The 62,867-nt window shown below is 38.2% G+C and overlaps 1 protein-coding gene across 3 annotated transcripts; it reads left to right on the top strand.

Moving 5' to 3' along the window:
- Nucleotides 1-16,712: 16,712 nt before the first annotated feature.
- Nucleotides 16,713-61,900, top strand: PPP4R3A (protein phosphatase 4 regulatory subunit 3A). 3 transcript variants are annotated; one of them, XM_054197958.1, is made up of 15 exons: nt 16,713-17,909; nt 26,012-26,067; nt 35,917-36,015; nt 38,470-39,087; nt 47,886-47,963; nt 48,065-48,181; nt 48,675-48,791; nt 50,138-50,269; nt 50,359-50,461; nt 51,727-51,885; nt 53,127-53,296; nt 55,028-55,170; nt 57,733-57,923; nt 58,446-58,672; nt 61,504-61,900. In XM_054197958.1, the coding sequence occupies exons 1-15, from the start codon at nt 17,768-17,770 to the stop codon at nt 61,615-61,617; spliced, it is 2,466 nt and encodes an 821-aa protein (XP_054053933.1). In that variant the 5' UTR covers nt 16,713-17,767; the 3' UTR covers nt 61,618-61,900. The 3 variants fall into 3 exon arrangements, with proteins under 3 accessions (XP_054053933.1, XP_054053934.1, XP_054053935.1); XM_054197959.1 differs by lacking the exon at nt 26,012-26,067 and having other exon boundaries at nt 17,791-17,909; XM_054197960.1 differs by lacking the exons at nt 16,713-17,909; nt 26,012-26,067 and adding an exon at nt 35,117-35,205.
- The last annotated feature ends 967 nt before the right edge of the window (nt 61,901-62,867 follow it).

The raw sequence follows: 62,867 nt of genomic DNA, 5'->3' as shown, positions 1-62,867 counted from the left end.
AGTTGATGTATTAGTTTCAGGCCCAGTTATTAGTTTCAGTGGTACTTGTCTGACCTTTCTGCCTGTTAAAGGAAAAACAAGCAACTGTGCTGCTGCCACTGATGGCTTGTGTACACTGCAAATGTACTGACAATCTTGCTCTGACTGCTGTGGCCTGAACTGTTCCCTCCCATAGCCACAAAATGAGTCCATCTCTGCATATAAGCTCTTCATTCTGGGTTCTCACTCACTGCACAATGACTTTGCAGCTTAATAGTCAAACTCTGGTCTCTGATCTTAAGACTATTGTTATTAGTCACTGGAGTAAGAAATGAAAACCAGTTCCAGCCATCAGCCAGGAACTTGGGACTCTCTTTCCCCTGCAGTGCTATCAGGTTAAACCATCATGCTCCCCCATGCATGCTGTGTTTCTGGCTTCATTTCCCTGAGTACATGGCTAACAGCAAGTATTTCAGCAATAGGAAAGATGGAGACAGCAATGTGCTCACCCAGCTTTATAAGCTAAGAGTCAGGACGCTCTCTTGAGGAAGGGGTTGGGACTCAGGCTGTGGAGGAAGTTGAACATAGGGCTTGTACTTTCTGTGTGAGCGCTCTGACTAGTAGACTGTAATGACAGTGGTCAGCATGCCTAGCAACAGCTGGTTTTGGAAAGCTAAAGTAGCTACACATATGTTATAAAACTGAAGAGGGGCACTTAAGATTCATTTTAACCCGACTGAATGTGCCAACCCGACAGATCTCTTTAGGAAGCTGAGGTGCCACACCATTTATATTTGGATCTGTGTTAACTTCTTGGAGAGCTGGGTGATTAATTGCATAGGGCAGAGCAGGCTGGTAATGCTCAGAAGCAGTGTTGAAAGAACTCGATGACAAAGGCAATGATCACAAAAGGAAAACACAGGAAATTACATTTAAACATGAAAAAAAACTATTTTACTATGGGGGTGGTAAAACACCACCTGTGGACTCTCCATCCTTGGAAATACTGAAAATTCAACAAGATCCAGAGCAGACCTTTCTAGTGGACTCTGGTTTGTGCCAGACTAGGCAGTCTCCAGAAGTCCCTTCCAACCTCAACTGTTCTGTGATTCTGGAAACACTGAGAATTTGAAGGCCAAACAGAAAGGCAAACCCTGGCTTGAGACACAGCTTTTGGTGCTTGAAACTCAGATAAATCCTATTTTAAGTACCCAAGTCCTCACTGAGATCAAAGCAAGGAAAAACAGCTGTGAAGAGCACTTCCTTTATGCTTGCATGTATTTTCTTTCATGCACTAACATGGATGAAGATAAAAAGAAGTGTGTGGGAGTGCGTGTGGTGTGTGTGTGCGTTAAAAAAGAAACAACAAAAAGAGGGAGGGAGCCAGCTTGTAAGGAGTAATCAAACCCAAGGGCTGGAGAGCGCAAAGCAGTGGAAATCAGAAAGAAAATTTTTAAATCAACACTTTGTACAGATTTTTGAAGTGTGAAATAAGTGGAGATGGAAAGACTACAGACAAACAAATTAAATATGCTTCCACAGTTACTTTCATTGTCCTTGGCTACAGTACAATAAAGGACTAGTTAGCCAGTCAGCCAAACTGGCAAAGAAGCAATAACTGGTATTGTGGAGAGAGTACACATAGAGTTGTGATGAGGAAACTTTCCTTATTCCATTCACATAGCTTTGAATGCAAGTAAGTTCTAGAACTTGAATTAATTTTTTTTTTCTTTCCTTGGGATTTTCTTCAACTACAGAGAACAGAATACTGAATAAGTATCTTCACTTTCTTGCTCAATTTCACAGCCTATACAATGTTTCAAATGTGATTAATAAACCTTATTGTTGGCAATCCATCACTACTGGAAGTGACTGCCAAAGATGACTGGGATGAAATGGATAGTTACACACTGGAATTCTCTGCAGCAAACACTACAAGCCGGTAAGGGAAGAGTTCATTCTGAGGAATGGCTGTGCTTCCACCATTCTTTTATTCTGAAGGGTTATTCAAATATAGCATTATTTTATTCTGAATAGTTTTGGTAAATGGGGGGGTTATATTGAATCCCCCAAAAACATTGATTTATTTATATAGTGTAAAAAATAATAATGTAATTTTTTACTGAAATTTACTGATCATCTTTCTCATTTCAGCACTCAGACAGTAAAAACTCTGGTGTAACACATCCTTAATAGAATCAAACAAATGCATTTGAAAGAAAAATACAAAACAGAGAGCTCTTAGCTGTTACTACTCATGAAAGGGATTTGGGAGTTATTTGGATAGGCAGTGCCATGCTCTGTGGCAAGAAAAGACAAACTGAATATTATAATTGTTTCTTATGAAGTGAATACAGAACAAAACAGGAAAACATCACAATGCTATTGTACCAATCTTAAATCTCAAATACATGCACTTCTGGTCATTCATATCTAATACCAATGTAGTAGCACTGGATAAGACACAGAAAAGGTAAACGGTAATGATCAGAAACAATTAAGAGATTCTGTACAAGGGAAACTGAATAGGACATTCCTTTGTGAAAAAGAGATGATTAAAGGCGGATAGGGCATAAAATCAATGGTATAAAGGTGATTTATTGTTTCTCAGAAGCATAAAAGCTATATAGTAATTTGAAACAAACAAAAGGAAACACTTTTTTTTTACCTGTTACTCAATTGAATTACTGTACTCACTGCTAGAGGATACTTTGGAAATAAAAAGTACAGATATGTTTTAAAAGGGATTAGACAAATATATGCAGGATACGTCCATTGTTTGCTATTGAATTCAGTGGTCCAAAATGCTTTAACAACTGATTGTCAGAAAAAAGGACCACTTTGTATTATCCTGTTTCTTATACCCTTTCTCTGAACAGACCCAACTGGTCACTGTACAGAATGCTAAAATAGATGGACCTCTGGTCTGATCAGTGTGGCACTTCTTACAGTCTTGTGACAGACACTTTTTCTTTGACTGTGTTCAGTGTCACGCTGAGGCAACATCAGTGGAGCAATATGAGAAGTTCAGTATAAAAATAACACCCTTTTCAAAGTATTATTTCCGTTTGTATCTACCACCCCTCTCTACTGTGGCAGGCAATGCCAGTAGCTAATAATAACACAAGTCCATAAATAACATGAGCACTAATCATGTGTGGCAGTGATCTGCTTGTACCATACTTGTCAGTTTACCAATTCATAGTTGACAACTGTTTCCCCAGGTACTCTGGTAAAAGTATGGCATTGCCATATACGCTGAAAACTAACAAAATCAGGCTTTGTTACATTAAAAGTAGAACTACAAATTCTTCAAAGACACCTCACTAAGCACAGTCTGCTATGAGACCATTCCTAACAAAAAGAGGGATCAATTAAATGGCGTTCTGATCGTTACCATAGGAGCGTTACAAAGGGAGAAAGACAATTTTGAAATGAGTGGCTCCAAGATGAAGAAATTAAAACCATTTATACCCTTGCAGTAGGTTAGTAGACAGGAGAAGCAGTCTTTGCAATGCAGATATATCTGCCAGTGCAAATGTGGTATTTACTACATTCTCTTAAATGGCTGTTTTTCTTTTGGGAGTACTAGTTTATTTTCACGACATAACTACCTACAGGGTAAATCTACAATAGCTGTGATTATCCCAGAAGCATCGTGTATTTGTGATATGGTAGCATACATTATAACCCTGAAGAGTGGCAGCGTATGTGGGAAATCAATTGGTTACATTTCTCCAGTTGAAGTGTGGCTACAGAAAGATCAAAACAAGATGAAAATGGTTTTCCTCTGCTAAAAGACCTGCCAGTAAGAAAGCCATTAGGTGGTGCCTAGGAATTGGTATAGAAAGGGAAGGACTTTCTACCTTGTGCATTCATTTTTGCAAAATAACCAGGAGCATGTGTATACTTACGTGCATGTTTATCTGAAGAAGTTGTCAACAGCAGCCTACCAATTTCTATAGTGAGAATGCATTGTGTGGAAATAAATCAACATGCAAAATCAGACATCAAATTGAAAAAGTGCATAAAATGAGTCTGTTTTTAATGTATGCTAAAATATGCCTTGTGCTATTTAGGTTGAATAAATTAAACTGCTGCTTTCCATGTAACCCTGTGACCTCCCAGGGCTTTTATTTTCAGTAGAGTATTTTAGAAGGAAAAAAAAAAAAAAGAAATTTCCCTCAGGATCCCTAAGTTCCTCTGCTATGAAAGATCTGAACTGAGATAGCTTGAGGCAAGAAACAGCACTGTTCCCAATTACGATACCATTCACTGTACTACTATTAGAAAAGTATCGTTTAATTGTCATTCCATAAACATCTCCTGTTTAAATGGCTGAAAATTTCTTTTGCTAACAGGTTCTTGTTTTATGTTGTGAAGTGCATGGTCTTGAGTTTAAACTGTTATAGAACTGAATAATAAGTCCTGTGTTTTAAATGTAACTGATTAACAGAACTTGTATGTCATATTAAACTCATATTTCTGATTTTGTTGCCTAAATAAGACATATACTGTGTGTTCATCTCTTTGATTTAAACTTAAGACAAGCCTGTGAAAGTAACATATATGCTGAAGATCTCTAGGGTTCAGTCCCAGTGGACTGAAAGTGTCTGATGTCTTCTGAACGTGGTTTCTCAGCAGCGTCAGGTAGAGGTGAGAGATCACCAGAAAATCCTGAGTCTGAAGCACCCAGTCAAGAAATTATGGCCTTACATTAAATCACATAATTCATATGAGCAGCAAGCAGCTGTTGACTCAGTTGTCACCACTGATGCGATGTCTAAGAATGGAAAAAAAAAAAGTTCTTTTTCTCTGAAGGACTTTCTGGGAACTGAAATATTTGATATAGATGAATCACTTGCTTTATTTTGTATGCTTTGGAGTTTAATACCATTCTTCTGTTGTATTATCCTGACATTAAGAATAGCGTTTTATCATTCTTTCTGCACAATAAAAGTATACGTAATCTACATCCCTCTGTCTTATGGTGCATTTATATACAGATAAACTACAGATTGATATCTGAACAGAGAACAGGTATTTCACTTGGGGAAAACATTTATCATGCAGATCCCAGCAAATGAGGAATGAGAAATTTTCATAAGGATTCAAAAGTAAGTCTTTTCTAATAATTTAGTGGTTACTGAATATACTTTAAAATGGATAATTTTACCGTCATTTATTGCATGCACAGTGTTCTTTGTTTTTCTACGTGGTACTTTAATAATCAGTATTTTGAAAAGTATTTCAGTGGTGTGCTTACTGCAGCCTGTTTGCTTTTAATTAAGACCTTTTGGTTGCATGCTGTTGGAGGACACATATTTTTCTGTCAGGCTCTGAAGAATGTGATGGTGTAAAATTATGAATATTACATTAATGGAGAGGATAGACAGTGGGACAGAACAGGATTTGAAATACAACATCAGGTAACTTCAATGTAAGTGTTTAAACCATAGTTATTAATGAGGAAAGCACCTGTGCCAGAGTTTCCACTTCAAATCTATTCTCATCACCGCTGGCAGAGGTACTGCTGTCATGAGTTAAAATAGAAAGACAGGAGAGGATATCTGTAAACTTGGCTCTTTCCCTCCCAAAGCACTGTTGTTAAAACAACTGGCATAGTGTGCCAGTCATGATAATTCTGAAATTCTAAGACATATGGTGAAAAAATAGCTTTTTAATCAAAATTTTCAAATAGAGACTTTTAAACAGATCTTTATTTTGTGTGTTAATAAATTTAAAAAGTTAAAACAGAGTTGACACCATACCAAGAAGTAGTCAAAGTTTTGTAGTTCCTCTGTGAAAATGTCACATGGACTGTGCTCACAGGTGTTTTTTTTAGTCATACCTGTGCCTCTATGTTCCTGGCTTTTGCCTACACTACAAAAGTCTTCTAAACTTTAAAAATCTCTTCTTTACAGACACTTCCTAACAACTAAAGCACGGGTTCATTTTTTGCTTGTCCCAGGAAAGGGAAAGGCCCATTAGATGGCTTGTCACCACATTGTGAGTCTGAAGGAATAGAAGCTTTGGCGATGAGATAAGCTGGGTCTGACTAAAGGAGATCTCAGGTGAGCAACTGGGTCATTCAGGCAGGGCGTGCTTTACACATAAGTGCAGAAGTTGCTTGGGCCAGAAATTCACAGGGGCAGCAGAGGAGCTTCCCCAAGACCATCCTCCCCAAAGACCTTCCTTCATCCCAGTAGGCTCTGGACTCGCTTCTTGTGCCCTTGGTCTCAGTATGCACCTGTCTTTATTCCTGTTGCCGTGCTATTGAAGGGAAAGGCAGGTAGAGGTATTCTCTCCAGCAGTGAATAAACAGGAAGATGGCAAAGAGGTTTGTCCTTCCCTTTACCTTCCCTTCTGCATCTTGGTTTGGGCAAGGGGAGTTGGATCCATCCAGTGCTGGTATTTTTGGTTTCCAAAGAGTCTTTTAGGAGTTTCAAATACAGTTCATTTTTTTCCCTAATGGAACAATTTTCTGCTGGAAAATCCTGTCTCATCAAAACAAAGAACATTGTCAACAGTTTGACAGAAAATTACCGAAATTTTAAAAGGTCAGAATCTTCGGATGTAGTAATATTAGTATAAACAATAAAATACAGATGAAATTTTTAAATCTTAGCAAAAGCATATTTTAAGTCTGAAAACCTTTTTTTTTTTTAATGTCAGTTTCTTTGAAAAATCCTAAGATTTCAATATTTTTCCTGATTAGAAATGAAATAAAATTTTTGGCCTGATACCCGCTGGTATCTGACTTGTAGCAAATATTATTTTAAAGTCACTACACCATATAGGGCTAATTGCATTGGTTTACTCATAACTTCTTCTGTAAATTCTTAGTAAAGAAACTGAGCTAGAATCAGTTTTTATGGCCTTTACACAGCTTCCTGAATTGTATAAAAAAAGTGTGCTAACAAGTCATCTGAAGCTGAATGCAACTGTACCTTGACTAAGTAAATGTCTTCACTTTCAGCTTTCTAAGACTGTACAGAGAAGGTAAGAAATAAAGCAGAAGTATCAAAATTATTGTCTCTAAGCTTAATTCTAGTACTTGGCCAGACGCCCCACCAGTATTTGAGCAAGAACTGGTTGAGGAAAATTGTGCTCAAGTTGGACTATAAAAGAGACATTCCAAACCACCACCAGGGCTTGAAAGGTTTACTGAATGCCTGAAATAACGAGAGCAGTTTTTCCTTCAAATGTATATAACTTAAATTTCGAGTTGTAAGAATGAAGTATCCAGTTACAATGCTTCCAGTCCGTTTCCAACTTAAGCATTTCAGGTACATCAGTAATCTGCCATTTCCTTATTTTGTTGCAGTTACTGAAGTCAACCAAAGGACAGGCTGGGAAGTCAAAGATAAGGATAATTTGAAATTTGAAATTACAAAACAATTTTTACTCCAATGAGTCCATGACAAAACCCAGTAACTTCAGTGAAACCAGGAATCATGATCTTTAAAGGTCATTGCATAATAACAGAAGCCAAAAATCTTTCTGAGTATTACTCTAAAAAAAGCATCCCGTTTCCCCCATGCTGTTCCTTCTCTTGTGTCCCTGCCTTCACCATGGTTTGTGGTTACAGTGGATTCTCTATACAGTTATTTTGCAATATTATCAGGAATTTTATCGCATTGCCACTCCTCACGCCTACAAAGAGGCCAGTCTGAACTAAATGACGAGGCTGTGTGCAGGAATCCCAAAAAGTCACTTCCTGGGAAAACTGAGAACAGTGTTTGCAATATGAAGAAGAAAGGACGCTATACGTGGGATAAACCAGAGGCTGATACATGCTGATTGATAGGGGAAGGCTTTCAAGGAAGCGTAAAACAGGAAGGAGAAGGATAGTAAAAACCACTGAGGATGTATTTGGCTCGAGGAAGGAAACAAGTTGTGTCGGACCTTGCAAGCGTAGAGATTAGTCCTATAGCAGGGGACATGGTAAAGGAGAGATTTCAGACTAGTGACAGGTACGAGCACAATGGTAGATGAGAATATAACCTAAGCACAAATCATTTGGGTGTGCTGAAAGGAATGAAGAGAAATGCAGTAAAGATAGAAAAAGGGCAGCTGCATAAGTGAAGGAGGGAGATGAGCATGATTGGATCCATGGTTTCCTAGGTAGGAAGGTCAGGGAAGGGATTTAGTGCTGGTCTGTGGTGACACATACCAAGTAACAGGAAAGCATAAATCATAATCCCAATGATTTGGGATTATCAGAAGTGAGAAGCACAGAGGAAAGCAGGAAGGGATCAAGGCTCCAGCTTTACTGACTGGAATTAGTCTTGTTTTCTTTTATCTCTAGTTGTCCTAGAATTCTCTCATGTCTGCAAAGCACTGTGGGATCTGTAGGTGATCAGGGCTCTAGGGTGGCAGTGTCAGGGGACTTTTGGCAGCTGGCAATTCTGTTGTCCCCATACATATGCATTAAATTGAATGGCTGTGGTACCACATATTTGAAATACTAGAGAATGTCTTGAAATCAGTGATCCTCAAACACCTATGGAGGCTAATAAAAATCAGAAAACCCCCAAAGTCTAATAGGCAACAAACGGAAGTGAGGAAGAAATCAGGCCTGCAAATTTTCCATGCACTGCTGCAAGAATGTGAAGAATGCGTGTGACACCTCCTGCTGCTGTTTATATGCTACGTTCGCCAAATGAGTGGGGGTTGGATTGTTTATCTAGCTTACCCTCCACTACTGGGCTCCCTAGATCAAGAGCCCACACAGTTTACATAGCATCCTGAGCCAGCTGCTGACCCAAAGATACAAGTCCGTGGCTACTGAAATGTCTCAGTCAGCATGAACAGGACCTACAGTTGCCTGCAAGGAATTTGGGCTTGTTTGGTAATGGGTCTCAAGACTGATGGTGCTCCATCAGATTGAGCTGGAGTTTACAAATGATGACTCAGGTATGGACAGAGCAGGACATGCTGGGTTTTTATTCTCTTTCTTGTGAAGCTTCGCTTTGTATATTTGGATAATCTCTCACAGTCAGCAGCTTGCTCCACTGATCCTTGAGCATTGTCTTTAGACAGGATTCCAACCAATCCCAAACGCCTCTGTCAGTGGTGACTGTAGTCTGTCACCTAATGGGAGGCAGCGCTCAGTGCCTTACAAGAATCAGTTAGGGGAAAAGTTAGAACAAAAAAAAGAAATTAACTAACTCTCCTTCCCTATCTGTCTGTGAAACCAAAAGCTATGTTAGGTGGATTTAATACACCTGGGGAAAATAAAAAATTGAAAATATTTTTGAAGTGTTTTGTGTTTTGTTTTGGTTTTTTTTTTAATTTTACAGGTATTGATGAAGCACCAGGAATGTTAAAAGACTATTCAGGAAAAAAACTCCAAAATACCATATATAATCCAGAGTCTATGTTCTTAAACATATCTGTGAGTTTTATAATTGCAAATTAAAATATTATAATCGATACAGAATTTTAGTAATAATTGAATAACAGATATTTAAAGTATTTTCTGTTTCAGGTTTATGTTGATAATGCTGTGACCTTTTCTGAAAAATATTTTATTTGGATATTATCATAAAGAACAAAGAAACATAAATTCAGGAGGAACAACTAAAGATCACCATTACAAACTTCAAATACTGCAACTGTTATTTCTGCCTAGGTGGAGGAGCAGTGTTTTCAAATTACATACAAGAAGATACTATAAAGATAAGTTATTCATTTCCCTGCATGGTTATTGAACCTCTTGCAGATATTTATGTTAAAGGTAGCTCCTGATATGATAATGTAATAGTAATCTTCTGAAATGTTTAGTTTTACATTTGTAACTTCTCCATTAGAGCTAGACTTACGATTTCCAAATTGTTTTTGAAATCTCCAGAAAGTATATGTTTACAAGACTTTTTTTATGCAGAAGACTTCAGAAAATGTAAAGAATTCTCTTCTCACTGTACTGTTTTAGTCAGTATTAAATACAAATAAACAGGTAGAACTGAGATATATTCTTATAGATTCTCCTATGATTATTTTCTCAGCTTCCATCAGCAATGAAAATTTTAAACTTCATGAATAAATCCTGCATGTTAATTAGTTTAGACAATTGTGAATTAATATTTAATAACTGTGCAGTAATTTCTACATAGTGATAAGCTGTAGTGATGATTAATGAAATGGTGTGCGCTTACACTGTCTTTGGAAGCAATGTCCTAGTGTGCTCTTAGTCGTATTTATTTAGGACTATTTATTAGTCCTGTTTGTTTAGGACTATTGCTAGTCCTGTTGGCACGTGTCAGACAGCTGCACAGTAGAGGCTTAGGGCCCTGCATGTGTAACTGCATTCACACTACACTTCAATGCACTGTGGCGCGAAAGCTGCCATACCCACTTTGCACCCCACTGCTGCAGACCTTACTCGCACGCACGCCATTCCTGACCTTCCTCCTGCACATCCGCTGATAAAGCCCACATGCCACTAATGCCTTTTCCCATCAGTCACACAAACTCTCTGACTTAAGAGCTCTGCTTTTAGGCTCTCCATACACTCTGCAGGACAGCCTGGTAGTAGATTAGTACATTGGACTAGTACTTTGGACTTCAGCATCTGTGTCACCTTGCAGCAGAGCATTCCATCACGTTCTTCAGTGAGTTATGAAAAAAACCCTCTCTTTCTTGTTTTGACTGTCTCCACCACTAGCTGGACTTCCTGTTCCTCAGTTCTTGTACTGGAGAAGACATTAAACAACTGACCCTTGCTGACTTTCTTCATGCCTTTCGAAATGTTACAGACGCCTACCACATCCTATCTCTGGCATGAGCCAGAAAGAAGCCAACATGTATGGAAAATCGGGGGATGAGGCCGGGAATGTAGAATCAGGAGAATTTCAATGTGACTATTGAGGCACAGCCATTCCAAAATAATTTAGGTTGTTATTTCTAGGTGACAATAAGAGCAAAAACTCAAATCTTGCATTTGACCTACGAAGCTTCACTTTTTGGTTAGAGAAGAGGTGCGATGTGAGGACGGCGCACATTTCCCTCCCTAAATGCCTAGTCTCTGTTACTGCAGAGCTCATCCACAGATTACAGAGTCTGGGTGTCAGGTTCTCACCTCTGCTTCGTTAGCTTCATATGCAAAATGGAAGATACTAGAGCTGACTTAGATAATTAGTAAAGTAATCTCTCTAGTAATTGGATGTGCTCCTAATCTGCCTGCTATTCATATTACCTAGTTGCAACTTGGACCACAATCGTTCCTGCTCTGTGCAAGTCTCAAATTATTTGCATTTTTAAGGCCGTCATTGTCATGAACACTGAAGTGACTCATAACTTTTAAAAATTAAAAAATAAGCCTATATTTGAGTTGCTGTCAGTACAATGGCTGATTCTAAAACATTTCCATCAAAAAACTCCTCCTTTTTACCAGAACGTTTTTTCAGGGTTCTGACCCTTTTTTTTTTTTTTTTTAACATTTACACTTTGTTACACACAGAAACATTGTTAGCTTCACCAGCTTTTGTCCAAGACCCTAAATTTCCACAGGTCCACTCCAGTCATCCCAGATGATCAAACTAGTGAGATTCTGTGACAGTGTGTAGGGATGAGTGGCTGGCTGGCTGCGTCCATGTGCTGCTGTCTTGCTCTGGCTCTGACAATGTCCTTTCTCCTCCCCTTCTGGTTTTTTTCCCTTTTCGCTCCAAATCCACCTATGTAGAATAATTCGGACGTCTCAGAGTTCCCTGCTCAGAAAAAGGGAAATTTTCACTATTGGATGAATAAACAACCCAGACACATTCTCTGCATCCAATAGCTTCAGCAGTCCTTTGAAATTCTTCAGTCTCTGATGACGAGGCCTACATGCTTAGATAAAGTGCAGCATTTCCAGAGAGGCATGCAGGGATTCAAAAAAATACAGCCTTTGCACGACTATGCAGTTGCACATAATTCTTAAAAGGAAGTTCTGCTTGGAAGAGTAGGGTCTTTTCAGCACTGTGGAATTTAAGATGACGATGTAGGGTTGAAAGAAAAGAGATGACATTTCTGTTGAGGGGATTCTTATGCACATTATGTAGGAGGAAGAGCCACGGAATTTTAACCGCTGACCTACATGGGGTCAGTTTTGTGGTTCAGGCACAAGAACGGGACTACTGCTTCCAGAGGATCTGTGGCAGGATGTGAGAGCTAAGCAGCGGCATCCGAGGCATGATTCATAGGGTATGCTGCAAAACAGTGCACGCTGCAGGAATCCGAGACGAAATTTCAAGTGCAACAAATGGATATGCAAAAAAATAAAAGTTCTTCAGAGCGATCCTTTCTGCCCGTTTCCAATTTCGTAAAATCTTTTAACAATGAGGACTCCGGAATTACAGAATTAAAGCTACTTTTAGTCCTGATGTTACATTCTTCCACAACTTGCTAGCTTACAATACACACAAAAGGTATTAGATCTTATAGATACAGCATGATATAAGAAGTTAGTGTTGGATTGCTTGTTTACTATTCAGCCCAGCTTCTTGCAGAGCTGCCTTACTATTTATATCCATAGGTGTGACCTTGTATTTGTCTGTATCTGAATGGTCCTATTTAGGAGGTGTAAGTCAGAGCACAACCAGGCCATCCCCAGCTGACCATGGTGCCCCCACCCTGGCTGCCTGAGCTACTTGTCCATCACCTCTTGAATCAACACTGTTTACAGCCTGGAACTTTAAGTTGAAGTGTCATTGTTTGCCTTAAAAATGCAGTGATGACTGCTTATGAGCTCACAAGCTGGAATAAGACAGACGCAGCTGCCAGTAACCTTCCCAGCTGTCCCAGGCTAAGCCATTCCATCAGAGCCTTCAGTAGGTGAACCTGTCTGTTTCTGACCACTCTGTCCTCAGCTGTAAGTATAACTCTTCCAGGCTCTCCGAGTCATACACAGTATTCATTCACAGAGATTTTATGTTGACTTTCTAATCATTACTACAAATCCTAAATAGAATTTGTCCTACTCTTGATTTCTGCACAATCATCTGGAACTATCTCCACTGATAGGTAATTCCTTTTGAGCTATGTCGGTCACCCCATATCTGACCTGTGGAGAGCGAGCTTTCTTCATAGAATAAAATGTTGACTTTCCAGAAAAATAACCAAGAACTATCCAAGTATATTATATTGGCACCATTACCCTTACAAGGAACTTAGTAATTTAACAAGAAATTAAACAATTTTTCCATAAAGTCACATCAGCTGCTGCTGCTGTATTCCCATCTTGTAATTCCTTATTGCATCCTGTATCAGCATTTAGTGTCTATGATTGATACCAGATAAATCAGACTGTTGTTATATGTGTTCTCACTTGTCCGATTTGAATATTTGAATACTTGAATACTGCAATAATTTAAGCTTTATTAAAACATTAGTATAATTTCATGCTTCCTGAGATCACACATGCAAACTCCTTTAGGACTCTCAAATTCAAGTTCTTTAGGACCTGTGTACTTTAAAATATTTGTCTCTAAGAAAAGTTGTTCAATATCCTTCTTAACTTGAGCTGTTTCTAAAACTCCCAACCGTGCATATTCCTTGACATTCTCATCCATTTTTCTGTGCTTTATAACTTGTAATGATTGCTAGGTTTGCCCTTTTTCTGCTTCTTGTATATATTTATTTCAAACTGTTGCGTTCACTTCCCCACTAAATGAGAAATGTATTTTTTCTAAATCTTCCCTCTTTCTTGATCCTCAATACCCTGACTTATGTCAAATCAGTTTCTTCTTTATAGACTCCTCCTACTTTGATACAGGTTTTCTATGTAATTTTTCTTCATTCTGTCATTTGTTTTCTACACCTTTTTTGGGAACAAGTCCAAATATATGTCTTGGGATCAAGAAGATGTAGCCAGTACCGTGTGTGTATATAACATGGCTTGTAACCTTGTTTGCACATACTGAATATAGCCATATCGAAATACTCAGACAAGAACTTTCATTCTAGTAATTATCTTTACCCTAATAAAGCCTGAAGTTGTTAATTTCCCTAATATGATTTTTTTTTTTTTGTCAGAAAATCATTAGCTAGTGTTTTTAGGCACTTTAATAATGCTTTAGCACATAGCTCCAAGTTATATGTCTGATCTGAAGTTCCTCATAATAACAATGTCATTTTCTTTCCCAAAATTATGAAAGAAAAAGTTATCTTGTTCTTTAGTCTTGACTGCTGTGCAAGAGGCCCTCACTGATAAACCCATTTTAGGCATGTTCCTATTACAGTGATCCATGTGCAGTTCCTTTCCTATGAATATGATAAGCTTAAAACCACATTCAGTACTCCATTTCCTCATTTATTACTCAGTTCCTGGTGGGCCAAAACCTCTCCCAGGGCAAGGTCCTTGATTATGTACAGGAACTAAGGGAGCCCAACCTTTTAACTCAGTTAAGAGTGGCCTCTCACGGTCCCTGAATATATTTTCTTCTGGACACAGTCCTTCAAACCGTTGGAAATGGAGAGAAAGAATTGAGACGTGACCCGACACACATCTTCTAACTCATGACACTAAAAAAAAAAATAAACTAAATGTTTTTTTCTTTCAGGACTGCTTTCCAGCATGGGTAGTTGCCCTCAATGCCCAACCTTTCTTCTGGAATCACTGGGGTGGAAACATTTGAAAAAAATAAACCCCGTGGCAAATATAATGGGAATCAGGATAAAACCTGACAATTGGGCACTACTGTTGGGCTGAGCATTGTTCAGACTGGTATCCAAGTAACACAAGGCCAATGAAAAGAAGATGAACATAAATTTTTCATAAAACAAAGTATGCAAACTGAAATCAGATTGAACTTCTTGTTTTCAATTCACAAAAAAACCTTGAAAGAATCAAAACTGCAGTGAACAGTGGCCTATGCTTAATCTGATGGCCACAAGAGGGTACAATTTGTAAATTGTAAATGAGTGTAACGGTCCCACGGAGGTTTCCCTAAGTGACATCAATCTTTTTTGAAATCACAAAAATCCCTCTCCAGAACTGCCTAAGAGAAATTCTGGCACGGCACCTCCCCAGGCACGTCCCCTCGGGGACTTACGGGTCGCTGAAGGCAGGTGAGGAGCCCCTTTCTGTGTGTGTTTCCCTTCAGCAGGGCCCGTCATCTGCTGTTCTCGGACAACTGAAGCTTTTCAGACCTTTCTTTGCATTCAAAAGCAGCGTGGCCAGCAGGGTGACGGAGGTGATTCTGCCCCTCTAGCCCCCACCTGCAGTGCTGCCTCCAGCTCTGGAGCCCTCAGCATAGGAGAGACATGGACCTGTTGGAGCAGGTCCAGAGGAGTCCACAAAGATGACCCAAGGGCTGGAGCATCTCTGCTGTGAGGACAGGCTGAGAGTTGTGGTTGTTCAGCCTGGAGAAGAGATGTCTCTGGGGAGACCTTAGAGCCTCTTCCAGTCCCTAAAGGGGCTCCAGGAAAGATGTGGAGGGACTCTGGATCAGGGAGGGGAGCCATAGGATGGAGGAGAGGGCACAGTTTTAAACTGAAAGAGGGGAGATTTAAATGAGATACTGGGAAGAAATTCTTTACTTTGAAGGTGGTGAGGCACTGGCATGTGTTACCCAGAGAAGCTGTGGCTGCCCCATCCCTGGAGGTGTTCTAGGCCAGGCTGGATGGGGCTTTGAGCAACCCGGTCAAGTGGGAGGTGTCCCTTCCAACTCAAACCATTCTATGGTTCTGTCATTCTGTGATTAGCCAAGAACACCATATGAAGAACAACTGAGCACAACATGCCTTCACGTACATTATGGATGCTCAAACTATACTCTTGAAGACATTTGTCCTTAGGCATCAGGGCCAGGCCTGAATGCAAAGGCCAAAATGGCTCCATCAGAGCACATGAGGAAACTGGATGTGAATTCTGGAGCTGGACACTGCCTTTCTCCTGGGGTGAGCAAAATAGATGATGGAGAAAGGAAAGCAGTGCATGACTGGAGGCTTCCTGCAGTTGCATAATTAATTCTGGGGTGAAAGCTCGTAATCTATGGTTTTGGCTCAAACCAGCCCCCGTGTAACTCACTTTGATAAACCAACATCAATACTTACTTATGGAATAGAATCACAGAATGGTTTGGGTGGGAAGGGACCTTTAAAGCCCACCTAGTTCAACTGCCCCTGCCATGAGCAGGGACATCTTCAACTAGATCAGGTTGCTCAGAGCCCCGTCCAACCTGGCCTGGAATGTTTCCAGGGATGGGGCATCTCCCACCTCTCTGGGCAACCTGTCCACAGGAAGTTTGAAAGTCTAAAGTAAAAATAGATAGATAAAATTGTGTATATAAATGGCAATGAACGCCCGGGTACGTAGCCTATCTAGAATGTGCTCTGAAAGGGCTCTCTCACGCAGTGGTGTGTCTGGGGGGGTCATAAATGCACTGGTGTTTTTCTGCATTTTAGGGAAATCTGTCAAACAAATGTTCCGATGCTGCAGCAGCGGCGAAAGCAGAGACTGGAGAACTTCCGTTTGCGGTTGCCATTGTGCGACCCTACCTCTGCCCGCGGGCAGGATCCACCAGAACCTGCTTAACTTTCCGATCACTCAGCAATGTGTTACAGGAGAAAAGAAAAAAAAAAAAAAAAAAAAAAAAAAAGAAACGAAGCGGGAAAAAAATAAACCCCTTTAGCGGGAGGAGCATCCCAGCCGCGCTGACAGCGCCAGGACACCCCGGCACACGCTCTGGGGCCGCTGGCCCTTTAAGGGCGGGCGGGCGGCCCCTGCCGCCGCCGGCCGGGAGACCCCGTGCCTCCAGTGAGAGGTGAGACCAAGATGGCGGCCGCGCAGTGACTGAGGCGGAGCCGGAGGGAGCCGGGCTGGACGGGCCGGGCCACGCCGCCGCTCGTCCCCCTCGGCAGGGCAGAGCGCCTCGCTGCCGGCCGGGCTGCTGGGTGCCTGGAGCGCAGCCACGTCGCGGGGCGCGGTGAGGAGCCGGGACTGAGCCGCCGCCGCAGCAGCACCGGGAGGAGGAGGAGGAGGAGGAGGAGGAGGAAGAAGAATATGGCGGCGGAGTCGGGCTGGGAGTGAAGCCACCGCCTGCGACGGGAGCCCATGGGGGAGACGGGGCGCTGAGCCCGCCCGTCCGCTTCATCCCGCCCCGGGACAGGCAGTGCCCGCAGGCCCCGGCCGGCCCCGGCGGGAAGGAGGGCGGCTCCTCGCAGCCCCCGCGCTGACAGACGGCGAACGAGGGGCTTCGGGCCTGGGCAGCCGCTGCACAATAGAGCCGAGCTCCGGGCCGGGGCGAGCGGCCCCTCTCCCGCCTGCCTCCCTCCGCCTGCTTCAGCCCGGCCTCGCCGCCCTCCCGCCTGCTTCTCGGCAGGGCCCCGGCCTCCAGGGTCGCCGGTTCCTGTCACCCCGGGCCGGCCGCCCGGGCCGTCTGCTGTCCACCGCTGCTTCCACTCCCGTGGATCCTCTTCTCCTCCAGGATCCCTTCTTCACCGCCTCTCCTGCCTGCCCTTCACCCTGTAAAGAGCCTCTTTCCTCTCTGCGGCTCTCCCCTGCGTAGGCTTTCTCGCCTTTTGTGCAGCGCCTGACTGTGCCTGGAGCGGCTCCCCTTTCGCATCTTCATCTCTTTTCTCGTTCCCCCTCTTCCCCTGCGCCCCCCAGTCCTGTTACCCTCGATAATGAGGATTCCGTTGGAGCACTGAAGAGGAGTAAGAAGAGCTTGCTTGGCGTGCCCCTGTGGGGCTGCTGCCTTCCTTCCCGCTCCCCTCCTTTGAGGGGGGCCTAGCCCCCGACCAGCCTCCTGCTCCTCCAGCGGTTGCAAGCCAGAGTGGTGGCTGTGGTGTGGCAGGCGGCAGGATGACTGACACCCGGCGGAGGGTGAAGGTTTACACGCTAAATGAGGACCGCCAGTGGGATGATCGAGGCACAGGGCATGTGTCCTCTTGCTACGTGGAGAGGCTGAAGGGCATGTCCCTGCTAGTCAGGGCAGAGAGTGATGGTAAGTGTATGTCTGAAGGTACAATCTTTTCCTCGTCCTACCCAGAAAAGGAACTGGATTTAGCTTTGTGTCTGTTGCCTAAGTGTTTTGCTGCATAATTCAAATATGATTCCTAAAAGCAAGTAGGCACTAACTGTAGTTCATTCGTGTTAGGCCAAGTGAAAGAAATGGCAGGTTGCCATCAAGTGCAAGCATAGTAGGCACTTGGTTCTTAGGGAGTACACAGTGTTGCATACAAAGCATGTCCAGGTCTTGTTGTAAATCTTGTGTGGGTTTGGATATCTAGTGATCTATCGCTAGATGCCCAACGTACTTCAGTTTAAAAACTTAACCATTGTGATGTATCCTTCCTTAGATGTTTCTGGAAATGATCCCCTCGTGAAAGGAGTTGTTCAAAACTTAGATCATGTTTTTTTTTAGTATGAATTTTTAAAAGGTCATTGGATGGTGAACACCCTTTCTTTTTTTCACCCCCCCCCCCCGCCCTCCTTCCCCGTCTCCTTTCTTTGTAGCAGGAATTATGCAAGACATTCTAAAAGCTATCAACAGTTAGCAAAGTACAGCTGTTAATAGTAGTAAAGACAATACAATGGACAGAACAGCATTTTCAGAGATGCTTTTTTTATGGAAGAGTAGTTCTCAGTCCTTCAGCAGTTGTAGATCTTCCTGTAAATAAATTTAACACAATGCATTATCAATTTCCTTCACGTTTTCTAACAACATATCACAACAGTATAGTTTGAGTAGTACTATCTACCCCTGTAGCTCCATGTTTGGGATGATCTTGATTATTGGTTAAGTGAGTTCATGACTGCTATGATCAGAGTAGATTTTAAAATGTATAATTTGCAATATCTGGCACGTACCATTTTGCTAGTAAAGTCAGTGCGTGACTTATTACTTCATTAGAAATATAGCTACTGTGTCTAGTGACTTGTAGGTCTAGTTATAGCTTGTGACTGTCAACAGACTGGGATTTTGTTTATTTGGCTTTTTCACTGTAGGAACTACGATGAAAAGCTACTTGAGAATCATTAATTCTTACTGCTTGAGAAAGTTCTGACAAACTACAATAATATCTACAATTATGTTAATCATAAACTGATAGAAGGAATCAGACTTTCATCTAAGCAGGATTTTGATAATTGAGCTTCTGATAAGCATGAATTTCAGGGTTTTGTAGTTCTATGATTATACTTAAAAAAGTTAAATTGATACTTGATTTTATTTATTTTACACTGAAGAAGATGCATTTATAGCTTGGCCAAATTAGTAGTGTAAAAGAAAACATTCAAAATGGAAATAGACTTAGTTTAATTTCAACAGGAGGGAGGGAGTTAAAAAGAAGGTTACCACTACATTTTTAGGCTAATCTTTACAGTATATGTTGTTGTAGGTACCAGTCCTTTCTGTCTACACAGCTGCTGTGCTCATGTTTAAAAACTGTTGTCTTCTATACACTAAACAATTTCCTGATTATTTTTTTAAATTCTTTTTAGAAAAGAATGCAGAAGAACTGCAGTTCATAACCTGCTTGCAAAGAAATAGCCCATTCAAACTAAAATCCCTTTATCGACTTTCAGTGGGATACATGTACTTAAGACTGATCAGAATCTTAATCGCACAGTTGTTGCCAGTTTATTTGTTACAAATGAACATCTGTAAGAAGGAAAATACAAATTGGTATAAACCCAAAACAAAGATAAAGTTGTTACTTTGTGTTGCATAGCTAAGACACTCTAATCAAAGCAGAACTGGCTCAAATTTACTAATTGCATCTAATACACAGAAGTGTATTTAATAGGATGCACACATTAAACCTCTCTCAAACAGCACGCATATACTCCAAGAGTATTAAAATAATATGCAGAGCTTAAGTTCTTAATTTAGTAGGCAGTATCAGTTCTGGGTAAATGCGCACTCTATTAATAGGCTAGTTTTTCTAACTTGCTTTGTAAACACCTCAGAAAATCTGATTTATATCTTGTTTACTCCCAGTGTCAATTGTTTTGGGGCTAATTTTGAAGGCAAATGCAGTCTTTTTTACATGTAAACAGCAAATGGTTTGGAAAAAGATAATGCCAGACTTGTGTTTTAGGTAGTAGGCAATTTCTGTGTTCCCTCCTGTGCTTTTTTACCTACATGAAGTAGTTGACTGTGATTTCCACCCACCCTCCCCCCACCCCTGTAGTTATCAAAAACATAAAAGTACTAGGAACCTGACCTATACACCATTTGCCTCCATGTTTCCATTGCGTTCTTGTATTGTCTTTCTTTGTCAGCTCCTCCTCTTTCCACAATGAAACTTCTTCCTTCCTCCTTTTCTAAACCAGCTTTTCCTAGGCTTTGAGCTGAGATCCGTCCTGTGCAGGCTGGCAGGCTGGCGTGTTCTTGCTGACTTACTCCAGGAAGCTGACCCAAAACCTCGGGATCTGCCTGAAGTCGAGGTTTCCTGAGTGGGGAAGGTCGTGGGGGGTTTTAGCAGTAGTTCGTGCTGTGTCTGGGAAATTCCCACTCCTGTTAATGGGCTGGTTCGGCTGTGTGCAGAGCAACAGCGGAATTAACCAGACGCTCATTTGGCTGACCGTGTTCAGTCTTTAGATTGTGGAGCTGTGGCTTGGTGTAGCTCTGTGCCTGCTTTACAAGTGGTTGAGATTTTATGGCAGGGTCAGGATGTTCAGATAGGGGAGCTGCAATCAGTGTGCCAATTCCAAGGTGAGCTATCATCTGGAGTTGGAGCAATAAGAACTGAAAAAGAGTGCAGGTTTTTTTTATCTATAAGAGTGGTTTTTTTTCTTGGCTTGGTGTTTTTTAACACCATCTTAAAAGAAAGGAATTTAGAGCAGATGAGTGATTTGTGTTGCTGTCTGAGGTGTCTAATGCTCCCAGGCACTAAACTTTAAATCATTGCAGGCAAGTTGGAGTAATCTGTTATAGTACAGGAATATCATAAACTGCTTTCAGATCAGACATATTATGCTTTGAAACAATGAATTGTATTTTTTTCACACTTAAACAACTGTTGACTTTTTTACTTAAAAGTCTGAAAAGTTTCTGTGCGATTCCTAGTTGTAGTGTATTCCGCTTGAGTTGCAGTAGAGCGGTGGTCTTTTCTTACAGATGGTCAGCTTCCATGTGACTTCCTGTGTGTAATCAGAAGGCTTTGATTTCTTACCTGTTTCTCACGTGGTGTTTAAGACTGCTGTGGCCTGCCTCGTTCTTTAAATGTCTGTGTGCTTCTAGATTTTCACTGAATGGTTTCAGATTGCTTTTTTTTGTTCTGAGCACAGATGACTCAAGTGACCTCTAAAATGAACATTTCTGTTCAACTAACTTGGGTTAATTTGAAGGCATAAACTTTTAAGTAAAGCTTACTACTAGTCCTGTAACGAAACTTTTTGACAAGCCAAAGTGAACTCCCCCATTGGAGGCTGTATTTGCCAGCTATCTTCTAGGAACTATCTAATCACATACAGAAGTTGTAGTTTGCTTCTGAATTCTGGATGTTAATGACTTCTGCCACAGGGCAGACATCTGCATCCTCGCTGTTTCTTTAGGCTGTGTATCAGTAACCCCATAATACTGGCAGAAGGTTTAGCCAAAATTTGGCTTACGTTTTTACCTTGCTCAAACTCAAAAAATTAGCTTTATTTATTTATAAAGCAACACAGAAAATTTAGTGGTTATGTACTTACCTTATGTTAAAATGAAAACTAAAAAATATGGGGGGAGCATGTTGGGGTTTTTTGTTTGTTTGTTTTTTTCTTTTCACCTGATTCTCCCCTCTCCTTAGTGTTTGGGTTTAACCTTTCAGAAATGCGATAAATGAGGAATAGTCTCTTGTGTTCTTGGTCCTCAGTTAGAGCTGTTTCCTTGTTTCTGGGATTGGTTTCTGTGACTCAGTAGCAGCAGAACTGATTGCAGAACTTAAACGTGTATGCGTATCTTGCAAAAAACAGCTCTTGAATTGAAATTTTCACTTAAAAGTAAACGTGTTTATACTGGTGAGGGGTAATGAGGGACACTGTACCTTTTCTGCTTTTGAGGAAGGATCCATGTAACAGTTTGATGGGAGAGAAGCAGCATTCCATATCAGCAGCTCTCCTCCATATGCTTGTATGTAAACAAGTTTGCAGATCTGTTGTTTAAGAATACTGGATCGGGATATTTGATGTTCTCTAAATATCTTTGAAAATAGCGTTGTATATCTGTATGTAATCTCTTTTGAGCAAGTTTTTCCCTACACACCCATTCCTTTCACAGCACAGAACGGTGTTATACTAACAAAAACCCAGCTGTGCTATATTGCATTACAGTGGCAAATAACAGAATTCTGCAAATCAATGTTTTCTTCTTCATAGGTGGTTTCAGATGTTACTTTCTGGCACCAATGTTTTGCAGTTACCTTTACAAATTCATTCAAGGCTATAATTTAGAAAATAACTAGATCTGCATAATTTTGAGGAGGTTTATTAAAACCATGGCCTGTATTAAGGTGAGTTTTTAGGTCTTACCTAACTTTAATAGAGTCATCAGGTCAATGAAGATGAAAATTTGTTGGTGTATTTTTATAAAGTAGGCTGGATAATCTCGATTTATTCTAGGATAGTACCAAAAGAAACATACCTACATAGAAAGTAATTGCTTATGACAAATGCAAGAGTAAGCATCTTGAACTGTATTTAGGGATCGATACTGATAGTGACTTTGAAAGGAGAAGAACTTTATTTGTGGTACACTAAATTTCTGTAACCTTTTTCTAAAGAATATATTTGTGTTACAAACGTCCGTTACTGTTGCCTGGTTCTCAGAAGCAACATAGACCTAAGACTGCCTCATACCAGGAAGGGGCCTGATCCTGTAAAACTTACTGTACAAAAATAAAATAAACTCATATAGTTTAGAGAGTCTAGAAGATAACTAGGAGAATAGTCACTGATTTTGAGTGGTAGAACCCGTTTTGGGGAACAGACTGCAGAAATGGAGCATCAGATTCTCCAGAAGGATGGATTTGAGGCAGTTACAGGTTATAGAGCACAATTTACACTTCAGTATGTTTCTGTCTCCCAAGTTCATATTTTTCTAGTTGTTGTCTGGAATGGTGAGGACTAAGTTGAACCATGTGGTAATGAGAAGCAAGCCAAGCCTTATAAGGCTTGATTTGTCCTTCCTGCAGGCGTCAGATTTAGTCGAGAAGAAGAAATGCTCTTTTGTGGTAAGTCTAGTAAAGAGGTCATTCTCTAGTGTCTGCATCTAGCCTGGAAGATGAAATATCTGCATTCAATTGTCTTCAAGATTTCTTTTTTAATAGTATTTTGTCAAATGTGGTGGTTCAAGTTATGTATGATATTCTGCTAATTTCAGGATTTCCATGTCTGTAGAGCTGTGTTCATTGGTTAAAACAAAATGTTGAAATTATCAATTGCTTTCAATTCTGACAAGATTCTAATTCATATTTGCTAGTATTAAATATTTCTAGTCAGTAAAGGCTTTCTAGAAGTTAGTTAACCAAGTTAGTAGCACAAAATAATATTCTAAAACTTCATGTCGTTGAAGCTGAGACTTTGAAACTGAAAGTAAGATTGAAGCGAAATACTGCTTGTAACTGATGATCATAGCGGAAAAGGGAATGCTGTTTTTAAATGTTCACTAGACAAACCCAAAATTCAAAGCTCGAGACTGTGGCCTAAGTACCAAGTGTATTGGATTAATCAGTAAAACTTAGATGTTTTCCTTCTCTGTCCTGCTCTATAGTTTGTGATTATTTTTTTTTTTTAGTTATGGTGTCGCACTGCTTTGTTAACAGAGCTGATGAGGGTTAGAAAACTGGAAAAAATCTTAAAAAAAAAAAAAAAAAAGGGTAGTATATGTGGTTTGGGGGGGGGGATTGCTTTTTTGTTGTGTCTTGTTTTCCCTTGAGGGCTATTTAGTTCAGTTTTGTTGAATTGTATCTGAGTTTGTAAACAGCTCTTACTGCAAGAACAGCTGAGATGGGGCGATAGCTTCTCAAGCTGACTTCATGGGCTGCTTCTTGTAGAACAGACTTAGAAATTAGGAAGAAGCAGACATCACAGGTAAGTTGTTGAACCTCATGAAGTTCAACAAGGCCAAGTGCAGGGTCCTGCACCTGGGTCAGCGCAACCCCGGTATCAATACAGGCTGGGTGAAGAAGGGATGGAGAGCAGCTCAGCTCTGCTGAGAAGGACTTGGGGATGCTGGTGGGTGAAAATCTGGACAAGAGCCGACAATTTGTGCTCGCAGCCCAGTAGGCCAACTGCATCCTGGGCTACATCAAAAGCAGCGTGGCCAGCAGCGAGAGGGAGGTGGTTCTGCTCTTCTACTCTGCTCTGGTGAGATCCCACCTGCAGTGCTGCCTCCTCTGGAGCCCCCAGCAGAAGGAGGACATGGACCTGTTGGAGCAGATCCAGAGGAGGGCCTCAAAAATGTTTAGAGGGCTGGAACACCTCTGCTGTGAGGACAGGCTGAGAGAGTTGGGGTTGTTCAGCGTGGAGAAGAGAAGGCTCTGGGGAGATGTTATAGTCCCTTCCGGTACCTGAAGGAGGCTTAGAAGAAAGATGGTGACAGACTTTTTAGTAGGGTCTGTTGCGATAGGACAAGGGGTAATGGCTTTAAACTAAAAGAGGGTAGATTTAGGCTAGCTATAAGGAAGAAATTTTTTACGCTGAGGGTGGTGAGACACTGGCCCAGGTTGCCCAGAGAGGTGGGAGATGCCCCATCCCTGGAAACATTCCAGGTCAGGTTGGACGGGGCTCTGAGCAACCTGATCTTGTTGAAGATGTCCCTGCTCATGGCAGGGAGGCTGGGACTAGATGGACATTAATGGTCCCTTCCAACGCAAACTATTCTATGATCTTCTGTTAGTCAGTAGCATTTCTTCAGGAAAGGAGTGTGGGGTTTTTTTGTAAATGTAACTTATGAGATTGAGGATGGTGATACTTAGTAAACAAACATTGGTTTGGGATATTTTTTGCTGTGGATTTTGTAGTTGGTACGTGCTTCAGATAGTGAAAACTAGCTAGTCATTGTTGATTCTTCTGTGAGATTTGGAAGTACGATTTTTGATTCCAAGTATGTTTTTCAGATCCAAATAATTTGTTTTCTTGTCCTGCATTCAAGTTCTCAGGCTTCCATATTTGAGGTGGTTGAAGCATTTTAATTTCTGTTTAGTGTAGGTTTTGTGAGGATATTTGGCAAGTATTCTAGTAATATAAATACAAGAATTCCTTAGGACCATAGGTGTGAAACTGAGAAATTGAGACTTTTCTTAAAGAAAGTTTGGACTTTTCTTAAAGAACAAATTTAAGCAGGTAAATGAATGGAAAAGTGCCTTTTTAAAGGGGTGCTTGCAGCCTTGTGTTTTAATTACAAGACTGACTATGCAAGTTAATTTATTAATGTATGTATCACTTCATGTATGTTGAGTGAAGGTCTGCAGATATGTAAATTTAAGTCATGGCTGTAAAGAGTCCCTCATGCACTGGCATTTTTGCAGCTGAGGAGCACAGGTGGATGAGAGAACAGATGTGAGAATGGAGTTGCTGTTCTATGTCTTAAATCAGTATAAGCTGCTGTGAAACTATTCTTCTTAAGTTTATGAAGTCTGAAGTTTTTTTTGGTATTGGCAGTCACAATGATTGCGGCTCTAAGCATTAGTTTCCAGATATGCTTTCCAGCAAAATAATATAAGTGTTTTCGCTAAACTTTTAAGAACAAATACCCTATGATTAGCAATTTTCATACAAAAACAATTGTAGGTGATTTATGGAATGCAGTTGTGATGCTTTTTGTGTGCTGATTTTTTGCTGGCTTTATCATCTCTAAAAAATTTTCAGTGGAGAAGTCATTACTCGGAATAAGAAAGAGGTTAAAAATCCAGTCCTCAAAACACTCTAGAATGTTCTGTACTATGTGAACAATATCTTTGAGGGAAAAGTGAAATATAAAGCTGCTGAATATGGTTTTAACAGGCTTATTGGGAGGAAAAGTGTTAATAGCTACTTGAGGAAAGAGTGATCAGAAAATTCATGCTGAGATTGAAATTTTAGTACACATGTAAATAAGTGGAACTTTTTTTTTTCTAGGCTCTCTTCTTTTGGAGTCCAAAATTAACCCGAACACTGCGTACCAGAAGCAACAGGTAAACATACTTTTTTCCTCACATTTAAAGGCAGATTCTTTAACTTCAGGAATACAGTCATTTTTTTGCCTCTATTGCAAATTATATTTTATGTTCTTGTACCAAAAATAAGAGGCAAAGTGGTTCTCAACATTTTTGTGCATTTCATGATACATGTGTGTTATTTCTCTCCATTTTTTGTGAAGTTGCTTAGGTAACTTGCACTCTGTTTTACACCAAAAAATGCTTTGGGAGAGACAGCCAAGCATAGTTGTGAAAATCACAAAGCAGCTGAGGTTCCTGAGGATAATAGTATCTACAACTTCATATCATCTGGCTTTTTTCTTTTTTTATATTTCAGACACTACAACTTCCAGTGTATTTTATTTAAAAGACTAGAAGGCTTTAAAGCTATTTACATGCTTACCTTTGTTTGGCTTTTACTTGGAAGATGGAGATGGGTTACCACTGCTTCGAAGTATTCTGTATACATAAAAACAGCTTCTCACCTCTAGTTTGCACCTTTCTTCAATTGTTTAAGCCTTAGATTGTGAGCCCCTAAAGAATGCTGCTGGGATGGGTGAGAAGTGAACTGTAGACATTTCGCTTTGCTGTTCTTATTCATGGATACTGAGAATTGCCTTCAGAGGTTTAGAAATGCTGAACCAGATTGCATTTCGTTGCCTGTCTGGTCAGCTCAGACTTGCTAAAATCCTGTCAGGTACAGTTAATGTATTAAAACACTCTTCGGTCTTCAGCTTTTAATAGTTTATTATAAGCATAGACATACTGTAGCTTTGCTCACCGGCCGTCCTAGTGGTTGCATGGCTGCAGCTGTTTGTAGGATTGTATGTTGAACCGAATGGGGAGAACCAGCCCGGGTTAAAAATATCCTTCCTTGGAAACAGTCCGTACTGAACAACTGGCAAGGCCAACGTAGGGTGGAGAATCAATTGCAGGGAGTAAAGAAGGACGAGACCAGGAAAAATGCTAAGCAAACTAACTCTTAGTTGTAATCCCAACTAGCTTGAGGTCATGGTTCTATGATACAGTAACTTGAGCTTTAGGACTCCTAAAATGACATTGAGTATTTCACAGCTCTACAGCATAAAGTGCTGATCTAGTGTAAACTTGCTTTGCTGCTTCAAATCTGTTCAAAGAGCATTGAGGGGTAAGCTTTGTATCAATAGGCTTTGTGCCAGATCAAACATGAAGCCTACTTAAAGTAGGCATAAAATTGTAAGATCATTGCAAAGCACCACACGTGCCTGTCAGTGCAACAGCATTTCATATCTGTGCTCACTGCTACTGTGGGTCAGACATATATTGTAATCTAGCACTGCACAAATCCGGTACTGGTGATCGTGAAAACATGGTTAGAGAAATAAAACAGACCTGTTAGGACAGCACTGTATGTCTTCTGTGCTGGAGAAGGAAAAGTGCCGTTCTTAAAGCTTTGGAGTGCTACATGGACAGAAATTTATATTTGCAGTTGGATTGTTCATACTGTTTAAATAAAGCAGTCTCTAATATAGATTAAATGTAGGGTTCTGCTCTGAGCCTTAGAAATATCTTTCTTGGTGTGTATATTAATCCTACTTTGTAGCACATTATCTTTCAGGTGAGGCTTACTTACCTTTTCCCTTAGTGACAGGCAAGTTCTGAGTTTAAACCTGATTCCATATGAGCTAAGCTTGGAGCTTAGCAGCTGAAAGGAAGAGTTGCTTCTTTCCAGCTCTGCTTGTAAAACTCTGAACTGCCTAAACTCACTAAACCAAAAGCAAATCAACTTGGTACTCCAAATCCCTCTTCAAAAACTGGTAACTCTCTATGTCAGTAGAAGTTTCAAGCCACCTTACAAGACCCATTTGTGGAACTGTGGGATGGAAGAGTGAGTAAAATCTTTCCTTTTTAGCTGCAGAATGCCACTTAGGCCACCTCAGCTACTAGTGAAATTGCAGCCTTACTTAAGAGGACTTACTTTTGAGTTTGCCTGCAGTTATCAGCTGCACTCATAAAATTTCAAGAAAAATCTCCTAGAAACTTAAGACTTAAAACGTCAAAGTAACTTTCCAGTTTTATGGTCTTACCAGCCATTTATCTCCAAATTTTGTTGTGAGGGTGAAGCTCCATTCCATTTTAAAGGGGTAGATAGCAGTGCATCTGTTTTCACTGTGACATAATTAGCATGTGGCGTGTGGGCACTGTGGAGTAAGTGGATGAGTTCTGACTTTTGTCTAGGCTGACGTGAGGCTTGTAAGAAGAAACAATCTTTTATTGGACCAACTGATATAATGTGTGGTTGGAAGGAAGGAGAGAGGTGTGAGAGGGAAGCTCTTGGGGAATCCATTGCTTTGGTTGCTTCAACAAGCCTAGATACCTTTGTGATAAATATTGAAGTTCTTCCACTGGTGAAAGAACCTTCTACCTATGCTGCACTGTTAGTGCCAGTGTGAAATAGATTCTGTTTAATTGTTGATATCACAAATGATGCAATATCAGGGTATACATTTGTATATTTTAATGATAACTGTCACAGCTGAGATCATTATTTGTCAAAGTAAGTGTGAAGACCTGACTGCAAGTTTGCCTTGTTGCCTCTGTTCTCTTGGTGTGTAAAACATCCATGGAAAGCAAAAAAAAAACCAAACCCAACAACCCAAAAAACCAAAACAAAACCAAAACCCAAAACAAACAGCAAAAGCTGTTTGTTCTGAACCTGAGCTTCAAGTAAAATTTTGTCAAATCATCTGCTTTCGATTTCTTGGGGTTTAGGATTGAAAGCAATGACTGCCCTTTATTGTGGACTGTGCATGCACGTAAACGTTGATCTAATTGGTGGTAGGTACAACTAACTGCTTTTCCCTTTGGAGAGGAAGAATACTTGGCAGATCTTGAGACCTGCCCGGGGACTCATTTTTCATACCTCAGCACGATCCTGAGATACTTCAGTTTGCACAGTCTAGTCCCTGATCTTTTCAGATTTACCTGCCATCTAGAGCTTTGAAATAATTCCTTAAAGCACAAAACACATAGGCAGTCTTTTAACTATCTTTTCACTGGTCAGATAAATTAGATTAGTCTTTCTATCACAGTAAAGAGTCACTTTCTGCTGTGCATTCAAAAAGAAAGATACATCTATGTATCTGATTCTGTAACATAGAATTGCTACCACTGGCAGTTAGGTGCTCTGAGCTGTGTACTTCCTGGCAAACTCATCCTTATTTATACTAGGACTAGAAGAAAGGAGTCCACATGAGGAAAACAAACTAGAAAGGAAACAATTTAAGAAACTAATGTCCTGTGGCTCCAAAAAAGGACTAATATTGTTTGTGTTAAGGTATTATTGGTAGGCAGAAGATTTCTTCTGAAAAGCAAAATGTGCATCAGTTCCACCACTCAGTCTCCTGACTTGTAATCTTGTTCAGGGCTGTATGTTAAGTTTTATTGGTAGTGTTTTTTTTAAAATGTTACGATAATGGTCCTATAAATTTGGTATGGAATATACTGGATTTAATTATGGGTAAGTAGCACACAGCTGGACCACACATAGAATATTTAGGTTTCCTCTTCTGTTGTTGATTGTTTTCTTAATATACTAGTAAAGGTAGAAGATATTTTAACTGTAATGTCTTGGTGAAGTCAGTTTACGCACTTTAATCCATGCTCTTTTTTTTTATATTTGTTTGAGGTTTGTTGTTTGGTTTTTTTTGGAAGGTATTAAAATGACACAATTCCAGAATGCTAGTGATAGAGGTGCTGTTCTCAAACAAGTGATCCTTATTCAGCAAATGAATAATTGCACTACTATTTTAGGACAACACACTTCTTCCTATGCCATCTTAAAGGAGAAATAAATTCTATATACATAGCCTTTGTCTAGGAAGATTATACGGGTGTGGACTGGGGTATATACTTTTCAATATGCTTTCAATATACTTTGGCAATGCTTTAGCAATAGAACAGTAAAGAGTTACATCCTCAACTTTATTTTAGATACATCTGTGTACATCCTGTAACCCAGTGATGAAGTATGTATTACATCCCTTTTTGTGCCTGAAACAAGGAAAACTTGAGTTGCTTACAGCTTCCAGCTACAAAGCCTAATGCCTCTGCACTAGAAACTTCAGTGTCTCATGTTCTCTGCTTTTGCGGTCCCTTTTTCAGTTCCTCACAAGAACACAAAGCTTAAATTCATCCAGAGTGCCGTCTACTAACTGTGTAGCTCGAAGGTGGCTGTCCTTGAATGATGGAGAGCTGGGTTACGAACAATAAAGCTAAATTTTAAAAAGATCCAAAAAGCCACTGGCAGATTGCTCAGAAAAGATGAACATCCTGCCCTTGCTGTCGGGACAAGCGAGCCAACAGTGAAACTATTTCAATAAAATTTGTGCCTACTGTAGCTAAGATAGTAAGGAAAAGCGTCTGGTTTTGTGGGGTGAGGGGAGAAACAAGGGGAGTGCCTGCTTTTTTGGTGGTTTTGGGGTGGGTTGGTTCATCTGTTTTAAATGATCACGTGTTCCGTTATCCTCACATGTGTTTTCCTGTGAAGTCTAATTTTCCTGCTATTTCTGGGTATGGTCACTAAGCCAGTGAGTCGAGGTTCTGTTATAGATCTAATAAACTGATATTATGCTGTGTGATTTATGGGAATGCAGCTATGAAATGGCTAACTGGAAAGTCATGTATGATTGTTGAATTTTCATAGAAGTTAACAGAATACATTCTGCCAAAAGACTGGGTGTGCTTTTGGTATGTTAATCCCAGTTTTTGGGATAACTTGTTAGCACATCCAGATAATCCAGGTTCTAGGTGAACAAATGCACAAACCCTACAGAATTGAAACTTCATATTATGTTACTGGGGCACGTTTGTTTAGCCTGAAGATTCTGCTGCAGCCTACCACAATAACTATATATATTTAACTTTAAAAACCTGGACAGTGTCAGTAATTCATTTCATAAGCAGAAAGCTGCCTATGAAACTGTGCTTTTGATTGTAAACAATTAGCTAGTAAGATGCTGAAAGGTGACTCGGCACATCCAAGGAACTGTCTGTAACCGTGAACAATGTAGGGGCTTAGATAAGGAAGATGAGCGGTCAGGCAGCCTGAGAGGGGGAGAAACAACCTTCCTCTCGTAAACTTCCAGGGGGGCCCATGAAAGCCCCCTAGGCTTACATTGTTTGAGGGCTAGTAGGAAGGGATTAATTTGCTTTTAAGACAGAATGCAAGAATTTATGAAAGACTCATCTAATTTAGGGGATCACAACTTCTTGGGAATAGCCTAAATCTCATGGGAATGTCAAGAGAATATTTTGGAGCTGCAGAGAAGACTAGTATTCTCCCTAGACGTGAACACCAGTGGGAGGGCACTGTCAAACAATAACAGTTTTCTTAATTTTATCACATTACAAAAGAAATCTTAAATCAATTTTACATCAGAATCAAATCCTAAGTACTAGTTGCTCTGAGATTCTTCTTTATGGAATCCCAGGGCTTGCTTTGGAGATTGTATGAATACTGTACAACACATCTGCTAATCAGCTTGCTGATAGTTAAACTGATTTAATGTCTAATAAAAGCATGACTTCTGGTGAGTGTTACGGCAAAAGTTTGAGAGTGATTGTGTGTATTCAACAACCTTTCTATTAAGGAAAGTAAGCCTTTCGGAAATCATTTCAAAAAGTGAGGAGAAATCATATGGCAGATACTATGCCCTGTCCATCTAAGTAAAATTGCCACTGCTTGCTTGTTTAAACTGTTGCAGTAGTATTTTTGAAAGCTAGCTTCCTAGGAATGAAGTGTGAAGTAAAGCTGTAGCACACAGTAGTGTTTCCTTGAAAACCTCTAACAAGAAATTGCTCCACGTGAGCATGATGCAGCTGACAGTGAGACAAGCAGCGGAGAAATGCCTGACTATATTCTGAAGAAATTTTGCCTCGGGCTGTATCTTTATAATGATAAGAGTGCAAAAAGTTAACCTTCATTGGTAGAAATTATAAATACCTCTATGGGAATATTAAATACCGAGATCTGCTAGAAAGAGGCCATGCTCAGGACTAAAATGAGAAATTCTTGACCATATCGGAGCAGTCATAATGAACAATAATATGAAAGACAAATTTATATAAATGGTTTTAGGGAGACAGCAGATTTTGTATGGGCTAAGGTGGTGACGACACATCCAACTGGCACTACTGGCAACGTGGGTTTTTTTCGAAGCAGCAAATGATTTTCAAACTCTGAATAAGATTGCAAACTCTACATAAGTAGTTTCCTGAATATCATCCTATTTAAAAAAGATCTTGCCAAGAACTCTCATGCATCTTGCATAATGTGAGGAGCTGGGATGCTGGGATTGTTGCAGACCACTCAGTATAATAAGCCTTCAATGATAAAACATTTGTCCACATTTCTGACTCAGTTCACACAATGTAGGTGTGATTTAATACTGCAGTTTCACATTTTAACAGTGTTTAATGACAAGCCAGACAAGAACAAATTTTACATGTTTGTTTTAGTCATCCCATCCAGTTTCTTGTCTGGAGGCTAACATTTTGTATGTAATGCAAAAAAAGGATATGTTTTTGATCAAACTGAGCCAGAACTGCTTTTATGAATCATATAAGATTGAAGATTTTATGCTCATAGAGGGGTAATGTGCAAGCCTCATCTCCTTATGTCTCTAACCAGTAGCTACTGTTATTAAGCATTTTTATTCACACTCCAGTTTTCTCCTGGAATGATGGAGGCAGTCTTAAGAAATTTGAATTGCTTTTTGGAGTTGCAAAAGTAATGTTTGGCATTTGGAAGCAACAGATAGTCCTGTTCCATAGTTGAGAGATCCAGAGTATTTAGTGGATTCCAATTACACTGAGGAGATTTCAGATCAAACGCATAGAAGTCGTCCTTTAAATATAACAAGCAGAAACTAGACTTCTATTCATGTTTTTTTTATCTTTTAAGTACATCTAGAATTTCCTTCAGTCACTTCTCCCTACATGTATTAAGTCTTCTACTGCTCTTTTTGATGATTATAAGCTTTGTAGGATTAAGAAAATGAAATTACATTAATAACTGTCTGCATTTTAACAGTGAATTTAAACTTTGACTGAACTGTGTATTGTGCAGCAGAGTGAAGTGCCTTTCTCACTTTGTTTCATGTTCTCTTTTTAAAAGCCCTCTGAGGCAAGGAAGGATGTAAAAAAAAATACTCTCTTAGTAAAGATCCAGAGGGTAGCAATTAATAGATTTCTGTTGAGGCACTGACAATCTATAGTACGAAATCCTTGTGTGGTAAGACAACAGACAGATAATGATTTGAAATTGTTAATATTGGCAATTGGAAAATACTTTTCTAATATTAATAAACTAAACTTGGATATTATTGTTCCGCTGCTTAAATAATTTTTCATCATTTTTTTGTTTTGTTTTCCAAAGAAGAAACAATTAAAAAAAAAGTCAAAATGTGTAGAGTCTGAACTTCCATGTACGATAGCAGATGATCTTGTTTAACAAGAACAATTGCTGTGCTATTGCCAAATACACTTCTGTACATCTGTAACTGTAGTTTTCAAAAGCAGCTTTACCTTTGTGTCTTCCCTTTCACTTTTCTCTTGTGTATGGGTTGGAACAAGATGATCTTTAAGGTCCCTTCCAACGCAAACCATTCTGTGATTCTTCCTTCCATCCCTCCTCTCCCCAGATGAAAAAGACAGAGCGACCTGTCTTGGTCTAGTGCTGGATTTTATTCAGAGACTTACAGCTTTTGTTTGTTCTACTTACCCCAGTTAATGTAAATAACACTGTCCTTTTTTGTGTTCTTTTAGTCATTTCTCTATTTGTTAGTCATGTTCTTTATAGAGAAGAAAATACGTTTTGATCTTTTGGAAATGGCTTGCTTAGAAATCTAATCACTTTCACTTAAATTGAAATGTAATTAGGTGGGAATGTTGCAAGTTCTGCTAGGATCTACATAAGATTTAGTGTTAGGGTTTGGTTTTTTTAAATGAAAGAAGTGCTACTTAGTGGGAAGCTGGTGAGTCAGTGGCATTGAAAATTGCTGCAGTATAAATACTAATTGCAGAGATTAGTGTATTAGGTTTTGAACCTGATACACACAGTGAATACTGCAGTGAGGTACATACTGTGTGTAAAAGATGGTTTAAATTTTTTTTTTCTTTTTGACCTTCCCATTCTAAATTTTTGTAAACTTTTATTTTTCTTAGCCTACAGGAGTCAGCTGTACTTGGTGCTGTCAATCTGTTATTACCAGAGTGTTTGCACCATGACCTGTCTTGTAGAGAATAAACTATTAATTGTGACTTTCTTCTTCCTTTTGTATTTTGGAGGTGGTCTTCCTAAATCCCTTTCTTCTGTGTACCACCTCTTCCTCAACCCTTTGGAAAAGGAAAAGGTAAACTGTTTGCCATTTGCAAGGTAAAGCCATTAGTGCCTCTGAAGCATTATAGCTGCTCTGGTAATGGCAAATTGATCATTTTGTATTGTTTGACTGAAACCTAATGGAGCTAGCCAATCGTGCTATTTAGATTATAGTTTAGTTTAAGGAGTTCTCTAGTAAGGGCATATCAAAATCTAAATGTAATATTTCTCTTTATCCTCAGTGTTCACTTTAATATTTGAAATAAATTAAGCCTAATTCATAAACTGTCTTAAACTTTATAAATGTCTGGCAACTTACAGTGTTTTTGCAAATATTTAAAATGAATTCCTTTAGGAGTAATCACTGTAATGAAGTCTATATTTAATGTAGAAAAAATACTCTATTTTATGGTTCTCCTTGGAATACAAGTAGAAAAATTATCATGTCTCTTGTCTTGTGAGTAAATGCATGTTTTAGCACTTAACTGAAATAATGCAGTTTCATGGGGCTGTATATATTTAATGTGGCTGTATTTCAGCTAGCTGCTATAGGAAGACAAGACTTAAAATAACACGTGATTAATGTGTAAATAATGCAATTATATTTTCTTCTCTTTTTTTTTTCATTCTCACAGTTAGTTAGCAGACTGTCTGTAAACTACTGCATCAAATACCTTATCAGTGTGCGATATTGCTGTTTGCAGCATCAGCTTTCACTTCCGTATATTGTTTTTGTGTGCAATATGAGGGCTCTGATAAACTCTTGAACTATTCTAGTAAGTAGATGAGAGCTTAAGTGTCTGGGTAGTAAACATAGCTGAGCATGGTTTCAACTAACTTCTAGAAATCTGAGGCAAAACGTCCTTTTCCAATTGTAGTTTGGAATGAGTAAAAAGTGTGTGTGTGGTTCAGTGTAATAGTTACACATGCTCTTAGGCAGATATCAGTGTGCATATTCGAGTTTCTGTTCTTGTTTAAAGATCGTAGGCTGCTTGGGGCAGCTTTTCTGTGTGTTAGTACAGTGTCTTCTGGGGCCTATAAAAAATGAAAAAAGTGACTGTGACTTTTATCCTACAAAATCTGTGCAGTTTTATCTGGTCCAACTGAAACATTAAAAAAACCAAACAAACAAAACCTGTTGCTTTTGTTACCATATTTTATCAGAGGATGCATTGAGGTAGAAGTACATATTCTCGATCAACCTTTTTGAGATTTACATCATTATGGTCACATGAATTAAAAACTAAAACTTTCAGTATCTTTCTGGAACTTCCTTATTCTGATTTATGCAGAAATGTTTCTAATCCTAAGGATCTTAGAACGTATAAAAATCTTACAAAGTGTGATGATTACGTTTGTGTTCTAATACTGTCCCGTCATAATTAGGTGTCAAGCTGTTTTTATTTTAAAATTTTACTCTTTAAAAACTATTCATCTTTGTAAAGTCTGAAATATGTTGCCTGAAAATACTCTTCCTCTCTTTAAAGGATACCTTGATTGTGTGGTCTGAAGCTGAAAATTATGATTTGGCACTTAGCTTTCAAGAAAAAGCAGGATGTGATGAAATATGGGAAAAAATATGTCAGGTAAGTTTGATAAATGTAAGATTGAGACAACCTATATCATCTTAATGTATGTGTTCAAAATTTTTAGACTGTTCTAAGAGGTGAATCTGAACACAGTTGGTAGAAAGTAAAAACTATCATCTTAGCCACTTTCCTCAAATTTTGCGTTTTTGAGTTTGGAAACTCTCCTTCCTCCAGAAATTTGATGTGAACTTAAACTATGTTTGGGGTATTTTTTTTTGAGCGTTTTCAGGTCGTCTTGCTTTACGTAACTTTTTAGCTCTATTATCGCCCAAGGAAATTCAGCTCAGAATGAGCGCTTAAAATGCTTCATAACAATTAATTTCATAAAAAACTTTTTCCAGGTTGGCCAGAAAGGAAAAGATTACCTGTCCAAATTTTAATTATTGAGAGAAGAATGTATGTGAGCTCTTAGTGAATTTTATAATGTATTTCTCCTGGATTTAACCGCATCTTATTCACATTTCTCTTTCTACATTTCTCATTCTTCTCTTTCTCTTACCATTCTTCTGTTTCAGGTGAGGGGAATGTTGAATTTCTCAACAGAAACTTTTTTCCATGTAAATGTGACATTATCCTTCTGTTGACTGTTAGGGTATGAAAGATTTATCTGATAGTTGAAGTAGGAGATATGTCTATCCCTGTGTTATCACCTTAAAGCTATAATTCTTACAGTTTAAAGATATCAAACCGTTTATATGGAGCATGTATATATTTTAATATGTGCTAATTAACTCTTTTATGTTCTACCACTACAACCAGACAACTATATGTCACTGTTATCAGTATTGTTTCTAGGTAACATTTGGTCGGGTATTAACTATCGACCAGTACCTGACAGAGTTTAGTCAATATATTCACTGATGTTAGTTCAGTTTGTCAGTTCTTGTTTAGGTTTTTTCTTCCATTCCAAGTATTACAACAATTTCTTAATTTCTGTGTTATATTAGGTGGGATCTCTCTAAAGTTGTGTAATTCTCTCTCTGTACACTGTCTCTTTCTGTTCTTAACAAGCATCTAGCTCTCTCCGCTCTGTCTTTTGGAGTTTGTTCTCACTGATTTCAGAAATAAAGCAAAAGAAATCTGGTTTCATAATGGCATGTGTATAGATCATTCCTTTTTTTAGGAATGAGTCTTTTCAACAGTTTACCACTTATGTAAATAAGTACAGAAACTTATGTAAATAAGTACAGAAACATTTCCAGGAACTTTGGCAATCAAAGGACCAAAAGTTGGGGAGGAGGAACAAAATGGGGGAAAGGGGAAATTGTGTTCTTGGGAAACACCCAGATAAGAAGCCCAGTTTCCTCAGCCTCATGTAAAGACCTAGTATTTTTGTAAGAAACCAGTGTCTTTACATCCTGTTTTGAGGCCATGCAGTTGTATTTGTGTCTAGTGTACTTTAAAGATCTTAAGCTTCCTCAGTCATTAAAGCTTCTTCTAAAAGGAAAACTTTGATACCACTTACACTGGAAATGGTTGCTGATATATAAGCAGAACAGTATGTGGGTTTTCGCAGCATTCTGGATTTTATACAGCAAGTATATGCTTGCTGTTATCCCTGATGAATTATTTCTCCCAATTTTTTTTTGCTGATTTTCCGGATTAAAAGCAACAGTACCTTATACCGTTCTACACTGCAGTGCCTTTCTGGATTTGACACATCAGACTCCAAGCAGATACTACAATTAAGATGTCATTAAAGCTGAAACACTCTGGTGCCCAAGCATTTGTCTCTGTTTTTTTCACTAATTCATACTTTCCACAGTTTCCTCGTTTGTATCCCTAGAGAGATTTGCAGGTCCTGTGCCTTGTTTTTCTGGCAGCTCCAGATTGCCACTACTGTCTTGTCAACATTTGTTTGGGGTTTTCTGTTCTTAAGAGGGGATTCTGTGGCTCTGTTGAGCATTTAGAAAGTGCACAGTAACAGATTTTGACTTGCAGCTTTCCAGAACTGAAAACAACAATTAAATTGACAAGACTGGCCTCTCTCCTCTGTTTGAGGTAGCAGAAGCTTTGAAAAGCACCAAGAGCAGCTAAATAGCCTATAGATAAATGTTTAAAGCTATCACTGCAATAGTATAATACTGGCTTGCATCTGAAAATCTGTCTGCAGAGAATAAAGACTGGAAACAAATAGCTTAGTTCAGTAGTCTATTAAAAAATTGTTGTCCATACTAGTAATTATGAATTTCCTTTTTTAGTTAAAGTACTCAGAAAATGTATCTAAATATCTAATGTAGAAATAATTTTGTAAATTTCTTGTTTGAAGAAGTCTTTTCATTATATCTTATTTTGCAAACCAGCTGTACTCAATGTCAAACTTAACATCTACCCTTCTGTTTTCACCATACAAAGAAAAAGTGTGGGGTATTTTGAATGGTATATTTAAAAAAACATTCAAGTAGCAGTAAACATTAAACTCCACTTTTTTGAACACATCTTATTTCATAGGTTCAAGGCAAAGACCCTTCTGTCGATATTACTCAGGACCTTGTCGATGAATCTGAGGAAGAACGTTTTGATGATATGTCATCACCAGGTCTAGAATTGCCATCTTGTGAATTAAGTCGACTAGAAGAAATTGCAGAACTTGTGGCATCTTCACTGCCTTCACCATTGCGTCGTGAAAAACTCGCACTAGCACTGGAAAACGAGGGCTATATTAAGAAGCTCTTAGAAATTTTTCATGTGTGCGAAGACTTGGAGAACATTGAAGGACTACACCACTTATATGAAATTATCAAGGGAATTTTCCTTTTGAACAGAACTGCACTTTTTGAAGTCATGTTTTCTGAGGAATGTATAATGGACGTAATTGGATGCCTAGAATATGATCCGTCGTTATCACAGTCACGGAAACACAGGGAATTTCTGACTAAAACAGCAAAATTTAAAGAGGTGATTCCTATATCTGATCCAGAGCTGAAGCAAAAAATACATCAGACATACAGAGTACAGTATATTCAAGATATGGTCCTACCCACTCCCTCAGTTTTTGAGGAAAATATGCTATCAACACTTCATTCTTTCATCTTTTTTAATAAAGTGGAAATAGTTGGTATGTTACAGGTAAGTTTCAGAATTTCACAGTCTATTTGCGCTTGGGCAGAGAAGTTGGATAATTTTTCTTGGAAAGATTGAGGTGCTTCGGTGGAACCTTCACTTCTGTGATTCTGAAAGTCGTTTTGAAGTATGACATAAAAGGCATTTGTCCTTAAATTTCAGATTTTGGACTAGATTCTCTGTAGCTGATTTAAATGGAGGAAACATATGTACAATCCTGAATGAAGTTGTTTGGTTAGTGCTGTTTGCATTTTGTGCTGTTTGCATTTTGAAGGGTTGGTTTTGTTAGGGTTGTTTATTTTCTGTATTTTGGGACTTTTTAGGCACTACAGTTAAGGGTAATTTTTGTCATGTTACCATGACAAAAAAAATTCAAATTACTTCACCAGAATTTCACAAATATAATTACATACCAGGATATAAATGTTTCTAATTTTGAAGTAAATTAAATTAGTTGTTTGGAAACTACAGGTTCAGAACATAACATTGCCCTAGGTGCTGGAATGTTTTCTTAGTTTGTCTTATAAGTCCCTAAGTAATACTGCTTGGAATTACCAGTTTTGCATGATGTATGTCTTACTGCAAATGTAAAGAGATTATACGTGGCTTTAGATGTCTTAAGTGTTCTGCGCCAACCAATGAACTTCCTGAACTGTGTAGAAATAGATGGCACACCTCTGTGATGGGAGCTTCCTAGACCTTTCAGCTAACTCAGGAAAGTGTTACAGCACATGTATTTTGGTTTGGAGAAGTTAATTACCATTATCTTAATTCTCCTGACATTTAATAAATGAATAGCCAGTGTTGTAGGGGCTGTCTGATCTGGAGAAATGGACAGAGTGCTAAATGCTACTGGTTACCTTAATCGTATTTATCTTCAGTTGAATCTCAGAGTGTACCCTGTTTAATTTCATGGAAAATACAGCAAAGTAGAGTGAAAATTCCTTTTGCAAGTTCATATGGCAAATCACTGTCAAAACCAGGCCTCCCGACTTTTCATCCACCACACTCAGTTGATCAGAATACTGCTATTATTTAATCCACCATCTTGGAGCTTTAATCACGTGGCATATTTGATAAGCAGCCAGATGTGCAAGACATCACCCAGGTCTGGCAGCTGAGGTGTGTGCCCTGTGGGCAGACTGTCATTTACTGGAGCAGCCCCCGGAGCCTGGTGGAGCACCTGGGGCATCTCCAGTAGTACTAGACCCCAGCTTAGGCCCAGCAGAACCAAACTCTTCATGTCTGTACGTATGTCACAAAGTCAAAAATGTGTATCTGAAGCAGTCAGGAGGCCTTAATCATTTTGGAGTGGCCAGTTTGAGAAAGCTTACACGCCTGACTGAGAGAGAGTGCTGAAAAAGATTCAGTTAAGGTGTCTCAACTTGAGTATCCCAGTAGGTCTCTGAAATACCTTGACCTCTTTGCAAGGGTTGCTAAAAGCAAAGTCCTGAGGATGTTACATTTTCACTTGAGGAGGAGGAGGGGAAGAAATATTAAAGAGTCTTGGTGTCAGTGGATGATTCTGAAAGGGATCTTGAACTTTAGAAAGGAAACTGGGCAAGGAAAAAGGGAACCTGATCCTGCAAAATCATTAAGGGCGTGTTTGCCAGAAATCCTGAAGTAACTTGAGTGAGGACTTGTGGTTGATTAGTTTGCTTTTTGCTGTCTCTTACAACGTAGATTAGATTAATAGATGTAGGGTGAGCTTGGGTTACAGTATTAAGGTTTAGTGGTGCTGTGAAACTCGTTAGTTGCAATTCACAGTTGAAATAGAGGCTCAGATCTGATTTTGAATTGTTCTGTCACAGCAGGTTTCCAAACCTTATCTTCACTTCTGTGTTGCTGTCTATGGTTGAGAATAAGGTATGCTCCCTGTGCAGCGGAGCCAGAAGAATTAGCATTGCGTAACTTTGAAAGTTAGATAAATATTTCAAATTGTTGTAGTGCTTTCTACAGCTTAGAGGAGCCAAGAGCGGTAGCGTGTAAGGAAGAAGATACAGCCTGTGCGATATTGCATTTCCCAGTCCTTTCACAGTATGGCTCTATAGCATTGAGGGGGAACTCCCTGAGTTTTAAAATAAGTTTATAAATAAGAAACTTTTGGAAATTGTTTGACATTGATCATCAGTTCTTGGTTTTGAGGGAATTAAAAGAGGCTGTCAAAATTGCATGATAGTTGCATTTCTAAGAGATTAAAAGGCTTGCTTATCGATTGATTTTTTTAAGTTCTCACAGTGTAGCTCTAAACCAAGGTTTAAACTGCCATTTATTTTATTTACTTGGCATTTATTTATTCTCTTATTTACAGAGCAATATGGCAGGTTGCACTTCTCTGTAATCTCTGCCCCCTAAAGTTTCATTCACCCCTTTCCTTTCTCCACACCCCATTCCCTCAGTCCACGTATAAAATGTATGATACAGTTCTAATTTATTTAAGCAGAATAAATAATGTTCTGAGAACAAAATTAAAAGACTCTTTTGTTGCTTTCACTTCTATACCTAATTCTTAGAGGTCTTCTTCCGTTAGTGTCTGGTTTAACGTGCATTTCTATAGCTGGGTGCATCACAATACTTTGGTGGGAGAGTGTGTGTTATTTCATGAAAGATTTAAAGTTGTCTGTAATTGGAATTCCTGGCATTCACTATTGTAGATCTTACGAGATCCTGGTGCTAACTAACCTTACGTGTGTATTTAAGAAGCTGTTCCTCTTGTAAGTAATTATTAATTGGAGAGTTTCTGTGATGCTTCATGGTAGTTTATTGGGAGCCACAAATGAGTTTCAACTTAGTTGGCACATAGTACAGGTTGTTAATGCTCCTGCTGTTGACTTTAGGTTGTCTCTGTTGGACCACTGAGGATGTGACAAAAGAGCAGTCTTTTTAGGAAATTTTACTTCTCAGATTAAAAGTAAACTCCCTGCGCAGCTGGTATCCTGTGACATACTGCAATTATTGCGTGTACAACTGGGTTGTTTTATATTCTGTTCTGTTCTCTTTCACTGGCTGGGAAGGAAAGGAGAAGAAAAGCTGTTAACTCCACCGTCAAAAAAAGATGAGCGCTAAAGAGCCCTTTTCATGTCAGACTCTCTATTAACTAAAGTGGCACTTTGCAGTACTTACATCTCAGATTGACTCAGCCATACCTTTATAGAAAAGTGACTAGAAATTTGTACAAGACTGTGCAAATTGTGCCTTACTCAAAGTTATCACTTGTCGTATTTAAGGTATGTGGTGTCAAGATAGGGCATTTAAGGTCATTAAAGGTCACTGACATTTAAGGGCTGTTTTTTCAATTATAACTAATGAATTCTGTAAATAAAAATATGCTGTTTCTTAAGAATTCTGGCTTTTTTAGGTGAGATTTTGGATGTCTTTTTTTTTTAAAAAAAAAGATACAAATTTTGTAGTCATGGAAGATACCTTCTTCTATTATTTTGTTTTCTTTGATAGATAAATAACGTTTGCCCATTCTGTGGTAAAACCAAAAATACAGAATGGGTTGTCACCTTTGTCACGTAAGATTATGAACTGTATTCCTTCCTCCTTCGTCATTACAGTTAGCTTTCCCATAATCTTTAAAAAAATGCTTACACCGATGGGCTTTTCTGAGATATGGAGGTTAGTTTATTTGTGATTTAATTGTCTAAGATCTGTCATTTTAAGTAACTACGTCAAGATCTTACTAAACGAAATACTGTTGGTCATGATGGATAGTAAACCCATGATACCAGTATTTCCAATCTACAGAATTAACTACTGTGGAAACCTACTCACTTACAGGTTTTATGATTCGCTGTACATAAGGTACGAAAGAGGTATATAACATTTTTTTCCAATTTCAGCCCCTCCTAATATGCTCTTACTGCTTGGGGTCCAGCCTGTTCTAGTCTTGAGATGTCATAGCCACCAAGAAACCTTGCTGAAACACGGAGTTCGCCAAGTTTTGACGGTGGGGGTGGGACAGGTAAGTGGTGTTTCTTACTTTATATGACGCTCTTTTGCAATTTAAAAAATATATACTAATGTTCACACTGGAGGCCACCAGTTCTTTCCCTTTGTATTATTAACTAGTTCTTAAAAAACAAAAACTTGCAAAACTGCGCCATAGAGTGAGCAAACACTGTTTCCTTCCCTTCCCTCCCCCCTTTCTCATTGGCGTGTTCTTTCTGCCAGCAAGATCCTGGGGTGTTTTTATCTTCCAGAATACAGAACATTGTTAGGATTACTTTAGAGTATATGTATTTAGACTTCAGAGTCTTTTATTTTCAGGAAAGTGGGGAGTGAAAGGGGAAAATTGGAGATATGTTAAAATAATGTATGTGCCTGGTAGAGCAGTGATCACATGGCATTATTGTCCTGGTAAATCAGCTTTTTTAAATAGAGGAATCATATTACTGATAGTCCCTATCTCCCCTTTTAATAAGTAAAAAATTGTAGGCATTTAGGTACATCTGTACATTTTACTAGATTTATACGTAACAGTAGGCTGTTCTTAATTTTGAAAGTGGCTTTACAGGTAGTTACTTATTCTTAACAGAACCCCGCGGATGTGAATGTAATTATCTGTAGTTGTTTTAGAGGAAGAATTGTGTCAGTGCATGTTGGCAGTTTTGCCCAAATGTATTAGGATTGGAACGTCTCCTGCCAGTCTGCTATTTTGCGGTAGCTGGCTCAGGAATAACTCTGGAGATTTACTTTCAGCAAAATTTACCTTGCAATAAAGTGTAAAAGGATGGCTTTTTCTGAGGGGAATGACTTAGTGAAAGAGGTTTGCAGGTGGTGCATGCTCATGATTGCTGAGATTAACTTCTTCATTGTAGAAAATGATTTTCAATGTGTACAGAAACTCCAAATGTGATTAGCTGGATCCTGCTGCTGTTTCAGCCTGTTGTCTCAAGTGGAAATAGCTTCTTGATAGTGACTGAAGGCATGTGTGGGAAGGCAGCCTGAGATAAAGGAGACTGAAACATTTTGAACTATGAAATCTGCTGCGGTAGCAGGAAGGAATGTACGTTTGAACCTGTGGTTCTCTGTTCGCTAGTAATATTTTATGAAGAAGCTTTCACTTTCTGGGCTGAAATATTTCTGCCTGAAATGAATATGGAGGTGGAAAAGAGGGTGGAAAGTATACTCTTTTCCAGCTCTGGTGTCATTGAGTTTCTTGGATTTTTTTTTTTGAGAAAGGGATGTTTTTCGTCATTTATCTGTAATCACAGAGATGAATTATCTGATAACTGGAAATGAATTATATTTGAGAGGCCTCTTTTGAAGAATGCTTTTTAAAGTGCCTTTTGGGAGGAGGACTGCTTTAAAAGTAGAATCACAAATGTAAATAATGTCTGTTTTTGTGATCCTACTTTGTGGGTTTTCTTGTTTTTGAAGTCATAAATGATTAAGGAGAACTTTGAAAGGTATTAAATCCTAGGAGCATCTACTTAGATCTTGCAAAGCATAAATGAATATACTTAGTTTTTGGTATATGCATAGTTTAAGTATTGCATATTTGATAATTTCTCTGCATGGGGAAAATAGCTAGATTGTGCAATTGCCCTGGAAACTATTGTTTGCAGTTTTGTTTTCTTGGAAAACAGTTGTGACCTTCACAGCTTGTAAGATACATCCATATGAGTTTTGATACTTGTTTGCACAAAGAGGCCAGATACTGCAAAGAATTATGCATTTGTACTGTGTTCATTTCACAGACATATTTTGGGAGATTTTTACAAGTTGGAAAAAAAAAAAACCTGGAAAACGTTTAAGCTTGTGTAATTCTAGCATTCGGTGTTGGTGCTTTGTGACTTCTAAAATATGTGAACTCTGCTCTCAGACTGTGCATTTCCATAGATCCTGGTGGTGGTGTTCAGGAATGTATCTTTAGATGTGCTGCCCTTGTCAGCAATTTTACAGCTTGAGAGAGAGAATCTTGTATTTAGAATGTTCATTACAATTACAATTTTTCTATAAATGTGAGAGGGTTGGGGGTTTTTCGCATCAGTAACAACCTGTTTACCTTTCATTAACCATCTGGAATGAGGTAGCACCTAAGCGCATTTCAGGGCTAAGACATAAGAAAGAAGTTAGTAATAGGTTGTTTTTATTTTCTTGGAATAACTGCCATTTGTGGCATATTATCCATGTAAGGGTGGGCTGTTTTGAGTCACTCAGATCTGTCTTAATCTACCTGATTTTAAATAGATCATGGTTGTTCTGAGGCCTAGAGATTCCAGATAATCCTATTAATTTAAAAATATTATGTATTTAATGTACCTTGGGAGAGGAAATAGTGTGGTAAGGGTTTCAATACTACATTTAGTACAGGATTGTAAAATACTGTATTATAGTATGTATGTCAAAGGTTGAAAAATGGTTACATACTGAACTTCTGCAAATTCTTCCTGAAAGGCAAAGTGTCAGCACTGAAGTCTTCATCACTTGCCAGTGTTCGGAAGTCCCCTCTATGAGTCCCAGATGTTTGCAAGCCCAGTAAGAGGGTGAGAGGGTTGGCTTCTGCTGCGGGTGGCCACGTCTTGAGCCAGGCAGGGATGTGGCAGGATCCGGTGAGAGCTCTGTGCTGGGGTCTCCCACGCCTTCCCCTGCCTGCCCAGATTGGCAAAAAATTGGTACTTTGGGTAATATTGTGTACCTTTTTTATGCAGAAGTACACTAATCATGGATCTGACATATTTAAATGCTGAAATTTTCATTCTTTTTTCCCAGTGGTCATTCTGAGATATTTCTGTGATACTGACTTTTGCTTACTGTCAGGTATTACAAAGGAGGTGAAAAGTTCGTTACACGGTGAGAATGGAAACAGGGATTACACTGTCCAGCTGGGGATAAGCGTGCATCTTCTCAGTGCTTTTGATATATGAGATTGGTTTTACATCTTGATCAAAATAGCAAAAAGAGAAATCAAAGCAAACTACTTAGACTTTTCTTAAATGCACCACTAATCATGGCGAATAACGAGCATGTTCTTCATGGCGGATAACGAGCATGTTCTTCAGAAGAACTGGGTTTTATGTTTTATTCTTTGTTTTTGTGTTGTTATTTTTATTTCAGTAAACAAGCATGTCAGTATCTCTACTGTGCATTAGTTACGTTGTCTGTAATGTCTAGTGAGTTAAATATCAGAACAGAAAACTTAGAAAGCCATCTAACAGCTGGACAGCAGGTAGTCAAACATCCTTGTATTCTTTCATCACAGTTTAAGTTATGTTTCTTGAAATCAAAGACCTTAATACTTGTTTTGAACAGGTTTGACTGTTGAAATCTGAAAGTCAAACTTCACATTTACATTGCTTGATCCTCCAGAGTGAATTTTGTTAAACTTCAAATGAGGCCTCTATCTCTTTTTGTTTTGATTTTGAAGCAGTCACAGAAATAGCACCTAAAATTGTGTCCCAAAATCATTCTTTTTCATTATCACGAGACCGTTGGGTCAAGTTAGAGGCACAGCACAGCACCAAACAAGAGGAGACATGTGGCGTATCCTAAATATAGGGTTTACCTTACAGTGTGGTGAAATGCCTGGTAGGGCAGTAGCTCATGCCAGACTATTTTGGGTTTCTCTGTGTTGTGCGGTGCCAAGTAGAGATCCCTGATGGGGATCTCATTAAAATCGGGATGGGGATCTCATAAATAGCTGCATTAGCATGCTGTGCTCTCGGAACTGAGGTACTCATTTTCTCAGCAAGGCTGCAAGGTGAGCCTGGGTGAGGTGCCTACATAATTCACAGTATAACAAAGTCTATGTGGATGTATCTGAAGTACTTCCGTGGTTCTGCTTTATGCTGTATAAATGTAAGTAAGGCAGCTTGGGTTTCTAGCAGTGTGGTTTGGGGTGGAGGGATGTTGTATCTGGTGTTACTGACTTCACAAGAAACAACACTCTGGCAGCTTTTTATTCGTATCTGGTGTATGGGCATCTTTTTCACGCAAGTCCTGTCTTATTACTGTATAATATTGGGGAAACATGGAGGAAGGTTTACTTCTGTTTTAATGATCTTCTAGTTTTTAGGACTGTAATGGTTATGGGAAACTGAGTATTGCTGCTTCTTTCAGTCTAAGTACGCATTTGCCATGTGTGGCTGCTGTTTGTAGTTTTGCCAAGGTACCCGCAGAATGAAAAATAACAGAAAGGTTTTTGATTGCTGCCAGCCAGAATGTCCAATAAATGCTGTACATAATCAAAACAGTTATTTTGATTTGGTTTCTAGAATTCACCCTTCTCACAACATTGGAGGGAAAGAATCTCACCTCGTTCCTGCTGTTGGGCGGCTCTCCCTTCATCCTATCCTTGCTTTAGTTCTGCTGCAAAGATCTCATAACATTCCAAAGATAAATGTGTGTGTAGGGCTGAGTGGGAGATCATGTTTATAAATACATTTGAGCGGTTGAAGCAAGGGTATTGTAGTGTTTTTAGGTTTAGGGGGACAGGCATGTGACAAGGGGGAAGTCATAGACAAAGTGATGAGAATGGCAGTAGAAAATACAAAAAAAGGACAGAGAATTCTATTCTAGAGAACAAAAAAAGGACAGCCAAAGAGCTGCACAAGATACATCGTAACTGAGAATGAAGTGCTGGGGGGCGGAGTAGTATTGAACATGATAAAAGCTCAAAAACAAGATTCGTATTAATTTGTTTGAAAATTGAATTAGAAAGTTGATACTGGTATGATTACAGTACACAAACGTATGTTCTCTTAATTGCAGAGGCATGGTTTAGAAGAACTTTATATTTTACTTGGATGTCTTTTGATATTGTCAAATAAACAAATGGTATTGTTTTGCCTTTGTAGGAAGATGAAAAATTTCTGACAGACTTGTTTGCACAACTAACAGATGAAGCCACAGATGAGGAGAAAAGACAGGAATTGGTAAGAAATCTGTAAAATATACATAAAAGAGACAGTTCCCACAAAGTGACATGAACATCTTTTTTTTAATTACTAACTAGTATATTATTCCTGTTTTTCAGGTAAATTTTCTGAAAGAGTTCTGTGCATTCTCTCAAACACTGCAACCTCAAAACAGAGATGCTTTTTTCAAAACCTTGTCAAATATGGGCATACTGCCAGCACTGGAAGTCATATTGGTAAGTCAGTTCAATTGTATTTGTGATAATATCTCTAGAGAGGTTTTTTTAAAAAGTAAGCCAGCCAAACTTCAGTCACATGGTTTTCTGAATTGTTTGCTTCATTTGTCTTGTCTTAACTTGAGATTCAGAATATTTAAAATATTTTTGTAAAACTTTAAAAACAGTTACAGTATGACATTGGTAAGTGCCCTGGCATTCTTACATTTTTGTTTTCTCATTCACTTCCTTATCTTTACATGCTTCTCGGGGTACAATTAAGTAAGAAAATAGGGAAATAGACCAAAGGGCAGGGGAACCATAAAATTTATTTTGCCCAACAGTTGTCAAATACAAAGAAAAGGTTAGAGTCAATTCAGATTTAGTATACAGTTTTAGTGATAGTTAGGTATGACTTGTAAGTAGGAATTAAAAGCTATATGCTTTCTGGTTTTCCTTCCATTTAAGCCTTTTCTTTTAAGGAAATGTAAATGATTTTATTTGACTTTTCCAGGGTATGGATGATGCACAAGTACGAAGTGCAGCCACTGATATATTCTCATATTTGGTTGAATACAACCCATCCATGGTACGAGAGTTCGTCATGCAGGAAGCGCAGCAGAATGATGATGTAAGTAGAAGGGCCCCAGAAATGTGTGTGTTGTTTTTTGAAATTACTCTTTTATATTTATGACCCTGTTAATGACATGATCCCAAGTTCTGGAGAAGTATGAAATATAGTCGTGATGGTTACAGGATACTGAACTACCATGTTTTTAAAAGTTCTGTTATTCGGGTGAGATGAGTGTTCGCTTGCTTACACATTCTCGTTCCGTTGTGTGTAAAGTAAAACAGGTTACCATAAACCACTGTTTTGGTTAACATCAGCTGTCATGTAAGCAAAACAAAACATCTTTGAATAATGGCCTCCTTAAAATGTGAAATATAAATTTCAATCTTGATCTTGGCATGTACATGTGTTTTTAATTTCCTTGTAAAAAAACTGTGTTCAGTTTACTGTCACACTTGTTGAAAGTGGAATTGCGGTCCTAAGTGTTTAAGAACACTTCTTAACAGAGGTTTACATTTCCCAGAGATCCTCTACAGCTGATTAATACAAAATGCTGGCACACAACTAGTAGTAAGAAAGGTATTTCAAAGTGGTATTCAGTGGAGAAAAAACACTGTGCTGCCTTTTCCATGGAGGAGATCGTTAATGTTTTTTTCTTGTATCTGCTAAAAACATGCCAGAGAACAGGATGCTGCTGGTGCTGCTACTTCTGTACTGGAAGAAAGGGGCAGTTGGGACAGGGAATATCGCTGGTGGTTCCGGCCGCTTGAATCTGACGACTGTCCTCTTTTATGGAGGACAGTGGTAACCAAGCGATTTAAGTGTAGGGATTCCTAAATGTAAATACTATTTTCTACTTTTATGTATTATTCTTGTTTCCTGTGAATACACGTTGGGGTTATTTTTAGGTGGAAATAATCTCATCAAGTTCAATAGTGTTATAAAACTTACTCTTGCATGTTTGTGGAAATAAAACTCTTCGTATGTATTCTGAAGGGGGATACAAATTAAAACTTCTGTACTCTGAAAACGCTTCCAGAAATCAGTTGAATTTTGAGACTGTTAAGTAGCTGCCTCTGTACATTTTATCTTTTGCTGTTTCAGTTCAGACTAAATTCTAAGTTAGATTGTTAAATTCAGAACCAGTTTTGGTTGCTTTGAAAGATTCTTCTTCACTGCTCGCCTTCTTACTGTTGAACCACTAACTAGGATGTGTCTCTGGCACGTAAAGTTAATTTGTTCGTGTTAAGCTTGGGGGTTTTTGTTTGGTAGTTGTTTACATTTTACAAACTTTTGATAGAGCACCATTTTTAAGCAGGCAGTAACCCTTTTAGAAGATAATTTCAGGTTTGGGGCAAAGAAGTAGCATTGGAATTGATTTTTGCCTTTTTTTTCCCCCCTGTTAGGATATATTACTCATTAACCTCATTATAGAACACATGATTTGTGACACAGATCCAGAACTTGGAGGGGCAGTACTACTCATGGGTTTGCTTCGTACTTTAGTTGATCCAGAAAATATGCTTGCCACTGCCAATGTAAGTAAACACCTTCAAATGAAATTGCATGTGGGCTTTAAGAGTATTTGGTGATGTGTTACATATATATTTTTTTTTTCATTCTTTAGAAAACAGAAAAGACAGAGTTCTTGGGTTTCTTCTACAAACATTGTATGCATGTTCTGACAGCCCCTTTATTGGCCAATACTACAGAGGACAAGCCTAGCAAAGGTAATACCACTTTGGATTTTGGGCACATCAAGTCTGTTGAGTGTCAATGTTTAAAATAGAATAACTGTCAAAGGATGTTTTCTGTCTTAAAATCCAAGATTATGATACATAGTTCAAAATACAATGTTGATTCGTGATTTAGTCATTTGAATAATTTATAAGTATAAAATTCAGCAAAGGGGTCTGATTTGAGAAGTGAACAGCATTTGCTGCAGATTTTGCTTCAGCAAAAATGAAAATATTTTTATAAATTTTAGTAACTGTTGGGGCTGTTCAGTGACATAGACTTGTAAAGCATGTACGTACTCTTTAAGATCAGAGATTACTAGAGAGGGTGCAAAATTGCCCCTGAGAAGGCGTGTATCACAATACAGTGCTGAATTTGAGGGTATTGGTTCTACATCAGACTAAGAAAGCAGAGATCAGTGATGAAATAACTGTTCTTGCCGGCTACTAGCAGCAGTACTGTTTGTTTATTAATAGTATAACACATCCAAACTGGATGCAAAAGGAGGTACGTAAATGATACATAAACGTTCTATAAACTTTTTCATTTATTGTATAGATTAGTTAAATTAATCTGTTTTATCCCAACTGGCTTCCAGATAAGAGTTTTACTATTTAAAATACTTGTGTTCTTTAATGGTCAACAATCTGGCAATATTTTTAAACAGGTAGCACTACCTTTTAAAAAAAGATTACATCTAGCGTGTATTTAATTTATTATTTGTCTACTTAAAAGCAGGATTTGAGTTATGTTTTGTATATGCTGATATAATCATATCCTCGAAATATTAAAAGAGCCTGAGATATTTCTTGCATAGTACTTTTCGTAAAAGGCACAATAGATCACATTTTTGATACAAACTTAGTCAAGGCACTGCATATAGGGCAATACTTTATGATATAGACATGTGGACATCATAATGATATTTGGTTAAATAAGCCTGACGGCTTGTGTTAATGCTAGGTTCTGTACTCTCTGAACCTTCAAATGCTGATTTAAGACAGACAACATGTAATTGTTTCTATAGTTTAAGAGGGTTTCCTGCTGTATCTGTATAAATAGAAAATACTCAGTCCATAACAAGTTTGTTCATTTTCTATTTTAAAGACTAAACATGCCCTGCAGTGTGTTCCCTAATCTGTGGGAATATACGAGAACTTGGAAATGTTTATCAGACTGCAGTTGGATATTCGAAGTTAGCTTCTGAAGGCAATATCCTAGATATGTCTAATTATTTTGGGGTTTGTTTTTGTTACAGATGATTTTCAGACAGCCCAACTCTTGGCATTAATACTAGAATTGCTGACTTTCTGCGTAGAACATCATACTTATCACATAAAGAACTACATCATTAACAAAGATATCCTGCGAAGGGTACTCGTTCTCATGGCCTCAAAGCACGCTTTCTTGGCATTGTGTAAGTTTGAAAGCTAAAGAATAAACTAGTATTTTGTGAATGTGAAGTGTTACACATCTTCATTCTGCTGAAAGAAGACTGTTCACAGATCATGACAATTTGTGACTGAATACAGATATTCTACTACTATACTCTGTGATTCTTGTACCGATTTACAGATATGTCAGCTAGTATTAGTAAATAATTCTGCATTTATAGATGTCTTTTCTTCTAAAAAGCAGAAAGATTTTTCTTAATCTCAACGTAGAAGTGAATTGAAAAGATGGTATCTCCACATTGAATATCCTAAGAGAACCATTGTAAGTTTTCATATTTTTTTAGTAGAAATTATCAGAGGTATTTAATTAGAGATAAGGTTATCTGACTGCATTAAACCACGCAGAAGGTCGGTGTGCTGCTCTTCAAACTCTGGTAGTTTCTTGAAATTGCACAGGACAGTGATAGCAAAGCAGCGTGACTTAATTGTGGAGGCAAGTAAGAGATCTTTTGCATGATTCTGTTGTGTGTGTAGAGTAAAACAAAGCCTAAAGTTGACTAAGCGGTACCATACCACAAGAAATACCTTTTAAAATTGTGACTGAATTGTTTTAGGATCCTTGAATAATCTTTTTTCATGTACACGTAGTTGCTAACCAAAATGTGCTGCCTTATAGCGAGATGATTCTCTGTGTTTAAGCATGCACATTCACATACTTGTGTACGCTTCCAAGTTTCAGAAAGAGTTTTAAACTGACTGTAAGTTAAGTCTTTGCTCTAATACGTGTGTGGAAAAAATGTCATTTACCAATTTTAAAATTAGATACTTTGCATCCTAATCAAGTAGGACTTAATCAAATGTAATCAAACTTACATTTGAATAATAGGAATGATAAGCAAATTTCTGAGTTCTTCTACTGAGAAAATATTTTACCTTTATCATAAGTAATGTAAAAAATGAAAAATATATCTTTATGTTAGTAGTAGTATAGTTAAACAGTGCTACATTATTTCTTCAGTGAACAGAGGTGGTCTCACTTGTACAATTAGGATGGAGGATTTCTTTGTGATAAAATAGGTAAGTAATTGTTCAGCAGAATAGTCAAGCCTCTTGAGAAGCAGAGAATAGCTGAATATATTACCTGGTTCTAATAATGTAATGGTGTGTAAGAACTGAGGTTGCAAATTGCCCTAACAAATGCTGAGTAATTTCTGGATTTTTTTTTCTTTTAAATTTAAAAATTGTTCTGGCATTTCTGTTTCAGGTGCCCTTCGTTTCAAGAGAAAGATAATTGGGCTAAAGGATGAATTCTACAACCGTTACATAATGAAAAGTTTTTTGTTTGAACCTGTGGTCAAAGCATTTCTAAATAATGGTTCCCGTTATAATCTGATGAACTCTGCCATAATAGAGATGTTTGAATTTATCAGAGTGGTGAGTGTTGTTATATGCTGAAAATGATCACTGTATTGTTTAATTTTGCAGTTCAAGAAGACTTTTCTTTTTGCTTATACCCTAAATTGTGCTACCGTAATGGAATTATATTATACTGTATTTAAATGAACTTTCTTTTTTATCACTGTTACAATTTTGCCCATGTACTTTCTTAAGTTCAAACAGTACCGTGACTTGAAGATTAAATGTACTCGATAGTGTATTCACAGTACCCAGATTTGCAAAGGCAGCACTAATGAAGTTTCATCGTGCAGATTGGATGGGCCTGTTGTTACAGGAATGTAATTTGAAACTACTGCTGCAAAACCATCAAATTTAGCTCTGCTCTGCAATGTCAATTCAACAGAATATGGAAACATGCAGAAGAGATATCAGTCTTTCTTGATTATATTAATGGAGCGCTACAAAGTTCCTTCCACAGGGAATCTCTTAAAATATTCACACCAATTTGGCTGTCTGCACAGTACTGTTTCCTCACTGTTGTTTGCATCCAGCTTCTGACAAGATGCTGTACAGATTGTAAATGCGTAAGTGGGGCCAAGCTTGGGTGCAGACAGTCATGGAGGAGTAAGGGGGTGAGGAAAAAAAGGTGCCTTTATCACCTCTTGAAATCTTCTGTGCTGATGACCTCTTTCCTCTTTGAGTTGGGACTCACGGTTGATTTAAAAGTGGATTTTGAAGCTATGAAAAAAGCTAATCCATAGTGGCCCGGACTTCTGTGCTGTGGTCTTTCAATACTCCATGAGATTGGGTGCTCTTTCTACAGTTTGTGCTATGGAGAAATAAATCTTCTTTTATTTTCTTATCCTCCTTTTCACATAGATGCCCAGGTTGCATTTCCAGAATACCTTTTGGTATCTGTACATAATTTTTGTCAACTTTTTTTCATCCAGGTTTGTTTTTAAAGAGAGCAAATTTTTAAAAAGCGTGCTTTTGTTGTTACTGCTGTGTTACCATTCATAAGAAGTCCTAAGACCTTTGAGCACATAACCAAAAAGGAAAGTAATCAGTGTATTAGGATTTGTGTTGCTTTGCTTATCCTTAGTAGATGGTAATTCAGGTGTTTATTCTGCAGTGCAGTGCTAAGAAAGCCAACCAATGCCCAGGAGCAGCTTTCCTGCTGCAGTGTGCAAGGCTGTGGTAGTCTCAGCTGTGTGGAGGGGCTTTGGGCAGCCACGATGATAAACTGAAACAGCAGAACAGTTGGGAGGTTTCTGTAAAGCACCTTGACCAGCACTATGTGGCCACAAAGAATATCTTCCTTGTTCTCATCCTGAACAAGTGCATTGAATAATTATTTTTACATAAGTAATTTATTTGCAGTGAGGAAAGGAACAATATGAATTCTAAGTCTGTATATCATAAATATATTTTTAATTGATTACAACAGGTATCAGTTAATCTATCAATCTAAAAATATAAGTTACGGTGGGAAGGACCTTTTAGAATTGGTTTTGGTATAATTTTCTATGAGGGCTTTAGGTTTTGTTCACGTGTTTTGAAGGAGACATTGCTAGAAAATTGCTGCTATTATGCCTGTTCTGCTAACTACACTTGTATACATAATCCTCATTTTTACATGAACTAATTAATATGATGCTTCATATGGAATGCTTGAAAATAATCTCTTATGTCAGTTACTTTTTATATTGTATTAAGTAAATTAATTTGAATGAAAATAAGTCACTTTATGTTTGTTCGTTCCTATAGGAAGATATAAAATCGTTAACGGCTCACGTAATTGAAAATTACTGGAAGGCACTGGAAGATGTAGATTATGTGCAGACATTCAAAGGACTGAAACTACGATTTGAGCAACAAAGGGAAAGACAAGATAATCCCAAACTTGACAGGTAAAATGCACTAAATGCTCTTACTAGCATATCAGCGCTTTAATTTCTGCTTTGGGAACACTGGTGGGTTGATGTGCGATAGTGGGAAATGTGAATAATTTAGATTCCTGCTTGCATCTCAGGCATTGTTGAATTTACTTGATTAATATTGTGATTTCCAGATGTATTGCTTTGAACTCTCGATCAGTTTTCAGCTAACATAGTAGTTGCTGGACCCCCAGTAGTAATGCTAAGTTGTGATATCCTAAACTTTTGTACACTGTTGTAACGAGGCTGGAAGCGTACCAAGTATCTGAAGTTCATTTGCTTAAATAACAGATTCCCACTGTTTGATTTGAATGGTGGTTCAGTGAATTACCATTCTGGGGATTTTTCCTTCAGAATTTCACTTCAGATTTCCTTTTATTTGAGTTAGTTGTGGGAGTAGATATTTAGATAAGCACTAAGAAAATGACTGAGAAATAGAATATACAAAGAAATTTTCAGAAGATGCTTTGTTGTCACTGTTAGATTTGCTGATGGAGTAAAAAACAGTCTGATGTAACACTCCTGTTTGCCAGAGCAAAAGTTCCCTTCCTTAGTACACAGTTACCCAAGGTTGAAAGGTTAGGGTGTGTAAAAATAGAAAGTTTAGGGCTTTTTATTTCATTTATTTATGGCATTTGCTATTACTTTTCTGTGTAGTTTAATTCAGACAAAATGCTTGTGTGAATAGGTGAGTTAAGAATTGTTAGCAAGATCTGTTCTTGTCTTGAATTAGTTTGAAAACATATTAAAAAAATTAATCCTGATCAGTCATACTAGGACATTTTGAAATTTCAAACTTTTAAGTTCTTTTATTTCCTGCCACAAGATTTCTTAAACAATATATAAATTTGAGACTTGTACAATTAAAATGAGAGTATAGTCATAGATTTGTTTTACAATGTTGAAACATTTTCAAGAGTATGTGTGGGATCTGTGGTTTTAAGTGCTAATGTTTTACAGGTGAGATGTTATTATTTTGGCTTGTGAAAGCTAAGTTTATCACTTAAACAGTTGTGAATTCAAGCCTCCGATTAATGCATGTCTTGGAAAAAACACCCAGACACTTCCTTCAGTAATGTCCATCCAGTGTAGGAAGTAAAACATTAGTCTTTTCTTGGCTTAAGTTGAGCTCAGTGATTGTATATAGTTGTGTCGCATGAGTTTCTCCGGCAGAAAATGAGAGCTTCAACCAGCCCAGTTTTTACCTTTTTCTTACGTCTTGTATAGTGGCTGCACGAGCCCTGGCACAATCACATGTAATTTCTTAAGTGAAAACTCAGAAATAATAAAATGGAGAAATTACAAGAATCTGTTTACACATTTTAGCAAAGAATAGTTCAGTAAAGAAGGCGTCCAAAAATTTTGTTGACGTGGACCACAAAAGTGTTCAGAAGAATGCCACTTAAGTAGTAGTTTCGCACTATTAGAGAACTTGAATTTAAATGCAGTGTAAGAAGATGCAGTATTTATAGATCCAGATGATAGTGTTGGCGAGCAAATTATTCAGAATTATTTAAGTACATTTGACGTTCTTTTTTAATATCTTGTAATTTCCTAATTTTTCCCTTCTGGCTGTTTCCTGCGGTCAGTAATGCAAGACCTTTTCTTGAAATAGAATAAGCTCAGATTGTGTTATTAACATTTTGATTCCACTAACAAAGGCTTTATGAAAAACATTAGATTTCAGACTGTGGCCTGTAAATTCAGTGCTACAGAAAGTTGGTCAAGGGTTTCATGCTTTTATTGGAAATCGTCTGTTAGAATCAATATCTAGCACTGAAAAGAGTGTTTTCCATCTCTCTTCCACTTCTCCCCCTGTTCTTCAGGGTGCCCATCGCTGTCCCTCTCCTCCAAGGCCATGGTGCTGCTTCTGTGAGAAAAAAAGCAAGGAAGGTGGAGCTGAGATAGACCAGCACTAATAATAGAACAAATGGGGAGGGAGAAGTAGCACTTTGTATCCAAGGCCCTGAAGAATGGAAAATAGTGATAGAAAAAATTGTAACAGGTGGATGTGGCACAGAGAGACCTGTCTTTTCAATGTATCTATTTTAAAGAGGAGGCATATTTAAGTTAGATTTTGGGTTGTTGGTTTTTTTTTTCTTTAACACATTTGGACCCCAAATTCTGACAAGGTATAAAGTCTTTTCAGAGAAAAAGAAGTCTGTGGTTTCTAAATTCTTTATTTTACGACTTATTTACCAGTGCAAACTGGTAAATCAAGCCTGAATGCAACACTTTAGTGACATTTATTAAAATTACTTTTAATAGTGCTGTTTGTAAGCTACAGAATTTTGAGAGATAGTCTGAATGTGCAATTAGCAGAGTTGTATTTTATTTGATGCTTTATAAAGAAAAGTTTTTAACGATATTTGCATTGAAAATACAAAGATTCACATTACAGAATGATCTGCTGGTATTTTTATTGCTCTACAATGTTTGTGTCTGTAAGCTGTCAATGTAAATGCCAAGCAGAAGTTTTATTATTAATATCAGTTGCTTTTTTAATCAAAAGTTTTAAAACTTACTGTTCTGCAGCATGCGCTCCATTTTGAGAAACCATAGATACAGAAGGGATGCAAGAACTCTGGAAGATGAGGAGGAAATGTGGTTTAATACTGATGAAGACGATATGGAAGATGGAGAGGCAGTGGTGCCCCCTTCTGACAAAACTAAAAATGACGAAGATATTATGGACCCTATCAGTAAATTCATGGAAAGGAAAAAATGTAAGTGATGAGAAGAAGAATGCCGTATGGTTTATGTAGAAGCCATAACTTGTATTCTTTAATCCTACTGAAATGAAGGATTTGCATGTATTTATTCTGAAGTTCTTAGCTTTTGAAATTGTGACACCAAGCTAATGGGCCACCCCTTCAAAACAAGTTTTGTTGTCTGTAAAAGCAGAATGATGCAAAATATTGGGTTTGATGTCTTAAAGCATTTGACTGACAATCGTAGCTGATAGTCAAGTTTTCCTGTGTTTTATTCATGTTTATAATTCAAAATTTTCAATGTAGATGTTCAGGTGATATCATTGGTAGAATAAAAGTGTTCATTCCTGGCCAATGCCAACACCTGCTAGGTGGTATAAGTAGTATGAAGAAAGAATATATGATAACTCACTTTACCAAGTTGTACATAAAGTATTAAGCTTTTTCCCACACAGTAAAATGATTTGTAATTAAATGTTTTGCTCAATAATATTGCTTTACTTTAAGAGTTTTTTTGTGTTTGTTTTTTCTCTCCAGTAAAAGAGAGTGAAGAAAAGGAAGTTCTGCTGAAAACTAACCTTTCAGGTCGTCAGAGCCCAAGTTTCAAGCTTTCCTTTTCCAGCGGTACAAAATCTAACCTTACCAGCCAGTCATCTGCAAGTAATCTGCCTGGATCCCCCGGATCTCCTGGGTCCCCAGGGTCCCCTGGGTCCCCAGGATCGGTTTCTAAAAGCACATCTCAGATGGCAGCTATTACAACTAAGGTAAGTTCGAATGAACATAGGTTGACTTCATTGTTACAGACTAGGAATTTGCTTTAGCATCTCTTGCGAGTTTGCATGAATTCTGACATGGTAAACAGTAATGGACTGTCTGTTACATACCTTTTGTCTGGCCTTTAGCATTTTTAAGGAGATCTGACATGTATATAAAAAAAAAATCATACAATAACGATTCTAAAAAGAAGAAATAAAAGCCCTTTTAATGCCCAGACTCTTAAAGTATGAAGCATTCAACTAGCTGCTGCTTGCAGCGAGCTTTACTGTGAAATACAGACAACACTACTTTTGATAAATTTCACGGGGCTGTTTGGCAGGTTGAAATATAGGAATACTTTGGAAACATTGCCAAATTTTGCCAGACTCCACAATGTCGCACCACCCCCATTGAGAATTTCTACTGTTACCATTTTTAATATTGCTCAGAATTATATAACTGGCACATGTGAAAGAAATAAATTGTATTATGGAGGGGTGGTTGCTGTAAGCCAAAAAGTACACAATTTTTAATATCCTAGCATGACTTTTACCTTTTGAAATAAAATACAGTTTTGGGTTGGAACACAGAAGAAGAAATAGAAGGTGAGATAGTTTTCCCTATATTCACTAAAATACCAGTTTTAACGAATCGAAGATGGTTATAGAATAAACTCTTTACATCATACCATCTTTTGAAATTTATTCTAATACTCTATTGAAAAACAGCAATTAAACTGTGGGTCTAACTCAATGACTACATTCTTTCCCCTTTTTCCAAAAATCTAAATAATATTAGTTATTAATTTGAAACTAAATGTTATATCCTGCTTCCTTTTTGCTTTTGCAGTGCTTCCTGTGAAGGGGAGTTTATTCAGTTCCTTTGCAAACAGGAGACCCCTTCTTACATATATTTTTTGAGAGTTGATTTCCTTTTGGATGTTCAGTGCACCAGTGTTGCACCAACTGTGATATTACACATGAATGTATCACACAGAAATAGAAATACGAGAAATGAAAATCCGAGGCTGGATTAAACGTGATCACACCCTTTGTTTCTGAAAATTGTGGGTTGCGTGGCAGATCCTGTTGAAATAGAAGAAGAAAACCCATTTAAAAGAGTCAGTATAACTTGCAGTGAATATCCAAACCCAGCATTTTTAAATACATTTTAAGACTGGATTGGATTTTATCAGATTTTTGGCTAAAACTCTATTTAAACCCAGTCAGGGAAACAGAGTGGCTGGTGTTTTCTCAGCACTTGGGGACGGATAAGGTAGTGTTCGTACAGCGTAGTTCGGATAATGAGAATTTACTTTCATAACAAGTGTTTCGATTTCTGAAAGGCCAGGTATGTATCTCAGTTCTCAGGTAACCTCGGAATAACTCTGATTCATCCTTATTTTTTTAATGCCATCGTACTGCTTGTTCACCTAACTTCTAGTAAAGGCAAGTGGGGTTTTAGGTTTTTTTTCTTTCTTATAGTTAAAAGTAGCTTAAGAGTTTGTGTTTGGATTGCCTTCTATTGAAAACAACTGAATGAGAAGAGTTTGGCTGATGGAAGAACTAAGTGACACTTCCTCGAAATCCTTCTGTGGAGGAAGGGGAAGCAGATTTATTTCATTTATGAAAAAAATTCAGTAGTTAGTCACGTGCTTCTTAAAAGGGGTAGCACTGGCTTGGAATTTAGTTCAGTCTCTTCTGAATTTCTGCTGGAGGCTTGTTCTCTCCCAGACAGTAGAGTATAATTCCTCGAATCTTAAATGGAGTCTTTACATATGGAGCATATCGCATACAGAATTGGCTCCAAAATTTCAAGTCGTTGTGGCAAAAGACAAATGTTCAGGTTACACTGAATATGCAGTGCACTGAAAAACCATTTGTGAATTCAGGCTGCCTTCTTTCAGTGTAACATACGCTGTTTATAAATGTGCCACAGTCGCAAACTAGAAACAGTGTTGAAGTCAGGTTTTTCAGTAATTATTCGATCCTGTTATTTTATGTGTAGTATACTCGGTGTTATGTTGTATGTGACTTTACAGAATGCGTGTAATTGTTTATCGAGTTGTATTTTGGTACACAGTTGGCTGAAATTTTCTGGTTTGGATGCCTGTCATTCGACACCCGAATAAGTAGTACTATTAAGTAATTGAGTCAAGTACCAGTAACTGCCATTGTACTCAAATGCTGCTTAAACGTTAGAAATTGCAAACTATTCTAGATTTTTTTGACGTTTGTGCCACTTCTTCATGGGTCCAGAGCTGCCTGATCTTAAAATTTGTGGTTATTTGCAGTACAAGGGAGTTTCAAATATTACTAGATATACTTCCGTTTTCAGTTGCCAAGTAGTTCAAATTTTGTAACCTGTACATCTCATCCAATTATATTATACAAAAAAATTATTTAAGTTACTACACACTTAAACTAGCTTTTGTGAAGACAGGCCGTGTTCTAAAATTATTGTAATTCAGAAATTCAAATTTAAGGATATTCTGTATTCATTTCTGGAGTGCTTCCAGATTGCTCGTTGCTGCAGTCAGCTATACTCAGTAAAAAAGAGATTTACGTCTTTACAGATAGAGCTGTAGATTTTTTGTTTTTCTTAAATTTCAACTGGAAATATTTCTGTCCAGTTGGGTAGCTAAAATCCTATTTTGGATTTATTAATTTCAGACTTATTAGTTCATACTGAAGGATTTATTTTTGTTCTGCTTCATTTTATTCAGAACCTCATGAATCAATATGCTTATGGCAATATTCTGCGCAAACATCATTTTCCAACACAAAGTATCAACATGCAAACATTTTCTTAATTATAGTAATTGTGTCTGTCTTTGTAGGGTGGCCTCGTTGGGCTTGTAGATTATCCTGATGATGATGAAGAGGATGATGAAGATGAAGATAAGGAGGAAACTTTACCTTTGTCAAAGAAAGCAAAGCTTGAGTCATCATAATGGCAACTGCTGAAGAACATTACCAGTTGGGGGAAGGATATTTTTTCCGCAAACAAAACAAACCCACAGCAAAGCAGCAATCTTTTGTGAATTACTGTGTGTGACACAGATCAACCTATACAAACGGATTTCTGCCAATCAAGTGCCAATTCAAAAGAGCAGAAGAACGGGAAATATTTCATTTAGGGGAAAGACTTACGCCTTTGGGCTCTCCAGCTTGGACCACACGTTGCCCTTTTCTCAGGGAAGGAAATGGAAAAAAAACAAAAAAAAAAAAACAAAACAAACAAAACAAAACAAAAAAAAAGCCAACAGGGCAGGAGTTTTGTTCGTGGAACTCTGGATTGGCTGGTCAGTTGCTACAATCAGAATATGCTTTCTTGGACCACGTATGAGACTTCTGAAGAAAAGGCGTTTTTTGCCATAATTCTTCACTAGTTAAGAATGCCAGCAGTTTCTTTGGATAAAAGAGACCTGCCTTTGAAATCATACATTCTGAACGTTTTAGTCAAGCTACAACAGGTTTTAAAAACCTCTACGGGGGAGGGCCGAATATAAAGTTTCCTCTTTTTTTTTTTTTTTAAATCTGTTCCCTTTGCCCTTTAAACTGCAGATTTTTTTTTGGAGGTGGGGGATTTGTTTGTCCCTTCTTGATTAAAGATTGAGTGGAATTCTAGATGTGGTCACTTTTGTGTCATAATTTTTTTTTTTGCCCCCCTGAGTGTATGCTTAGTTGTTGAGTATATATTTGGGACCATTAAAATTTTTTGATGTAATATAATCTCACTGTTGTGCTGGTACCTGTTTCACCCTGTGTAATTTTGTTCTGCATCGCAGTTCTTAATATGTTTAGGATTTTATGGAAGATGGTATAGTTTATATTGGAAAAAAAAATAATCTTACCACAATGTGCATAAAAGCAATACTATTTTGTGACTAAATATTTTATATTAAATTTTACATCAGCAACTGTCTTGAGAAAAAATTCAGGGAAATAGGATGGAATCAAAAAATTGAAGCCTATAAATACGAAATCAGTATTCCAAAGAGACTTTGAAATTTCATAACTGAGAACAATGATGGTAGACTAACTCATCAAAATGCAAGATGGATGATTTAGGAATACCAATATATTGATTCATTTGACTTACAAAAATAAAAAAGAAATAATTAAAGCTGAAGGAAAATGGCATTAGTGGTATTTTTTAAAAATCTCTGATTCCCTTTGGAATACCAGTTTTAGTGAATCA

This window comes from Rissa tridactyla, chromosome 4 (genome assembly GCF_028500815.1).
Source record: "Rissa tridactyla isolate bRisTri1 chromosome 4, bRisTri1.patW.cur.20221130, whole genome shotgun sequence".
In the NCBI taxonomy this organism is placed as follows: domain Eukaryota; kingdom Metazoa; phylum Chordata; class Aves; order Charadriiformes; family Laridae; genus Rissa; species Rissa tridactyla.
The sequence above is the reverse complement of the archived record's forward strand: the minus strand, read 5'-3'. Positions and strand labels throughout refer to the sequence as shown.

What these genes read in the sequence shown, in the direction of transcription:
- PPP4R3A (XM_054197958.1), top strand. Translation starts at nt 17,768, where the DNA reads ATGACTGACACCCGGCGGAGGGTGAAGGTTTACACGCTAAATGAGGAC. An exon ending in TGTTTGAATTTATCAGAGTG is followed by an intron (nt 53,297 to 55,027) that starts GTGAGTGTTGTT and finishes TCGTTCCTATAG; the next exon opens with GAAGATATAAAATCGTTAAC. An exon ending in TGGCAGCTATTACAACTAAG is followed by an intron (nt 58,673 to 61,503) that starts GTAAGTTCGAAT and finishes CTGTCTTTGTAG; the next exon opens with GGTGGCCTCGTTGGGCTTGT.